This window comes from Prionailurus viverrinus, chromosome A2, assembly GCF_022837055.1.
Source record: "Prionailurus viverrinus isolate Anna chromosome A2, UM_Priviv_1.0, whole genome shotgun sequence".
NCBI lineage: Eukaryota > Metazoa > Chordata > Mammalia > Carnivora > Felidae > Prionailurus > Prionailurus viverrinus.
Genome location: NC_062562.1, coordinates 158,308,782 through 158,380,870, shown reverse-complemented (window position 1 = coordinate 158,380,870; position 72,089 = coordinate 158,308,782). Strand labels below are relative to the sequence as shown.

Here is a 72,089-nt window from a genome sequence, read left to right as displayed (position 1 = left end):
ACATGTGGACAAGCAAGGTGGACGTGCTAATAAAAAGACTCTCATAAAAAAGAAAAGCACATATTGAGATACTCTGTACATCTAGATAACTTACAGCTTACACTCAAAGTTTTCTGGCGAATCCACAAACAACCCTAAATATATGTTTTCTTTGATACCCCTTATCAGTCTATTCAAGGAGAGAATGCCCAGTTTTGCTTTTTTGTTACCTACGAGTAACCAGTTTATCTCCAGAGCTATAAACAATGTGCACTATTCCCATCCTGTCTACAAATTTTTCCTTCTTCTCTCCTTTTTCCTATATTCTTTGCATTAATTTTGTTCTTTCAATCAGCCTGCTTGTTTACTTCCTAATGTGAGTTAATTTTCATACAAAATTTCTCACCATCATGCAACACGTTAAGTAAATACCTCTGAGTTTCTTTAACAGTTATTCTTTAATAGGGCAAGTACAATTTTGGGATAATGGACAAGTGTGCCTCTGGGTTTGGAGGGTCATTATCTTTCACTGCAGCTTTCTTTTTTTTCCCTAAGTCTTATGATATATACAGTTTAGTGAGTTTAAATACTTAGGTTAGAGAGAGAGATAGACTGTGTTCAACCTTTGGGACCCAGAAAATGAACTTAAACATTTTTTAATGTCACAGATATTAAATTCAATGAGCAATAAAAGAAAAAGATCGTATCTGATAAAATCACACCTGTAGATAATCAATGAATACAACATATCTAAAGCTTTTCATTCAAAGGAAGAGGAGGGCTTGTCCTTTAGGTATACCTAAGATGAGAAAAGTGAAATTTCCTGGATTTAGGCAGTGATCAAGCACTTAGTCTGGTGATTCCAATGTCACTCCAATTGGGAATGACTTTCCTTGCACATTGCCCTTTTCAGGGCACCCTTGACCTCTGTGTTCCTCAGGCTGTAGATCAGTGGGTTCAGCGTAGGGTTGAAAAGGCTGTAAAACAAGGAAAGGATCTTCTGCTGCTCCTCAGGGTGGCGGGATTTGGGGGCCATGTACATGACAATGGCGCTTCCAAAGAAGAGCCCCACCACGCAGAGGTGGGAGGAGCAGGTGGAGAAGGCCTTTCTGCAGCCCTCCCCAGACTGGATCCTCAGGATGGTGAACAGGATGCGCGTGTAGGACACCAGCACCAGGCAGAGTGGCCCGACTAAGATAAATACACAGGCCGCAAAAATGACAACTTGGTTGAGCCAGGTGTCAGCACAGGCCAGCTTGAGGACAGACAGGATCTCACAGAAGAAGTGGTTGATTTCATGAGGCCCACAGAAGGGCAGCCTCAGGATGAGAACCACATGGACCAGGGCCAGCAGGGAGCCACATGCCCAGGAAGTCACCACCAGGGTGATGCAGCCTGTCCAGCTCATGATGACAGAATATCGGAGCGGGTGGCAGATGGCCACATACCGATCATAGGACATCACCACCAGGAGAAGACATTCTGTGACAGCAAAAGTCAAGAAAAGAAAGGTCTGCATCATGCAGCCAGCAAAGGAGATGGGTTGGTCTGGCTTCAGGAGGTTTACCAGCATCTGGGGCACCGTGTTGCAGGCATAGGCTATGTCGACGATGGCCAGGTGGGAGAGGAAGAAGTACATGGGGGTGTGCAGTCTGGAGTCCAGCCAGATGAGCCCCAGGATGAGCCCATTCCCCAGCAGGGTGAAGGCATAGAACAGGGAGAAGAGCCCAAAAAGGATTATGTGAATCCTTGGACCAAGACAAAATCCCAGTAGGATGAATTCTGTAACCATTGTTCGATTTTTCTCCATTTTACTATTAAAGAGAGAACCAGATAGCTGTATGACACAATTATTTTAAAACAACTCTTTTATTATTCATAAATTTTTGGTATGTACAAAATTATTAAGAAACAACTTTAAGAAGTCACTGAATTAAGGAAGAAAGGAAGGAAGGGAGGGAGGAAGGAAGGAAGAAAGTGAGGAAGGGAAGAAGGAAAGTAGGAAGGCAGGCAGGCTTACCTATTTAAACAAATTTAACTGTCTTTAAGCTAAATTCTTAATCTGACATCTAATTTTACAGAAGAGGAATATGATTACCCACATGGAGCCTTTGACACTGTGATGGAATTAGGAAATATCAAACCATATTACAAAGAAAATAATCATGAAATCTGGATTGTTTCAGAGCTACATATGTAAAAATACGTAAGAGAAATTCTAGATAGTAGAAATAAGAGGAGCTTTAAATGAGAATGGTCTCTGGAAAAGAAAATAATTTCACTTACTTCAGCTGAAATCATGATTGAGTTCTATCAGTATCTAAATCCCATGTTCGTGGACTGGAAGAATTAATATTGTTAAAATGTCCATAGTTGTCAAAGCCATCTATTCAATACAATTCCTGTCAAGATTTCAATGACCCTTTTATGGAAGTAGAAAAAAATTCTGAAATTTTAAGAAAGCATAAAAGACCTCGAATAGTCAAAGTAATCCTGAGAAAGAAGAAAGCAGGAGTCATCACCCTTCTTGATTTCAAGCTATATATGAAAGCTATAATTATCAAAACAGTTTGATACTGGCATAAAAACAGACATACAGACCAATGAAAAAGAATCAAGAGCCCAAAAATAAACTCATATAAATAATATTTGACACAGGAGCCAAAGGAGAAAAGACACTGTCTTCAATAAATGGTCCTGGAATCATTGGATATTCACATGTAAAACAATGAAACTAGACTCCTACCTCACACTACTCACAAAAATTAACTCAAAATGGATGAAAGACCTAAATATAAGATGAAAAACCTTAAAACTCCTAGAAGCAAACAGGAAAAAGGCTTCCTGACATGGGTTTTGGCAATGATTTTTTAAATATAACACCTAGGGGGGCCTGGGTAGCTCAGCTGGTTAAGCACCTGACTTTGATTCAAGTCATGATCTTATGGTTCGTGGGTTTAAGCCCGCATCAAGCTCTGTGCAGACAGCTCAGAGCCTGAATCCTGCTTCAGATTCTGGGTCTCCCTCTCTCTCTGCCTCTCCCCTGCTCATACTCTGTTTCGCTCTGTCAAAAATACACACACACACACACACACACACACACACACACCTAACACCTAAAGCACAAGCAACAAAATAAAAAAATAAACAAGTGGAATTATATCAAACTAAAAAGCTTCTGAATAACAAAAGAAATGATTAACAAAACCAAAAAAAGACAATCTATGAAAAGGAAAAAAATATTTGCAAACTATATATTTTATAAGGGGTTAATATCCAAAATATATGAAGGACTGATGCAAATCAACAGCAAAAACAACAGGGGTACCTGGGTGGCTCAGTCAATTAAGTGTCTGACTTTCACTCAGGTCATGATCTCACACTTTATAAGTTCGAGCCCTGCATTGGGCTCTGTGCTGACAGCTCAGAGCCTGGAACCTGCTTCTGATTCTGTGTCTCCCTCTCTCTCTGCCCCTCCCCCACTTGTGCTCGCTCTCTCTCAAAAATAAATTTAAAAACATTAAAAAAATTTAAGCAACAACAAAACATGAAAAAACCTCTTAAATAACCAAATCAAAATGGACAAAGAACCTGAATAGACATTTTTTTTCAAAGATGACACACAGCCAATAAGAGCATGACAAGATGTTCAATATCATTAATCATAAGGGAAATGCAAATCAAACCCATAATAAAATAGCTCTTCACTGCTGTCAGAATGGCTATCATCCAATAGACAAGGGTTAACAAATGCTGGAGGAAAGGGAGCCCTTGTGCACTGTTGGTAGGAATGTAAATTGGTGCACCCACTAAAGAAAATAATATGGAAGTTCCTTAAAAACTTAAAAATTGCATTTGCATATCACCCAGCAATTCCACTTCTGGGAACATATCCAAAAGAGCACACCATGTGGGAGAGATGTTTGTGCCCTGTATTCATTGCAGCATTACCTATAATAGTCAAGGCACAGAAACAACCTAAGTGACCACTGATGGATAAATGCATAAAGAAGTTTTGGTATACATATATGTTGGAATATTATTCAGCCATAGAAAAGAAAAAAATCCTGCCATTTGTGACAACATGAGATCATTGTGCTAAGTGAAATCAATCAGACAGAGAAAGAAAATATGGTATGTTCTTACCTATACGTGGGATCTAAAACAAATAAACAAATGAAACCAAACTTATAGAGGGAAAAAACCTGATCTGTGATTACCTGAGGAGGGGGGTGGATGGAGAGGGAATTGGCGAAAGGTGGTCAAAACATCTTTTGATCAAATTGATCAAAAGATCAATTTCCAGTTCTAAGATAAATAGGTACTGGGGATGTCAGGTATAATATCATGACTACAGTTAACAATTATGTATGATATATTTGAACTTTTTAAAAAAATTTTAATGTCTATTTTTGAGGGGGGGAGTAGGGGAGGGGCAGAGAGAGAGAGACAGACAGACAGACAGACAGAATCTGAAGCAGGCTCTAGGCTCTGAGCTGTCAGCACAGTGCCCAATGTGGAGCTTGAACCCACAAGCCGTGAGATCATTATCTGAGTCCAAGTCAGATGCCCAACCGACTGAGCCACCCAGGTACCCCTGTATTTGAACTTTAAGAGAATGAACTCTAAGAATTCCCATCACAAAATAGAAAACCTCTTTTCTTTTTCTATACACATATGCATGAATATATATATATTTCTATATACATACATACATATATATCTATTGGTGTATATATATACACATATATATCTACAGGTGTGTATATATATACATATATATCTATAGGTGTGTGTGTATATATATATATAGGTATATATATATATATATATAGGTATCTATCTGAGATGATAAATGTTAACTAGACTTACTGTGATAACCATTTCACAATATTTTTAAGTCAAATCCTTATGCCTATATACTTTAAACTTATATAGTGTTGTATGTCAATTTTTTTTAATAGTTATTTTTGAGAGGAGTAGGGAAAGGCAGAGAAAGAGGAAGGGAGACAGAAGATCTGAAGCGGCTCTATGCTGACAGCAGAGAACCTGATTAGGGGCTCAAATTCATAAACCGTGAGATTACGATCTGACCTGAAGCTGGACTCTCAGCAGAGTAAGCCACCTGGGTGCCCCTGTCAATTTTATCTCAGTAAAATTGGGGGAAAAAATTTAAAGGTCATAACCTAGAATGAATAGAAAGAGGAAATATACTCATCTTGCTGTTAATTCAATCCTTCATATTTGTAACATGTATTATAACTGAAATCCAAAACATAAGAAACTACTATTTACATCAACAAACAGTGGCTGACCACAGCACCATGAGTTAAAATATACTTTATAAGTAGCTAATAGGAACAAATTATTGACCAATGGTAATTCAGTTTGTCTGCTGAGAAATGGACACATCAACAAATTAGTGATAAAATGCTTAGTCTATGAATTTTATCCTAGACTTGGTAAACAAGAGAATATCAGGAAATATATGACTGGAGAGTTTTGGGAACCTCCAAAAGTCTAGTCAAGGTGCTTTGATACAACCTCAGGGAGGCAGGGCAGGAGGATGTGACAGTGAACCCACGTGTAGTTGCTTGTGTGGGCTACCTGTCTGGAGACAGACTGTGGAAAAAATAAAGGCGATGATCCATATGGAGCATAGACACAAAGTCTATGAGAGAGGCAGAACTTGTGCGTCTTTAAAGTTTTTTTTTTTTTAAGAGAGAGACAGCACAAGTGGGGGAGGGGCAGAGAGAAGTAGAGAGAGAATCCAAAGCAGGCTCCACACTGTCAGTGCAGAGCCGGATTCAAACCATGAAGCCATGAATTCTTGAGCTGAGTTGAAACCAAGAGTTGGACGCTCAACTGACTGAGCCACACAGGCGCCCCTGTCTGTGCATCTTTAATGGCCTTCAGGGACAATAAGCCTGACCATGTCATACCTATATGACATGCATTAGTTTTACAAAATCAAATTAAATGCAAACAGATTAAATTTCTTATGGGCTGGTGGGGGTTATGAGGGTGGCTCAAAACTGTAATGTGTTCCAGGTCCAAATGTAACCTTCAGGCATAGCGAGGTACATTAACTTACATAGGTACAATTTCAGAATTTCAAAAAGGATAAATTGTCTGGTTAATGAATAATCAGGTAAATCTAAACTTCTAAAGTAAATATCTAAGAAGGAAATAATTTCATATATAATCATCAGAACTTGATAGAACCTATGTTTTATTTATTTTATATATATATATATATATATATATACACACACACACACATATATATGTATGTGTGTGTGTGTATAATTTATTGTCAAATTAGCTAACATACAGTGTATACAGTGTGCTCTTGGTTTGGGGGGGGTAAATTCCCGTGATTCATCACTTACATAAAACACCCAGTACTCAACCCAACAAGTGCCCTCCTCAATGCCCATCACCCATTTCCCCTATCCCCTGCCCCCCCATCAACCCTCATTTTTTCCTCTGTATTTAAGAGTCTCTTATGGTTTGCCTCCTCTCTGTTTGAAACTATTTTTTCCCCTTTTCTGCCTCCATGGTCTTCTGTTAAGTTTTTCAAGTTCCACATATGGAGTGAAAACATACGATTTCTTTCTCTAACTTATTTTACTTAGCATAATACCTTCCAGGTCCATCCACATTGTTGCAAATGTCAGGATTTCATTCTTTCTCATTGCCAAGTAGTATTCCATTGTATATATAAACCACATCTTCTTTATCTATTCATCAGTTGATGGACATTTGGGCTCTTTCCATAATTTGGCTATTGTTGAAAGGGCTGCTATAAACATTGGGGCACAAGTGCCTCTATGCATCAGCACTCCTGTATCCCTTGGATAAATTCCTAGTAGCTCTATCGCTGGGTCATAAGGTAGCTATGTTTTAAACAGTAAATCTTGAAGAATGATGAGCTGGCAAGTTCTCCTCTAAAGTAGTGGGCACGGGGAAGGCAGAATTCCTAAAATCACCACCTGTTGTTAATCCTTGACTCAGAGGAAGCGTAGGACTACTCACCTGCAAGTAGCAAGGAAAGACTGAAAACTGATTCATCTTATTTGTTTATGTGGTTACAAGCCAAGACTTTGCCGAGTGTTCTTCTGGGGTAAGGGCTGATAGGATAAGTGAGTTTTCTGGATATAAGAACTATTGTGGACCGTAAAGAACTAGGTGTCAGTTCTGTGTAATCATAGCGTATTGGAGAATCTGTTAAAGGCTAATAGTTGATCATACTCATGAGTGCCCCCTATGTGCTGGGTACTGTGGAAGCACATAGTAAAAGCAGGAGGATGGTGCTGAGCTTTGTGAAGATTTTCTCGTACAAAGGTGCTTCAGAAGAAAGCAGTGATAAATAAAAAGATACACATTAAACACAAAAGTCCTATAAAAAGAAATGATTGACTATCTCGTCCTTCTCCCACCTCACACACCAGCACCTAACACCGTGGTCCCCTTTCTATATTTTTCCCATCCCCACTGCGCAAACTTATCTTCCAAGCTATGAAAAAATCTAACACTTACACATATTTATTGAATACATTCTAGCTGTCCTTAATGCTAAGCTTAAGAGGAGCATATGACATAGATTTAGTACCCACTGTACCTGTGTTGACAATAAGTAAATGCATATTTTATACAATAACCAACATGTTAATTTTCCTGACATAACACCATTCTGTAATATACCCTCCTGTAATTTTCTTTGGCTAAGATTATTCCATATGTTCTGTTTAAATGCATGACACAGGAATTTCTTACTCCTTCTGTTAGTGCTATCTTTTCTAAGTAAATGTCTATCACGTGGATATTTCTCCACCAATGAAGCAAATTAACCAAACTCGAAACCCAAAACATCTTTATATAATTTGTCTATAAAATGTGCATCTAATATTCCCCTGAAACTATTCATATAGAATGTGAACAATGAGCATATATGTTTAACATTAATAAAGAGTATTTACTTCTCTAACATTTAAAATAAAGATTGTCAGAAACAGAGTGATAGTCCACAGAAGTGTAGATGCTACCCCACGTCTAAGAGGAATTAATGATGAAGTAAAATAAGGTGGCTTGGTTAGCTCCCACGTTTGGACTCAGGGACCCCAGAAGGGGAAAATACCTCAAGGTTGGGCAGGATCGTGCTTTCTGGGAGCGCCTGTGGGAGCTGCAGAACCCTCACTCCTGTTCCTGACTGCAAAGGTGGCAGAATCCTCAGAAAAGGCGCTTTTATTCTCCTATGGCCTCAGTCTAGTCGGTAGTGTCTAAGGGCTCCCTGGAGGGGTGGGCTGCGAGATACAGTGCATGCCCACTCCACTGGGAAGGGGACAAAGCAGTTCCCTAGTTCTGTTCTCATCCCCAGCAGGACACACGATCAGGAACCACAACCAGTCACAGAGCACGCCTCTGAGACAACACCGGTCATTACGGCCCCAGAAAACTTGGCATTATTTGGATTTCGTGAATCCCAGCACTGCCCTAATTCCCAAACCATCAGGCTGTTCAGGGGAACCAGAAAGAAGCAGAACGAGTGTGACAGACAATGAAGAAGCTCCGGCATTCACCTCTGTATTTCAGCTTCTCCCCACTGTACTCTGGGCCACCTTGTGTAGCAGCAGAGGGGGGAAGGAAGGACCCTGAAAAATCAGCTGGTTCCAAGCAACAGCTCAAGATGTGGAGATGCTGTAGAGAGCAGGTTATGGAGGCAGGGAGCAGACCGGGGAGTCTGAGGAGAAACACGGAGTCCCAGTGGGGCTTATTAGAACATGCCTGAGGAGGGGTTTTCTAGAACACAAACCACTCAAATAGGTCAGCCTTGGCAATACTCTCTAATCTCGATTCTGAGGTGAGGAGATTCTAGGGGTCCAGTCCCTCAGGCCAGGGGGAGAGAACCCTCTGGAAGTCATCTTCCCCTTAAAGCTTCCTACCTCTTCTGGGTTGGGAGAGAATTTCCTACCTGTGATGATGTCATGTTTATTTGCATCCTACTGTTTTCCTATATTGGATGTGAGGGACTCAAAATGTTATCTGAGAAATCTCTTATCAATCAAGCATGAGATTCACAAACTAATTAGTTCATTACAGTGTGATTCCTGGCTTCCTGGGGTTATCCCATAAACTTAGGGAAAATTAAGTTACAATTATCAAGTTTCTTTTCTTTTTATGTTTCAGGTGGCTTGTAGAAAAATGTGGATATCTGGAAACTGATGTTTAAAAGAAAAAAATAGCGGCACACTGAAGTTGTGAAAATAATAGGGTTTTTCTCATTCATCACTGTACGACTATCAGTTATAAAAAGTAGGAACTTTGAACTAAGACAATAAGGAAATTAAATATAAATTTTTATGATACCAAACAAACTTTAACTTTGGGAAATGCATCATCTCAAAAGTACATGTTCTCTAGTACATATCAAGGTAACATTGTTTTAACTTAGGGACAACTCTAAAAGTGGTCAGAGTAGGGGCATCTGGCTGGCTCAGTCCATAGAACATGCAACTCTCAATCTCGGGATCATGAGGTCAAGCCCATGTTGGATGTAGAGCTTACTTTATTTTTTTTTTTAACGTTTATTTACCTTTGAGACAGAGAGAGACAGCATGAATGGGGGAAGGTCAGAGAGAGGGAGACACAGAATCTGAAACAGGCTCCAGGCTCTGAGCTGTCAGCACAGAGCCCAACGCGGGGCTCAAACTCACGGACCGCGAGATCGTGACCTGAGCTGAAGTCGGCCGCTTAACCGACTGAGCCACCCAGGCGCCCCAAGCTTACTTTAAACAAAAAGTGGTCAGGGGTGCCTGGGTTGCTCATTGGTTTAAGCATCCAACTCTTGATTTCAGCTCAGGTCACAATCTCACCATTCATGACTTCAAGCCCCATGTACTGTTGACAACACAGGGCCTGTTTGGGATTGGGATTCTCTGTCTTCCTTTATCTGTGTCTCTTCCCTGCTCACATTTGCATGTTCATCCTCTGTCTCAAAAATAAGCAAACATTAAAAAAATGAAAATAAGGGGCGCCTGGGTGGCGCAGTCGGTTAAGCGTCCGACTTCAGCCAGGTCACGATCTCGCGGTCCGTGAGTTCGAGCCCCGCGTCGGGCTCTGGGCTGATGGCTCAGAGCCTGGAGCCTGTTTCCGATTCTGTGTCTCCCTCTCTCTCTGCCCCTCGCCCATTCATGCTCTGTCTCTCTCTGTCCCAAAAATAAATAAACGTTGAAAAAAAAAAAAATTAAAAAAAAAAAAAATGAAAATAAGAAATTTTAAAAAGTGGTCAGAGTAAAACATAAACATATGTAAAACATAAATGTTTACAAAGGAAAATAACACAGAGCATAATTAACTCTTAATTGCAAAAAATATATATTTTTTAAAAAAATATATTCTTTTTTTACATTATCTGTTAGCATCAGACATTTTCTGACCACCAATCTTATGGTTATCTCAAGGTCCACCAGAATTTGGACATCATTTCCATTTGGAAGTAGAATAAAAATCAATACTTTGATAATTTAAACACTTCCCAAGGTAAATTGTCTCAATAATTGGTTTGAAAAATGTTGGCTTTTTAATGTTTACTTATTTATATAGAGAGAGAGTGTGTGTGCATGCAAGCAGGGAAGGGGCAGAGAGAGAGGGAGAGAGGGGGAATCTTAAGCAGGGACACCGGGCTCGAACTCATGAACCGTGAGATCATGCCCTGAGCCAAAACCAAGAGTAGGACACTTAATTGACTGAGCCACAGGCGCCCTAACAAAAATGTTGGCTTTTAATTGATGAACTAAGTATCTGAGTCAGGGACGAACATATCTTCAGAAAGTCATAACATATATAATTAATGGAAAATAGCAATTGCTATTATCAATGTTTCACTTGGAATCTTGAAAACTGGGAAAATAAAGAGGCAGAATTTGTTAGTTCATTGAGCGCAGCCCAAGGTATAGAAACTTCAGTTGTAGACATCTAGGTTCATGGTAAGAATAAATTGTGATCTATTGGGAGGAATTTTTCTACAGTTTTGAAGAAGTACCTTTCAGCATTATTCAAATCCATCTGTTCTGATTCTAGGCTCTTTCAGCCATATATTACTGTTTATTCATTTCTTGGATTTTTGAAAAGAGAACTGGGTTATTTTGGATAATGGGTATGGGTACTCCTTTCCCTGGGAAGAAACAACCTTCACTCTAAAGGTTGAAATTGCATCTGGGTTAATCATAATTATCTTGTGAGTTTTGTGAGAGTCATTAAGTTCTGACAATTCTGATCAAGTCCAGATTAACTGACAGAAAACTAGTTTCCAGACCTTCCAAACTGATGACCAGGACTTAGGCCCCCAAAGTTTTTTTCAAGAGAAGTTGAATTGAGTTTCTTTTTTTCCCTTTTTCTGGGATCCATTGAGCCACTGACGACTGTCCATGTGTTCCGTAGTGCCCATAAACTCCCAATGAAGAAGCCTCACACAAGATAAACCCTGAGGCTAAAATTGTGGTTCTATAGCCTGATCATCAGGATTTCCATAGAAAAAGGTTAACCAAGAAAGATTAGTATGCTTATTATTAAGGACTAAACATTAACCCCATAAGCAAGAACATTTTAAATGATAGTTGTTCAATAATATAAAACACTTTGAAGTAACTAATTAGTTTCTTTTAATCCCCCATATTCCTAACTGTTCAGCAGAGTTTAACTCCACTAAAGCTTGATAGAACTTATTTCTTCAATTTACTTCAGGGTGTAATTTACAATCAAAACGTTCCTATAACTGTGCTTAAAAGACTTTACTTATCTTCAATGGCTTTTCAAGTACCTGAGCCTTAACTATATCCCAAAATACAATTTAAAAATTACAATTTGTAAAAGGTATTAATTTACTGAATACACCTTAAAAAACATGTTATTTTCTTCTATCAGTAGAAAAAGAACTAATAAAATTGTAAAATGTAAAAGTAATAAAAGCATCAAAATTTTGCCCATGTATTTAGCCACCATAGAATTTAGAGTTTTGTTTTTGTTTTGTTTTGTTTTGTTTTTACTTTCATGAGGAGGAAATCTTTGCAACTGCCTAAAAACCTCACTTAACCCTTTTTATTTTGAGATTGCAGTAATGCACACGGCATTCCATATAGAGAATGAGGAAATTCCTGTTTGTAAGGCTATCATTTGAAATTTATTTCAAGAACAGCCAGTGAATAATAAATCATACACTTTCCCTATTTTGTTTACTTTTTAATCATCAAAGGATCAACTAGCCCTTTGGACATTCTATCTTTTATTCATATCCTTTTTATACATCATTCATCGTGTACATTTCCTATAAACATTCTCTTACAGAACATCTCCCATATCTCTATTTTCTAAACACAACAATGGAGAAATCTTGTTAAAGCTTCTACATTGTGTAAGTAGTGGCTTTTGCAAATCCTCCTAGATTTCTGTGAGAAACTTGGTTTTTTTTTTTTTTAATTTATTTTTGGGACAGAGAGAGACAGAGCATGAACGGGGGAGGGGCAGAGAGAGAGGGAGACACAGAATCGGAAACAGGCTCCAGGCTCCGAGCCATCAGCCCAGAGCCTGACGCGGGGCTCGAACTCACGGACGGCGAGATCGTGACCTGGCTGAAGTCGGACGCTTAACCGACTGCACCACCCAGGCGCCCCGAGAAACTTGGTTTTATCTTTAAATTTGTTTTTAATTTTTTTTAAGTTTATTTATTTTGAGAGAGAGAGAGAGAGAGAGCGAGCACAGGTAGGGGAAGGGGCAGAAAGAGAGGGAGAGACTCTCAAGCAGGCTCCACACCGTAAGTGCAGAGCTTGACATGGGGCTCAAACCCACGAACCACGAGATCATGACCTGAGTCGAAATCAAGAGTCAGAAGCTCAACTCACTGAGCCACACAGGCACCCTGGTTTTATCTTTAAAATCAAGGAGAGAAAAAATAGATTTAGTATACTGGGTAAGCAGTGGAATGCATAGTTTTTTTTATCTCAGATTTAGAAGATTGTGAAATTGAATGAGGTCATTCCATGAGATGTAGCTGTAAATGCTGACCCAAGATGAAGCAGAGGGTTGGATTCATTACCTCCAGATGATCCAGCACTGAAAAGGAGAAACAGTTACCCTCACTTTCTTTACCCAAAGAAAGCACACATTCTCACAGGCTCATCTAGGGTATTGCGCTTAGGTCCTCTTTAGAGGCTCACCTTGCAGGAAAAAAATCATTTTGCTCTAGAAGGTGGTTATAGGAAATATTCACAATGAGTCAATCCAGATCAAGATTTCCTGGTCCTGGAAACCGCTAATAAGTGTTACAAAAAATTGTTTATGTGATCAAATAAGTTTGGAAAATATTGGCTAAAAACTGGAATAAAAATCTTCTTTACTGCAGATATTCTTACAGTTTTCACAATGATAATATGATATGTGAGCTCTAAAGTAAGGCATCTAATACGCAATAATTTTCAAACTTACTTGACCATAGAGTTTATGTTAAAGCCCTCTTGAGGAGCTGGTGTTTTGAGAAAAACACTTTGAGAGGCATGAGGCTAGACCATAGCTTGAGAAAGATGTTATAAAGAGTATTGTTCTAGATCTGCAGCTTCCAAATCTTGGCTCATGGACCAGCTGCATTACAATTAGCTATTGATAATGTTTTTTAAGTTTATTTATTTTGAGAGAGAGAGAGAGAGAGACAGACAGAGAGTGAGAGAGAAAGCAGGGGAGGGGCAGAGAGAGAGGGAGAGAGAGAATCCCAAGCAGACTCCATATTGTCAGTGCAGAGCCTGACATGGGGCTCAATGTCAGGAACCGTGAGATCGTGACCTAAGCTGAAATCAAGAGTCAGACACTTAACCAACTGAGCTACCCAGGTGTCTCGACAATATATCAAGATATAGATCTCTAAGACATATCCCACATCCACTGAATCAGTGATCTAAGTGGTGGCTCAGAAGACTGACTGTATTTTTAATAAGGGTCTCAGATAATTTTCATGCTAATCTAGAGTTGGAAATCTTGAGATAATATCTTCCTAGGTCACTATCAACCTGACGCCATAATATTTTCATAGGCTCTCTTCATTCCTGGGACTCTTTTTTTAAAATATGTATATATATATATATATGTATATGTAATATGTATATATACATACATGTATATATATGTACACATACATATGTATATATACATGTATATATATGTACATATACATATGTATATATATATTTTAAAATAAATATATACATATATATATACACACACACACATACACACACACACACACACACATACATATATACGAGAGATGGAGAGGACAAGCCAGGAAGGGGCAGAGAGAGAGGGTGAGAGAAATCCCAAGCGGGCTCTGTGCTGTCAGCACAACATGGGGCTTGAACTCATGAACTGTGAGTTCATGACCTGAGCTGAAACCAAGAGTCAGATGCTTAACTGACTGAGCCACCCAGGTGTGCCCCCAGCACTCTCTTTAAGGCATTCTTCACTTCTGAGTTCCTAAGACTATAGATCAGGGGGTTGAGCATGGGATTGAAAAGGCTGTGAAACAGGAGGAGATATTTCTTCTGCTCCTTGGGGTTCCCATATCTGGGCCCAACATACATTATAATGGCCGTGCCATAAAAGAGTCCAACCACACAGAGATGGGATGAGCAGGTAGAGAAGGCTTTTCTTTGACCTTCCCCAGACTGGATCCTGAGGATGGCACAGAGGATGCACATATATGAGATTACAATCGAGGAGAAGGGTCCCACTAGTACGGAAATTGCTCCAGCCAATACCACAATCTCATTGATGTGTGTATCTGCACAGACAAGTTTGAGAACAGCCATGATTTCACAGAAAAAGTGATTGATTTTCTGGGATCTACAGAAGGGTAAGGGTAGAAGTAACATGAGATGAATCAAAGACAGAAGGACTCCAAAGGTCCAGGAAGTCACCACCAGCATGATGCAGACTCTCCAGCTCATGATGACAGGATATCGGAGCGGGTAGCAGATGGCCACATACCGATCATAGGACATCACCACCAGGAGAAGACATTCTGTGACAGCAAAAGTCAAAAAGAGAAAGGTCTGTGTCATGCAGCCAGCAAAGGAGATGGGCTGGTCTGGCTTCAGGAGGTTTACCAGCATCTGGGGCACCGTGTTGCAGGCATAGGCTATGTCAACGATGGCCAGGTGGGAGAGGAAGAAGTACATGGGGGTGTGCAGTCTGGAGTCCAGCCAGATGAGCCCCAGGATGAGTCCGTTCCCCAGCAGGGTAAAGGCGTAGAACAGGGAGAAGATACCAAAGAGAAGCATCTGAATCCTCAGAGCAAGGGGAAATCCCAATAGGGTAAACTCTGTGATAGAGGTCATATTGGCTCCCATATCCCTATGATGGAATAGAGTTAATGTATATGACTTAAGAGAAATCATTCAAAATAAATTTATGTTGTTTGAAACCTTTTTTTTAGGCCAGAAAGTTATTCAGAAACACTTTCAGTACATTTTTATGTATTTTAATGAATGTTTAAAGACTTTAGTAGCCCTGAAATAAATTTAAAAATAGACACACACACACACACACACACACACACACACGTTTCCTTTGTCGTTAATGTTTTTAGCAGAGTCTAAATTTTCAAAATAAATACATTGTCGCCTGTCAGATACACAGTTTTTGTTTCATTCAGTGAGCTATCCCATATTCTTCAAATAAATTCTGCTTTTCTTTGCCAAAGTCCTTAAACAGCAGTAAGTCTAATCTCGAGTTGGAAGAGCTCATTAAGAGTAACAATATACTAGGGTTAGCTATGCCACCAGCCAGATTCACCATTAGCCATTAACCTGTCACCTGCTTGTCTAAACACACTTTGGGGGGGGGGCAGAGGGAAAAAGAGAGAGAGACTCTTAAGCAGGCTCCACACCCAGAGCAGAGCCCAACTTGGGGCTCGATCTCACAACCATGAGATCATGACCTGACTGGAAATCAAGAGTCACATGCTTAACCGACTGAGCCATCCAGGTGCCCATAAACACATTTTCCACTCCTACATCTACTGTCACCTCTATAGCTAGTATCTCACCAACTCTCTTCTTGATCAAGTGCAAATACTTATTTTCAGCCTAAAATACCACTTTTCTTACTTAGTTTTCCACAATATTTAGATGAACGTATATGTGAATGACTGTATAGCTTTATACTATCATTTACTTAAATATAAGAACAGAATCAAAATTTTGTCACATTTCGACTCAATGTGGCCAAACACTCTAATAATACCAATTTTAGACACTGTCTCTGCAGGGGACTGACAATAACTCCTAGACTTCTGTAAAGGATACTGCAGAAGGGGTCTCTGAAGTCCTCGAGAGATTGAACTAAATCTTCTTTCTCTATGACTTCACAATTAAAGTGTAAGTACATTTTTTTTCAACCATGTGACTACAGGTAGCCGGTGCCAACTATGAACCAGGAAGAGCATGTCCCTTGATCTTGGACTATGAGTCAGAACTGTGAGAAATAAATTACTGTTATTTATAAGCTAAAAATAAAAAATAAAAAATAAAATGTAAGTACAAACATGACATTACCCTTCTCACTTAAACTTTATTCCCAACTTTTACGTAAGATCGTCTTGTCTTGGAGGCAATCAGGATGAACAATAAATCCTAATTTAAATGGCTATAAAACTATAAACTTACTTAAAAATGACCCCATGTGCACTGAAACTCTCTTATAACCACTCCAATAAGAAGTGTCATGTCCAGGATGTAGAAAATAATTTCAAGTATTTACTGATTTCCTGTAACGCACCTGCCATTGTTCTTTGGGTAGAGGTATCATGATAGGAAATCGGGCTTCATACTATCGCACATAATAAATAGATAAGCATTTGCACACTTATTCAATAACCCTGGATAGTCTTTCTTATATATTTAGATATTTGACTTCCCTGTATGAGTGACACATTAAATCTAGTTTTTTAATAGAGAAGTGCTGGGATTTTTGTTTAATATTAAATCTTTACCAGAAAGTCACTTGTACATACTTACCTCCTTATCTCGGAAAGAGCTACCAGTCAAAAGCAGCCATTAGTACATTGATTGTATTAACATAATGATATATTAAGAATATATTTTACTCGGAATATCCTATTATTTAAACTATCAGTGAGTAAAATTTGAGACTTAATAACAATGTACTTTTGTATGATATTAAATTGTGATAGCAAAAGCTAACAGACAATGAAAATGATGCTAAAATATATTTGGCCAGAACTTACGAAAGCAATTAGGAAATCTGCATGTCTAGAGATGACTGTTGTATAAAGATCCCAATACATCTTCACGCAGAAAAGGCAAACATATCTAGGGTGGCTGAATTTACTGATGGTACTAGAAGCCTTGTTGCTCATCTGAGAACTGCCAAGGAAGGATTTTGGCTCTTCAAGTTGCCTTTAAGAAAAGGCTTTATTAATTTATCATCTCCACAGGGCACCTTCCCAATTGCCATGAGACTCTGTGTGGGATACGAGACAGGTCTCCCCTGTACCAGCATGCTCCCTACAGACACATGAAGAACCGAACCACTGTTATCCTCCTGAGAGGGGAGAGGAATGGCAGTCCCTGTCTATTTCTGTCTTTCAAGAAGCCAGAGAGAGAGTGAAATCTTTAGAAGTTAAGATAAAAAAGTAGTACCTTTCTAGCTAAAAGGATACACACTAATATCAAGTCGTACTCTGGCACCACACGAACATTACAGCTACCCAAATACACGAATGTGTTATAGTTTCATGAATTTTTATGTTGTTCCACGTCCTAAACATTCAGGAGGCCCTTGGGAGATTCAAAGATCCATGCTTGGTTATTCTTTGGTAGTGAAATAGAAACATGACATTAATTTCTACAGCCTTATTTCTTCAGGATGGTCTAGTTCTCCAACCATCCTGAAGGTAGTAGGAAAATGAACCTGAATTCAAATGTCTTAATCATGACATCATTTTAAATAGCAGCTGCATCCTTGATCATAGATCTAGAGTGTGTGGGCATCTATGCTGGGAATCCATGGTAGCCATGCCCTGCTACTTGTTGATCTGCCTGGAGGGGCTGAGAAAAGTTCATTTTAGAACATTTTTCCTTTCTGATAACATCTGGTCCTGTCCTTCTGGGAAAGAGTTCTGTAAAAGCAGGAGGCCAATTCCTATCCTCTCTACTTTTATGGATGCAGCTAAATATATGTAATCTACCTACCAGTGTAGGCATATACCTATCACAGTATATCCTTCAGGAAGTTATCGACAATGCAGTGCCCCAAATCTTTGTGTCAGGTCACAATTTCTATCAGGTCTACAATTTCTGAGTAATACGATATGAGCTGGGAGCAGTGAATCCCTTGGTCATCTGTGTGAAGCAGGTCTAATGGACCAAGGTGATATTCTGTTGGCAAGCATATCAAAAGTCAGATTTTCTAATAGCCCTCCAATCGAGGTACTGACCAAGATACTACAGCAAGAAAGGGAAATTCATAGTTGTATGTCATCTGCAATCATGATAAATCATTGCTCCATATAGGATAGAAGGAATTAGTGTGCTCATAACGGATTTACTGGTCTCTTTAAGGGGAAGGCACCATATTGAGGGCCCAGCATTGGTCTCTGATGCTGATGGAACATGTAGTCAGCTGAGGAGAGCAGCAGAGTAGAGCCTCCTTGGTGTGGGGCAGCCTATGTTGGATTCACGCAAAGCCTCCTTCTCTATTGCCATGGCTACTGCATTTGTGTGCTCTCTGTGCATTCACTGGGGTGGCCAAAAACAAAGTTGGCTGACATTCTGATAGAATCATCTTGTACCTGGTTGTTGAATGTTGGGCTTTTAAAAAGCAACAAGTGCACTTCTAATTTATCTACAAACTACCCAGAAGCTATTTTCAAGCCATAATCTGTTAGAACTGCATCCTGGACAGTCTTCGGGAACTGGGTCAACTAATTATTTTCATCATTTTGCTTCATACACAGTATTAGAAAAACAAGGCATTATGTAAATTTAGAGGAAACGTGTGGCTAGCAGCTAAATCCAGTCCTTGTATTTTATTATTTTTCTTTAGATACTCTGCTTTGCAGATGCAATTTTTCATGGTGTCTTCCTTGGATGTCCCTTTCAGCTCTTTCTGAGCATCCCACTTAGCCTTGCCTTTGAGGTCCAACATTTCAGGCCATTCTGTATTTATGTCACACACAGTCATTTGCTTGTTAGGCATTAATGTGCAATATACAGATTCTCATTCTTTGTGTTCCATTCACCTAATATTCCAACAGTACTCCTTCTGATCTGTGACCCACCAGTCAAACCATTTGCCAATTTCCAGGGGTTTGCACATTCTCACTTCAGGCAACTTCTGTCTCCACAAGGTAGGTGATTAGGTGAATTGCCAGCTATGGAAAATGACAGATTAACCCTTATCTTTAAGGTCCCACACCCACGGTAGATACACTGCACTGAGTGGGAAGAACCATTGGTGATACAAGATACATGAGGATCTGGGCCATTCAGCTTACTTTTGTCTTCTGCACTTGATCTTGTCCTGACTTATACCACATTCTTTTTATGAGGTATGGCTGCTATGGTCACTCAATCTTATGATTACGTGGGTTGTGTAACATCTCAGTTCAAAATAAGCAATCTTGCATTTATAGCTACTTGATACTCTATGAATAGTCTGCTAAGGTTCAGTAGTACATCAGGAGTCATGTTTTGAAATGTGTATTGTCTTCTGGTATAGAAGGAAAGACCTTGATGCAGAATTCCTGTTGCCTGTCCAATGACTCACCTATTGGGGCTTGCCAGAGACTCCACATGACATCTTTATCTATTAGAGATACTTTCCAATCCGTGTCGTCTGCTGATCATACAGCCCAAGTGCCAAAGCTATAAAGTATATAGATCCAATAATTTGTATATATTAACACACCTGTGTAAGCCCCATCCAGATCGAGATGTAGAACATCTTCATCACAAGAGAAAAACTCTTTTTTCTTCTTCCCTCACCCCACCACCTGCCCCAAATCACTTCCTTACCCTGTGGAAGGAATTCTGACCTCTATCAAAATAGGTTAGCTTTGTTTGTTTCTGAACCTCATTGGAATAATTATTCAGTATGTATGCATGTTTTCATGTCTGTTTCATACATGTTTTCTTCTTTGGTTCAATATAAGGTCCTTGAGATTTATCCATACTTTTGTATCTATGTTGTATACATCATTTTCTGATACTGCATAATATTCAATATGAACATTTCACAATTTATTCTACTTTTGTGGAAGTTTGTGTTATTTCTAGTTTTTGGCTATTGTAACTAAAACTTCTTTGAATGTTCTTATACATGTGTTCAGTGTGTATATATAAAAGATAGAATTGCCCAATCCTTGGACAGGCACATGTTGAATTTTAGTAGATATTGCCAGTTTTCTAATGTGGTTTTATAATTTTAGTTTCCCACCACCACTTGATATTAATTTTATAATGTTACCCATTGTGGTATTTGTGATTTTATTGATGATTAGCTGTACTGAACACATTATCATATGCTAATTGATCTTTTGAATAATCTTTTGTATGAAGTACCTGTTCAAATCTTTTGCCCAGTTTCAATTGAGTTGTTTTTCTCCTGTCATTGATTTGTAGACATTCTTTCCAGAGTCTGGATCCAAGTGTTTTGTTGAACATGTGTACTAAGTCTGTCTTCTTCCAGATGTGGTTTGCCTCTTCACCTTCTTACTGATTCTTTTGATAAACAGAAATGATTTGTTTTAATGGCATTCAGCTGAATTTCTTCTTTTATGATTAGTGCTTTTAGCTTCCAACTTAAGAAAACAACTCATCCAAAGGTCATACTCCAATTTCTCTCCTCGAAGAGTTATTACTTACTTTCATGTTTAGATCTAAGATGTGCCTCAAATTATCTTTGTGTGTGGTACGAAATATGGGTTGAGGTTCTTTTATTTATTTTTTATAAAGAGGTCGACTGCATTTACCCATTGAGTTACACTGGCAACATTGTCAAAAATACTGATGAAATGCGTATGGATCTATTATTGTAGTCTCTATTCTCTTTTCTATCGATTTATCCTTAAACTAATATCATCAATGCAACATTATATACTAAGTCTTGCAGTCAAAAATGTAAAGCTTCCAATTTTGTTCTTTCCAAAATTATTTTGATATCTAAGGGTCTTTAAATTTTTATGCAAATCTTTGTGTAAGAATTACGTTTTTAATACTTGTTTTCAACTTAAAATTTTTTCATTTTTAGTTAAACTTTATTTTTATATAATTGTATGTTCATGTGCAGGTGTAAAAAATAATACAAGGGTTATTATATTACCATTATTAAAATACCATACACTCTTTACTGTTTCCCCACATTGGTAACATCTTTCAAAACTATGATACAACATCACAATCAGCATATTGACATTGGTTCAGTCGAGGTGAAAACATTTTCATCACCATAGAATCTCTCCCTGTTGCCTTTTTCTAGGCATGTCCTTCCCACCCTCATTGTAACCACAAAAATATTCTCCATTTCTGTAATTTTGATAATTCAAAATTGTTACATAAATGGAATCATACAGTATATAATCTTATGTGATTAACTTTCTTTTTTTTTTCACTCAGCGTATAGGGAGGTTCATCCAGGCTGTTGCAGAAATCAGTAATTGCTCCTTTTTATTGCTGAGCTGTATTTTTTTTTTTTAAAGAAAGGCAGACTGTCACATGCAGTGCCTCCTTTGGATGTGTCTGGAGTCTTGGAAGCTTGACTAGCCTACATTCTCCTACAAATGGACTATGAGTGCTTGCTTGGAGGTTCTAGAACAAAGCACAGCTACCTGTATACCCTTAGCCAAAACGGTCCTTCTCTATCAGGGAAGGTTGTCCTCTTTCTGAGGGACAGAAATGCACGTGGAGCAGTGAGGGAGGAAGGGGACACCCGCTTAGCCAGTCCGATCAGCCCAGATTGACCCTGGCGATCAATGAGATCGCCCTCACATCTGAGCTGTACTCTATGGTGTGGATGTGGCACCTTTTCACCATTTACCTACTGATGGACATCTGGATTGTTTCAGTTTTGAGCTATTCTGCCCCAAAATATATAAACATTTGTGTACAGCCCTTGTTTTTGTTTTGGTGTGTGTGTGTATAAGTCCTTTGCCTGAGATTTATGCTTTGACAGTTTAAAAATTATGAATTAACTTTCCTTAGTAGTTGTAGGATTATGCGAATTATCTCTTCTTATTCGGTGAGCTATAGTAGTTTGTGTTTTTTGGGGAAGTGGACCATTTAATCAAGTTACTTGTAATTTCCTTTATCATCCTTTGGCGTCAGCAGTGATATCCCCCATTTCATTCTGGTATTTTTAAGTCATGTGTTTTCAAGTACTATTAGAGGTTTCTAAATTTTATTCACCTTTCAAAAGAACCAACTCTTTGTTTTATTGATTTACCTATTGATTTTTTTTAAGTTCAATGTTTTCTGTTCTTATATTCATTAACTGCCATCCCCTGCTTGGTTTGATTTTACTTTGCTCTTTTTTTTCTAGGCTCTTGAGGTAGGGACATCTATTATTAATTTGAGACTTTCCTTATTTACTTATTTATTCATTTATTAATTTTAATTCCAATATAGTTAACATAGTGTTATATTACTTTCGGGTGTACAATATAGGGATTCAACAATTCCGTACACATCCAGTTCTCATCATAAGTGCCCTCCTTAATCCGCATCACCTACTTCCCCTATCCCTTCACCCACCTCTCCTCTGATAGCCATCATTTTCTTCTCTATAATTAAGAGTCTGTCAGGGTGCCTGGGTGGCTCAGTTGGTTGAGCGTCCAACTTCAGCTCAGGTCATGATCTCACTGTCCGTGAGTTTGAGCCCTGTGTCGGGATCTGTGATGACAGCTCAGAGCCTGGAGCCTGCCTCGGATTCTGTGTCTCCCTCTCTCTCTGCCCCTCCCCTGCTCATGCTCTGTCTCTCTGTCAAAAATAAACATTAAAAAGAGTCTGTCTCTTCTTTCCTTTGTGAATTTGTTTCTTAAATTCCACACATGACTAAAATATGATATTTGTCTTTCTCTGACTTATTTTGCTTAGTCTTATACTGTCTGGCTCCAACCACGTCATTACAAATGGCAAAATTCCATTCTTTTTTATGGTTGAATAATATTCCATTGTGTATATGTATATATGTATGTATATACATATATGTAGGTACATATACATATACATATGTATATACATATGTACATATACATATGCACATATACATCTGTATATACGTATGTACATATACATATGTATATATGTACATATGCATATACATATGTATATGCATATACACATTCATCATCTAATGGACGCTTGGGTTGCTTCCATAATTTGGCTATTATAGTGCTTCAATGAACATAAGCGTGCATGTATCCTTTTGATTTAGTGTTTTTGTATTTTTTGCAGTTGCTGGATTGTAGAGTAGTTCTATTTTTAACATTTTGAGGAACCTCCATATTGTTTCCACAGTGGGGGCACCCACTGTGGGAATCCAGCTTGCATTCCCACCAACAGTGCAGGAGGGTTGCTTCCTTTTTCTCGATAATCTCACCAACACTTGTTTCTTGTGTTTCCGATTTTAGCCACTCTGACAGATGTGCAGTGATATCTCATTGCAGTTGTGAGACTCTTCCTCTTTTCTAATTGTATTTATTGTAATATACACATTGATGGAACATTTCCCTCTCAGCGCTGAGGTGTTGTATTTTCATTCTCATTCAGTTCAATGTATTTATTTCTCTTGAGCTGACTTTGACTTATAGATTCAAAAGTAATTTAAAAATTTTTAAATGTTGGGAGAGTTCCCTATTTTTCTTATGTTGATTTCTAGTTTGATTCCATTGTGGTTGGAGGACCCACTCTGTGTGATTATTTCTTTTAAATTTATGGAGATATTTTTTATGGCTTAGACTGTCTATCTTGGTTTATGTTTTTTCAGTCTTTGAAAACACTGTGTATTCTGCTGTTGTTGGAAGGAAGGTTTTATAAATACTGATTAGACTCTTTAGGTTGATGGTGTTCTTGAGTTCTTCCATATTCTTGCTGAATATGGAAGTCGTTCTATCAGTCGTTGAATCAGGGGCACAGAAGTCTCTAACCATTTGCGGACTGTTCTAGATCATCTTCTCAGTTCTGCCAGTTTCTGCATCACATATTTTGAAGCTCTGTTGTTTGGTGAATACACATTTAGGATTGCTTTGTCTTCTTGGTGGATTAAATCTCCTGTCATCATATCACTTTCTAACACTTTGCTCTCTCTGGTATTAATACAGCCATTCTTGCTTTCCATTCATTAATGCTTGCATAGCATATACCTTTTTGTGTCCTTTTATGTCAGTCTACCCATATTGTTGTCTCTGAAGTGAGTTACTTGCAGACAGCAAGCAAGAAATAAAAGAGTCATGTTTTAATATACTTTGACATTCTCTATCTTTATTATTTATTTTAAAGTTTATTTATTTTGAGAGACAGAGTGTGTGTGAGCAAATAAGGGGCAGAGAGAAAGAGAGAGGGAAAGAGAGAATCCCAAGCAGGCTCTGCACTGTGACCACAGAGCCCAACACAGGGCTCGATCCCAGGAACTTCAAGATCATGACCTGAGCCGAAATCAAGAGCCTGACGCTTAACTAAGCCACCCAGGTGCCCTGACATTCTCTGTTTTTAAATTGTTGTATCTAGACATTTATATTTAATCTAATTATTGGTATGATGGGGGTTAAGTCTGACTTTTTTAATTTTCTGTCTCAACTCTCTATTTTTTGTTTCTTTTCAAAGAATTTGGACTTCCTGTGTGTTACTTGACCATTTTTTTAGAGCTCCATTTTGATGTGTCAATAGTGTTTTTGGTGTATCTCTTTGTATAGTTTTTTGGTTGTTTTTCATAGCCTAGTTGTTCTAGATATTATATATACATCATCACATTCAATTGATGTCATTTTTTACCAGTTTGAGTGAAGTATAGAAACCTTATCTCCTTTCATGTCTTTACTCTCTCCAATTTATAGTATAGTGATCTTTAATATTCCCCCTACATAAATTTAGAATACACCAGATAATGCCATAACTTTTGCTTGAGCCATCAACCATAATTTAGAAAATTTAAGAGGATAAGAAAAGCCTATGGATTTACTCCTAACTTTGCTCATTATGCTATTTCTTTCTTCCTGATATTCCCAGTTTCCTTCTTTTCTAATTTCTATTTAGAGCTATTTCACTACTTTAAGATGATATTCCATTGTATTTTGGCTTCCATGATTTTTGGTAAAGAAGTCAACTAAAATTTTACTGTTCCTTTTAATGTTTTTTTTCTTCCCCCGACAAATTGTAAAGTTTTCCTTCTTTCCTCTTTCATTTTTCAGTAGTTTGACTAGTATGTTTCTAGTAAGGTTTTCACTTTTCTTTTTTGGTTGAAATTATTTTTTTAAATTTTTAATTGAGTGTTATTGATAATGTTACATTAGTTTCAGGTGTATAACATAGTGATCCAACTACTTTATATATTATGCTATACTCACCACAAGTGTAGGAACCATCTGTCGCCATACAATGTATTACAATATCATGAACTGTATTTCCAGTGAAGTTTTCTTTATATTTATCCTGCGAGGACTTTTGAACTTCTTGAATCTGTGTATTGATATTGCTTATCAGACTTTATAAGTTCTTGTCATTATGTATTCAAATAATTAATCTGTCCCATTTTTTCTTTTTCTTTCAGGAACTAGGAAATGAAGGTTTGTTAGAACTTTGGAGTATTACCCACAACTTTATTTTGCTATTTTGAGTTATTTCCATTCTTTTTTCTTCCTCTACTTTACTTTTGGTAATACATATTGAACTGTATTTGACTTCACCAATTCTGGCTTCACTTGTATTCTGTCTTCTATAAAATATTTTTTTAAGGGAAGATTTCGAATTTTCACTTGATTTTTTAATAGATTCTTATTTTATGACATTTATTTAATAGTTGTGTGGGTTTGTTTCATTCCATAAATATACTGTAACTTAGTGCATCTCTTTCTGACAATTAGATTATGGATTATGTCCATTTTATTTGCTATGATGTGTTATGGGGCAATAAATATATATGCGATCTCTCTCTCTCTCTCTCTTTTACACACACACACACACACACACACACACACACACACGAGTTTTTTTTTTTTTTAATTAACATCTTAGATGTATTCCTAGGAGTGGAATGGATGAGTCAAAGAACATTTATTTTCTTGCTTAGAGACAAATGAAAGCAAGAGAAACAGATATTTCAAAGCTTAACTTGGTCAAGAATCCCTCATTGGGAAAGGGGGCCAACTCTGCAGTTTAGACTTTGCAAAGCTGAGTTCATCCTCCCCTTTAGTTTCCTACCTGATAGGTTCTTCCTCCATGCTTGCTCTTGGGAAGCATCTTCCTTAAACCTCTGACTCAAACGGGGAATAATATCCTCCCTATGGATTATTCTTACCATTACTTAGGAAGTGGAAAATGAGAAAACAGAAAAAGAAAAATAGTCTCCTCAAACTTGAATTCAATCACAGGATGGATATGGAGAGCTATAAATTTAAGGGAAGACTATTTCACTCTAGCTGCCAGTAGACAGCCTCCAGCTACCAGCCCTTTCCAGGTGACTCTGCTGCAGTGATGTCTCATTCTAGTGCATGTGTTTCTGGTGCTACTTAGAACCAACAACAACTGTGGTGGGGATACAAAGGCCCAGCCATCATGGTGCAACTGGTAGGCCATGTGTGTTTCAGACCTGCCTGTGGGATTGAATGAGTCTTTGTTGCACTGGCATGGTAGGTTTCTTGCCTCCATGTCCCTTCTACAAGTGTTGATCCCTAATAAATATCCTGCTGCCAAACTTCATTGTAGAGTCCACTTCTGTAGATCCACTCTGGGATAAGCTGACTAAATGTGTAGACCCTTGATCCTTTCATGATTATCTATCTTTCTATCTATCTATCCATCTATCTTTAAAAGTAATCTCTACACCCAACATGGGGCTTGAACTCACAACCCTGAGATCAAGAGTCTCATGCTTTACTAACTGAGCACCCCCAGGTGTCCCCATAATTATCAGCCTTGAGATCTTGTCTCATCTTACCCTCTGCTTTGATATAACTGCCCTTGAATCTCAAAGGGTTTGACACATTTCAGACACACCTTGTCTTAGGGTCTTACCTGCTAGGTCTTTGGAGTGTTCCAAATGGCAGCTCCATCATATACACTACCCTTAGTCTTCCTTCATGATACTCACTTGCCACAGCACAACAGATATACCCCAAGTCCTCGATGCCTTATAATGATATACATTTTATACTTACACAAAGGCAGACATAGGCAAGGCAGCCCTTGCTCATTTTGTAGCTGTGCCTTAAGGAACACAAGTTCTCCTAGTAGATCACAGCAGGGAAACGGATGGATGACACATACCTGCTTGCAACGACTGTAGCTTGGAAATGACACACATCACCTCTCACTTTTTTAGGACAGAAACCATCATATGTATTGATTCTAGTTTCAAGGAAGACTAGGAAATATAGGGAATTACATGGATATGTTATAATCTCTGTAACTTTCAAACATGTGATGGAACTGGTTTCTACTGGCTTACTAGCATTGGCTGTACTCATGCCTTTCCTACTTCATGCTCAGTGGTGACGCAATGGTTGCACAGTGGCAGGAGTATTTACACTAGAACACTGGCAAACACTATAAATAAGGCCCTCTCTCCCCCTAAGAAAGCTCGTTGTTAAACACTTACCATTTCTTCATACACAAGAATTTTTCAAGTTTATTTATTTTGAGACAGTGTGTAAACAGGGTAGGGGCAGAGAGAGGGGGTGAGAGAGAATCCCAAGCAGGCTCCAAGCTGTCAGCACAGAGCCTGACATGGGGCTCGAACTCATTAACCGTGAGATCATGACCTGAGCTGAAATCAAGAGTTGGATTCTTAACTAGCTGAACCACCCAAGTGCCCCCACAATATTTTAAAAGCTCTATGCAATGTAGTGATTTTTCTCCCAATTTTAGGGTTTGCTCTAAGAATTACTCTTTTTCCTTATGTAATTGACCTCAAAAGGAAGGCTTCTCAACTGGACCTCATCTGCTATACAGAAGGACAATCAATTTATCATGTATTATGTAGCATAGCGTCACAGCATTTAAATACACATGGTAGATGCTCTTTTATTTTGCACAGTTGCAGCAAGTTTTCTACACAAATAGTTCTCAGTACATTGTGAGCTAAATTCACTTGTACTAAAATTATAATTTTTCTTCATGTTTATGATTTTGTTTAAGACCCATGCAATAGCATGATCTGAGTAATGAAAACATATTGGCAATAATTGTATATTCTTCTGTAGATTTAAGATGGAAATATATATATATTTGTAAATGTTTATTTATTTGGGGGAGAAAGAGAGGCAGAGCACGAGTGGGGGCAGAGAGAGAGGGAGACACAGAATCCGAAGCAGGCCCCAGGATCTGAGCTGTCAGCGCAGAACCCGACGTGGGGCTTGAACTCTCAAACTCTGAGATCATGACCTGAGCTGAAGTTGGTGGCCTAACCGGGTCACCAGGTGCTCCAAGATGGAAATATATTGAATGGAGAATGCTGTGACATCCATCTTAGACACATGCATAGGTACTCACTGTTTACCTACTGAGTGGCTACTGATATATTTGCAGTTCAAAGGGCTATCTTAAAATGCATGAAAGTCCTGTGATATTCTGAGCCTTGACTTCTTGCTTGATTAAAGAGCTTTCTTTGCTTATACAAAAATAATTACCATAAAGAACAAGACAGGCAGCCAGCTCATCCTTTCTAGGCTTAGTTCCAACAGTCTGGTTAAAGATGGTCCTCACTGCTTCGGTGGATTCAGGCTGTTCTAGGCACCACCTTATGAATGCGGAGTCTCTATGAGCTGATGGTAAATGTGCAATCGTGGTCAAAGATATCAACGAAAATAATTATATTGTCACTATAAATCTCTAATTTTTTAAGACATAGTCAAAGATGAAACAGTGAGGATTGTGATACAGAAGCCAATTCACATGCTATGTTTAACATATAAAACGTATGTATTATCATATATATCATTTTGTCCTTCCCAATGATCACCCTGTTCGTTATTATGTAAAAGACACTGAACGTTTTTGTTAAATGAATGAGTGTCAGAGTCAGTGAAAAATACATACATCCAGGGCGAAATAGGAGATCTTTTGTTTTTGCAAAGTTGTGACTTTTGCTTTAAAGAACATTTTTTCTGTTAGATGTTAATGATTTGACAATAACTATTTGAAAAACTGTAACAATTCAACTAATTAGTTATGAACATATTGTTTCCAGACTGTAAATTGGAATTGGTTTCTTAAACTATCACAAACCTATGGAAAAATTATAACAAATGCATTTTGTAGTTTATATCCGTTTTGTGGTTATAGTTTGGAGAAATCTAAAGAAAAAGTTGTATTAATTAAAAGAAAAAGACCTGGGCGTTTGGGTGGCTCAGTCTGTTGAGCGTCCAGCTTCGGCTCAGGTCATGATCTCATGGCTTGTGTGTTCAAGCCTCTCATCAGAGCCTGGAGCCTGCTTCATATTCTGCGTCTCCCTCTCTCTCTGCCCCTCCCCTGCTCATGCTCTGTCTCAAAAATAAATAAAAACATTAAAAAAAATTTTAAAAATTTTGATACACACTTAAAAATGTCCCTCAAAACTGGGGTGCCTGTGTGGCCCTGTCAGTTGAGCATCCAACCTCGGCTCAGGTCATGATCTCACAGTTTGTGGGTTTGAGCCCCGTGTCGGGGGCTCTGTGCTAATAACTCAGAGCATGGAGCCTGCTTCGCATTCTGTGTCTCCTTCTCTCTCTGCCCCTCCCCCACTTGTGCTCTATCTTTATCAAAAATAAATAAATGTAAAAAAAATTTTTTAAATAAAAAATAAAAGAAAAAGAGCTGCTTAAAGTAACTTTGAAGTTAGTTTCAATGTGTGGCAGACATTTGAAGTTTTTAAACTACAAATCTGAGAGAAGCATCAATTAAGATAGAGTAGGGTCTCCTTATGGGCAACAGCTTACATGATGTCCTTACAGTATTTCTAGAAAATGAAGTGTCATTTCATTTGACATCATATTTCTAGAAAATGACACTTCATTCTGCATAACAGTGTATTGAATATGTGATATTAAATTTAGCTGCAAAAATAATTGTCTAGAGTTCAGAATTGGCTAAGAAACATCAGTAGTATATCATTCTTTTTAGACACTAGAAACAGCATGATTAAGATATGTCTAATCTCTAAATTAGAAAGTTAATAATTAAATTTAAAAAAACCTATGTCTACTGATTACCAACACTTGCCTCTTGTATATCACAATCTTACTTCCCAGATTATCTTTCCTTCAACTGTGGTTATTTTTCACTTTGGATTATTAAATCATTTATTTCACATTTTGGTTACATTATGTTGATACTATTTTTTTTAATTGACCAAAACCAAAAGTCAAGATATCACAGAGCATGAAATCGTTACAGCAATGGAAGAGAGAAAATATGAAAGCATTTGATGGTTGAACAACAGCTCAATTTGTTAACTGACACAATTAAAGTTCATCGGTTCATGAAAATAAAAAACAGTAAAAGCACTTCCTCCCCTGTTGTATGTTTCCACTGAACATACAACATAGGAACCTCTGAAAAATGTTTCTTGAGCTAAGAAGTTTTCCTATATATCTTTGTCTCTACAATTGTTTGAGAGAATCCAGCAGTATTGGTATTCATCTTATTCTACTCTGGGACCAGAAAAATATTTCCTGAAAGACAGATGCTATCATAGTAGGATATATGTTATCACTTACGAGTAAACTGGGAGAACAGAACTCAACCTAACTCGAAGTCATCCTTTACTATTTCACTGTTTCATTTTGGAAGGCAATAAATTTTTGCTTATAAACGCTATCACTAGGACTTTTGTTTTTAGGCTGATTGCCAGTCACTCAGTGGTAACAAGATTAGTAGCAAATTTTATGTTGAAAATTCTGCTGGTGGAAGGTATCCACAGCTACATTTTTTTATCTTTAGCCTTCCATCTTTGCACATCAATACCTTCATCTATGTGTGTGAAGTTCTTTCAACTTATGGCTGAGTCCAGAGAGCCATAGACTGGACAAGGAGTCTCCTATTCTCTTTGCCTCCTATTCATTTTCATGTAAGTACCTGTTCTGGCCTCCACAGCTAGTCACACTGTTGGAGGTAACGTGGAGAGTGATGTCAAATGACGTCAGGATGTCCACACTCACCTGGGCTCCAGAAAGAGCTCCCCAGGAGAATTTCTTTGCCAGTACAGCTGCCTTGAACACAAACTCTGACTCAAAAAGACAGACATCCAGGATGTGATTTTTGTCTCACCATCATCCGGGTGATTCCTGTTTCCTTGTCCTACTGCAATAATCCATACCCTAAGCCACCTACCAATGCAAATAATGTGGTGGTGTTATCTCTGGCTATTACATTAGGATTTTACTTTAACCTAGAAGCAGTCCCACAGAGGGGAGACCTATTCCCCTTTCCAGCAGTCTCCAAAGTGAGAAATCCCAAGGTTGAAAATATTTACTCCACTTTCTGATGATGTTGGAGAATAATGTAGCTGTTCTCTGCACTTCTAGGAGCAAAGTTTATAATCTATGATCATCAGCTCAATACAATTTTCATGACTCTCTTGAGAACTTTTATTTTCCTGGGGGTGGTGCCCGTACTCATTATACATACATGCATATTTCCTAAGGGGAAAAGTTTTGCTAAACATTTGATGAAGATCATTTTTTTACATTTTATTTGAGAGAGAGTGAGAGCAAGTGAGTGAGCTTGTGAGCAGGGAAGAAGGGCAGGGGGAGGGAAGAGAGGGAGCTAGAGAGAGAAGAAAGAGAGAATGTATCTTAAGCAGGCTCCATGCTCAGTGCAGAGACTGAAGCAGGGCTCCATCCATGACCCTAAGATCATGACCTGAGCTGAAATCAGGTCAGTCGCTCAACTGACTGAGACACCCAGGCACCCCTGCTAAAGATTGTTTGTGTTTCATGGTCTCTGGAGGAAAATATATATGGGAAGAGAAAGAGCAGATACATTCTCATAGAAGGCAAATCGATTTCCGAACATCTCAAAGGCTATAACCTGAGGAAAAGACCGCAATTTATGGGACATAACACTTGGATGTATAATAGTTCTCTAATTCAAAGGTAGTTTATAAGATCTGTGTTCCCTGATATCTAATAAATGGGTGCCTAGGAGCCTGTTCTGTCATCTCTAAGGGGAGTAAATCCTTTCAAGAAGATGACTATTTTCATCCACTGAAGAATAAGATTGGGAGGTAAAGTAAGATTATCAAAATGACATTGGTATCAGTTTAGCATTTATTGTCTTTCAGAACCTCAGATATATACATCACACATACTATTTTAACATGTTATCTTCATATTATAGATGTGGATTGTGAAGTTAGAGGAATAATTGTCCATTCTGTCAACTACCAGCACCAAGAGTCGTACAGAAACTAAATCCTTTGCTCTCATTACTGAAGATCTACTCATTTTCAAAAGTTCGTAAGAAATTTTTGAACTGAGTAATTGCTCAGAAAGGCTTCATCTGCTTTCCTCAGTCTTTACCAACTCTTACTGCTTTTGTAATCCTTCCGGAATTCCCACTCATATTTCCCTGGTATGACTCATAACCTCAGAAGAGAGTAACTTCTCTTTCTCTTACTGTACAATTCTTCAGATTATAGGCTATATGAATCTAATCTCAAAAACACCTTCAAAATGTTTTTATTATTTTGTCATTCTAGGATTCTTGCTCCAGTTCTGTTCCATTGGGCAAATCACATCAGAAGGTGTCAACATTCTCTTTCATTTATCCCAGCACATTTACATCCACATAAGGTGTAAACATGATTATGAAACAAATGCAAATTACTTCCTTCAAATTGGCTTTATAAGCAGTAAGCAAAACAGGAAAATAGGTGACCTGTTGGTTGAGATAGGTGAATCAGAGACAGAGAATTACTGTGATACGCTAGCACATTATCTTCTTGAAATTATTGGGTAATGATAATCAAAGGAGATAATATATATTTTACAATTCACTGTTAAAAATTTGAGACTTAATACCTTTATTCCTAGTAGGTGCATCTTTGGGGCATCTGGTAGGCAGAATAATGCATGCCCCACCAAGATTTCGACATCCTAGTTCCAGGAATTTAGTTGAAGATCTTGAAATGCAGAGATTATCATGGATCATTCACAGGGGCCACTATAATCACAAGAGTCCTTGTAAGAGAGAGGCAGGAGGTCAGAGAGGAAAGCACATGCTATTCTGAAAATGGAACCAAAGAATGTGGGCAGACTGGAAAATTTAACGAACAAGGAAATAAATTGTCCCCTGAAGCCTCCAGAAAGAAAACAACCCTGCAGACCCATTTTAGAGTTAGGACTTTTAGAATTACAGGATGATAAATTTGTGTTGTTTTAAGCCACTAAGTTTGTGGTAATATGTTCCAGCATGAATAATAAGGTAATATAGGAATGGTCATGCTTTATTTTCAATATGTTATAAAAAATAAATCCATTTCTAACTTCTGTGGCCACCCCAATACAAATTCAAAGAGAAGTTAGTGATTTCTGGTTTTTAATTAATCATATAAACAGCTTGGAAGTCAACAGTCCTGTATTCACACAAGAAAAAAATCTTAACCCATTGAAAATAAAAAAATCTTCATTATCAAAAGAGAAATAAGTTGCATTTCATTAAAATTAAAAGGTTGTGCTCTGTGAAAGACACTGTTAAAAATATGAAAAACTGGGTGGCTCAGTCGGTTAAGCATCTGACTTTGGCTCAGGTCATGATCTCACAGTTTGTGAGTTTGAGCCCCACATAGGGCTCTGGGCTGATGGCTCGGAGCCTGGAGCCTGCTGCGGATTCTGTGTCTCCCTCTCTCTCTGACCCTCTTCCGCTCATGCTCTGTCTCCCTCTCTCTCATAAATAAACATAAAACATTTTTTCAAAAATATGAAAAACCAAGCCAAAGACTGGAGAAAACCTTTGCACATAGAGGAAAAATGACTTGATTCCAAAATACACAAAGAACTCAAAACTCAACAAGAAAATAAACAGCCCCAATTTAAAAATGGACCAAAACCCTAACAGACATCTCTTCAAAGAAGATAACAGATAGCAAATAATCACATGAAAAACGGTCTATATGATGTCATCAGGGAAATGCAAATCCCGATTAGAATGACTAAAATCCAGACTATTGAGAACACAAACACAGATTAGGATGTGGAGAAATAGGAACTTTCATTTATTGCAGGAGAGAGTGCAAGACTACACAACCACTTTGGAAGGCAGTTTATTACAAAACAAGACTACAGAACTAGACATTCTTTTACCATGTGATCTACCAAACTGCACTACTTGGTATTTACTCAAAGGATTTGAAAACTTATGTCTATGTGGAATATCCAGACATTGGAATAGTCTTCTGCACTAAAAAGAAATGAATTATCAAAGACGAGACACAAAGGAAATTTCAGTGCCTATTACTAGTGAAAGAAGCCAATATGAAAAAATCTACATACTGTATGTTTTCATCTGTAGGACACTCTGAAAAGTCAAAACCGTGGAAGCTGTTATAAGATCAGTGGTTACAAAGGGTTAACAGAGAGAGTGGAGCACAGATGATTTTTAGGGCAGTGAAACTTCTCTGTATGATATTATACTGGTGGATATACATAATTATACACTTGTCCAAACACACAGACTCTGTGGTCACTATGACTGAACCCTAATGTAAATGATGCACTTTGTGCGACAATGATGTGCCAACATAGGTTTATCAATGATAACACATGTACCACCGAAGTGGGGGATGTTATGTGTGGAGGCAGAAAGTATGGAGGGTATCTCTATACCTTCCACTCAAGTTTTCTGTGAATATAAAATTGCTCTAAAAATAAAGTTCATTAAATAAAAATGGGCAAGAGATATGAAGAGACACGGCAAGGAAGCACCTGCAAAGATACTCTGTGGCATATGTCATTGGAAAATTTCATATTAAAACAAAAAGGAGATACCACCCACTGCATACCTACTAGAATGACAGTGGTCCAAACCCCTGACAATACCAAATGCTAGCAAGGATGTGGAGCAACAGGAACTTTCATTATTTGCTGGTCGGATTGCAAAATGGTACAGCCCCTTTGGAAGATAGTCTGGTGACTTAATGCAAAACTAAGCATACTCTTTCCATATGATCCAGCAAATCAAGCTCCTTGATATTAACCTAAAGTTAAAACTTATGTCCACAAAAACCCTGCACATACATGTTTATAGCAACTTTATTCAGAATTATCAAAAATTAGAAGTTCCAAAGATATCCTTCAGTAGGTGGATAAACAAGCTGTGATACACCATAAAACAAAATATTATTCAGCAATAAAAAGAAATGACCCTATGAGGCCATGAAAAAACATGGAGAAACCTCAAATGGGTATTGCTAGTGAAAGAAGCCAATCTGAAAATGCTGCATACTGTAGGATTTCAACTATACCACATTCTGGAAAAGGCAAAATTATGGAGGTATTAAGAATATCAGTAGTTGCAGAAAAAGAAATTGAGGCATCAATCCCATTTATAGTTGCACCAAAAATAGTAAGATACCTATTAATAGACCTAACCAAAGTAGTGAAATACCTGTACTCTGAAAACTATAAAACACTGTTGAAAGAAACTGGAAATGACACAAGGAAATCAAGACACATTCCATGCTCATGGATTAGAAGAAAAAATATTGTTAAGATGTCTATAATGCCCAAAGCAATCTACAAATCTGATGCAATCCCTATCAAAATACCACCAGCATTTTGTCATGGAGCTAGAACAAACAATCCTAAAATTTGTATGGAACCACAAAAGACCCCAAATAGCCAAAGCAACCTTGAAAAAGAAAAGCAAAGGTGGAGGCATCACAATGCTGGACTTCAAGTTATATCACAAAGCTGTAGTAATTAGAAGAGGAGATCTTGGCACAATAAGAGACACATAGACCAATGGAACAGAATAAAAAAGCCAGAAAGGAACCCACAGCTATATGGTCAATTAATCTTTGATGAAGTAGGAAAGAATACCCAATGGTAAACAGTCTCTTCAACAAATGGTGTTGGGCACACTGGACAGTAACATGCAAAAGAATGAAACCGAGCCACTTTCTTACCCCATACACAAAAATAAGGTCAAAGTGGATTAAAGACCTAAATGTGAGACCTGAAACCATAAAAGTCCTAGAGGAAAACACAGACAGTAATCTCTCTGACATTGGCCATAGCAACTTCCTTCTAGATATGTTTCTTGAGGCAAAGGAAACAAAAGAAAAAATAAACTATTGGGACTTCATCAAAATAAGCTTCTGCACAGTGAAGGACATAATCAAAAGACTAAACGGTGATATACTGAATGGGAGATATTTGCAAATAACATATCTGATAAAGGGTTAGTATCCAAAATATAAAAAGAACTTCTAAAACTCAACACCCCAAAAATAAATAATCCAATTCACAAATAGGCAGGATACATACATAGACATTTTTCCAAAGATGACACACAGATGGTCAACGGGCACATGAAAAGATGCTCAACATCACTGATCACCAGGGAAATACAGATAAAAATTACCATGACCTATCACCTCACACCTGTCAGAATGGCTAAAATCAACATAAGGAACAACAGGTGTTGGTGAAGATGTGGAGAAAGGGGAACCCTCTTGCACTGTTGGTGACAACGCGAACTGGAGCAGCCACTCTGGAAAACAGTATGGAGGTTCCTCAAAAAGTGAAAAATAGAACTACCCTATGACCCAGCTATTGCACTACTAGGCATTTACCCAAAGAATACAAAAATACTACTTCAAAGGTTATAAACCCTGGTGTTTATAGCAGCATTATCTACAATAGACAAATTATGGAAACAGCTCAGGTGTCCATTGACTGATGAATGGATAAAGAAGATGTGATATTTTTATACAATAGAATATTACTCAGCCATAAAAAATAATTAAATCTTGCCATTTGCAACAACATGGATGCAGCTAGAGAGTATTATGCTAAGCGAAATAAGTCAGAGAAAGACAAATACCATAGGATTTCACTCATATGTGGAATTTAAGACACAAAACAAATGAGCAAAGTGGAAAAAAAAGAGAAATAGAGGCAGACTAAGAAACAGACTCTTAACTATAGAGAACTGATAGTTACCAGAGAGGACGTGAGTCAGGGGATGGGTTAAATAGGTAATGGGGACTAAGGAGTGCACTTCTGATGAGCACCAGGTTTATGGAAGTGTTCAATCACTCTACTATACACCTGAAACTAATATTAAACTATATGTTAACTGAAATTCAAACAAAAACCTAAAGATATTTAAAAAATGGTTCAGCATCAGTGGTTTCCAAGGGCTTGGGGAGAGCAAGAGCAGGATGAGTTGGTAGAACATAGTGGATTTGTAGAGCAGTGAAAGTGATCTGTGATGGAGTGCCTGGCTGGCGCAGTCAGAGTGTGAGACTCTTGATCTTGGGATTGGGAGTTTGAGCCCCATGTTGAGTGTAGAGATGACTTAAAAATATTTAAGAATATTAAATTAAAAACACTATTCTGTATGAACCTGTAATGGTGGATATATGTCATTATACATTTGTCAAAACTCATGGAATGTACAAGACAGAGTGAACACTGATGTAAACTATGGGCTTCAGTTAATAATAATATATCAATATTGGCCTATTGATTGTAACAAATGTACCACATGTAATGCAAGACACTATAAACAGGAGAAACAGCATGAGAAGGGATGAGGGAGTATATGGGACTCTCAACTTAGCACTCAATTTTTGTGTAACTTGAAAATGGTACTAACAATAAAGCCCATAATTTTTTTAAAAAAAGGGCATTAATGACTTATCTAATAAACAAGTAAATATCGAGTTAAGTCTGTTATTCAGTTGACAGTCCTTAATAAAGAGAACACTTTCAATAAAGAACTGAGAGTTGATGGAAGGAAGTGGGTGTGCTAGATGGGCTAGACGGGCGATGGGCATTAAGGAGGGCACTTGTGATGGCACTGGGTGTTGTATGTGATGAATCACTAAATTCTACTCCTGAAACCAATATTATAGTATATGTTAACTTGAATTTAAATAAAAATTTGAGAAAAAAGAGAAGAACTCTTACATATTGCTAGTGAGAATCTGCCATCACTGTAGAAAACAGTTTGGCAATTTTTTTATAAACATACACTTGCCATATAGCCCAGAAATCTAATCCCAAATAAAAACATACAGATATAATTAAAAAAAAAAAAGAGAACACTTTCAGAACTAAAGGAAATGCTTTCGCTGACAACTACAGAAAAACACACTTTGTGTAAAAGTGATCTTACAAATATTAGCGTAATGAGTATTGCTCACTCTGGTTTCACAAATCCAGAGGGCTTTTGCCACCATGAAAGGTTAAGTGATGTTGATGATTTCAAACCTATCTCCCATCTCTTGGTTTCACCCCAAACATTTTAAGATGGATTGATTCAAACACTAAAAATATAGGTAGGAAAATTTATCCAAGAGTCTCTACAGGTGAGCCAATCTTGAAATACTGGCAATTATCATAAGCCAGAAGTAAATGTAGCACTAAATCAGTGCTCAAAACCTTAGCTTCCAGGACCATTGAAGCATTTTCTAATGGACTTCATTGACTATCCTATCATAACCTGAAATGTGTCTTAAAATTGTTTATGTAATTCTAGTTGAGTTAAAGATTTCCACAACTTTAAAATGAGAGAACTAAGTGATACACTAAAAAGAAATAATATACGCATAATTGGTATCCCAGAGGAGGAAGAGAGAGGGAAAGGTGCTGAAGGGGTACTTGAAGAAATTATAGCTGAGAACTTCCCTGAACTGGGGAAGGAAAAAGGCATTGAAATCCAAGAGGCACAAAGAACTCCCTTCAGACGTAACTTGAATCGATCTTCTGCACGACATATCATAGTGAAACTGGCAAAAAACAAGGATAAAGAGAAAATTCTGAAAGCAGCAAGGGATAAACGTGCCCTCACATATAAAGGGAGACCTATAAGATTCGTGACTGATCTCTCTTTTGAAACTTGGCAGGCCAGAAAGAATTGGCACGAGATCTTCAGTGTGCTAAACAGAAAAAATATGCAGCCGAGAATCCTTTATCCAGCAAGTCTGTCATTTAGAATAGAAGGAGAGATAAAGGTATTCCCAAACAAACAAAAACTGAAGGAATTTGTCACCACTAAACTAGCCCTACAGGAGATCCTAAGGGGGACCCTGTGAGACAAAGTCCCAGAGACATCACTACAAGCATAAAACATACAGACATCACAATGACTCTAAACCCATATCTTTCTATAATAACACTGAATGTAAATGGATTAAATGCGCCAACCAAAAGACATAGGGTATCAGAATGGATAAAAAAACAAGACCCATCTATTTGCTGTCTACAAGAGACTCATTTTAGACCTGGGGACACCTTTAGACTGAGAGTGAGGGGATGGAGAACTATTTATCATGCTACTGGAAGCCAAAAGAAAGCTGGAGTAGCCATACTTATATCAGACAAACTAGACTTTAAATTAAAGGCTGTAACAAGAGATGAAGAAGGGCATGATATAATAATTACAGGGTCTATCCATCAGGAAGAGCTAACAATTATAAATGTCTATGCACCGAATACCGGAGCTCCCAAATATATAAAACAATTACTCATAAACATAAGCAACCTTATTGATAAGAATGTGGCAATTGCAGGGGACTTTAACACCCCACTTACAGAAATGGATAGATCATCTAGACACACGGTCAATAAAGAAACAAGGGCCCTGAATGATACATTGGATCAGATGGACTTGACAGATATATTTAGAACTCTGCATCCCAAAGCAACAGAATATACTTTCTTCTCGAGTGCACATGGAACATTCTCCAAGATAGATCATATACTGGGTCACAAAACAGCCCTTCATAAGTTTACAAGAATTGAAATTATACCATGCATACTTTCAGACCACAATGCTATGAAGCTTGAAATCAACCACAGGAAAAAGTCTGGAAAACCTCCAAAAGCATGGAGGTTAAAGAACACCCTACTAATGAATGAGTGGGCCAACCAGGCAATTAGAGAAGAAATTAAAAAATATATAGAAACAAATGAAAATGAAAATACAACAATCCAAATGCTTTGAGACACAGCGAAGGCAGTCCTGAGAGGAAAATACATTGCAATCCAGGCCTATCTCAAGAAACAAGAAAAATCCCAAATACAAAATCTAACAGCACACCTAAAGGAAATAGAAGCAGAACAGCAAAGGCAGCCTAAACCCAGCAGAAGAAGAGAAATAACAAAGGTCAGAGCAGAAATAAACAATATAGAATCTAAAAAAACTGTAGAGCAGATCAACGAAACCAAGAGTTGGTTTTTTGAAAAAATAAACAAAATTGACAAACCTCTAGCCAGGCTTCTCAAAAAGAAAAGGGAGATGACCCAAATAGATAAAATCATGAATGAAAATGGAATTATTACAACCAATCCCTCAGGGATACAAAAAATTATCAGGGAATACTATGAAAAATTATATGCCAACAAATTGGACAACCTGGAAGAAATGGACAAATTCCTAAACACCCACACGCTTCCAAAACTCAATCAGGAGGAAATAGAAAGCTTGAACAGACCCATAACCAGTGAAGAAATTGAATCGGTTATCAAAAATCTCCCAACAAATAAGAGTCCAGGACCAGATGGCTTCCCAGGGGAGTTCTACCAGACGTTTAAAGCAGAGATAATACCTATCCTTTCTCAAGCTATTCCAAGAAATAGAAGGGGAAGGAAAACTTCCAGACTCATTCTATGAAGCCAGTATTACTTTGATTCCTAAACCAGACAGAGACCCAGTAAAAAGAGAACTACAGGCCAATATCCCTGATGAATATGGATGCAAAAATTCTCAATAAGATACTAGCAAATCGAATTCAACGGCATATAAAAAAAATTATTCACCATGACCAAGTGGGATTCATTCCTGGGCTGCAGGGCTGGTTCAACATTCACAAATCAATCAACGTGATACATCACATTAACAAAAAAAAAAAAGAGAAGAACCATATGATCCTGTCAATCGATGCAGAAAAGGCCTTTGACAAAATCCAGCACCCTTTCTTAATAAAAACCCTTGAGAAAATCGGGATAGAAGGAACATACTTAAAGATCATAAAAGCCATTTATGAAAAGCCCACAGCTAACATCATCCTCAACGGGAAAAAACTGAGAGCTTTTTCCCTGAGATCAGGAACACGACAGGGATGCCCACTCTCACCGCTGTTGTTTAACATAGTGCTGGAAGTTCTAGCATCAGCAATCAGACAACAAAAGGAAATCAAAGGCATCAAAATTGGCAAAGATGAAGTCAAGCTTTCGCTTTTTGCAGATGACATGATATTATACATGGAAAATCCTATAGACTCCACCAAAAGTCTGCTAGAACTGATACATGAATTCAGCAAAGTTACAGGATACAAAATCAATGTACAGAAATCAGTTGCATTCTTATACACTAACAATGAAGCAACAGAAAGACAAATAAAGAAACTGATCCCATTCACAATTGCACCAAGAAGCATAAAATACCTAGGAATAAATCTAACCAAAGATGTAAAAGATCTGTATGCTGAAAACTATAGAAAACTTATGAAGGTAATTGAAGAAGATTTAAAGAAACGGAAAGACATTCCCTGTTCATGGATTGGAAGAATAAATATTGTCAAAATGTCAATACTACCCAAAGCTATCTACACATTCAATGCAATCCCAATCAAAATTGCACCAGCATTCTTCTCGAAACTAGAACAAGCAATCCTAAAATTCATATGGACCACAAAAGGCCCCGAATAGCCAAAGTAATTTTGAAGAAGACCAAAGCAGGAGGCATCACAATCCCAGAATTTAGCCTCTACTACAAAGCTGTAATCATCAAGACCGCATGGTATTGGCACAAAAACAGACACATAGACCAATGGAATAGAATAGAAACCCCAGAACTAGACCCACAAACGTATGGCCAACTCATCTTTGACAAAGCAGGAAAGAACATCCAATGGAAAAAAGACAGTCTCTTTAACAAATGGTGCTGGGAAAACTGGACAGCAACATGCAGAAGGTTGAAACTAGACCACTTTCTCACACCATTCACAAAAATAAACTCAAAATGGATAAAGGACCTGAATGTGAGACAGGAAACCATCAAAACCTTAGAGGAGAAAGCAGGAAAAGACCTCTCTGACCTCAGCCGTAGCAATCTCTTACTCGACACATCCCCAAAGGCAAGGGAATTAAAAGCAAAAGTGAATTACTGGGACCTTATGAAGATAAAAAGCTTCTGCACAGCAAAGGAAACAACCAACAAAACTAAAAGGCAACCAACGGAATGGGAAAAGATATTTGCAAATGACATATCGGACAAAGGGCTAGTATCCAAAATCTATAAAGAGCTCACCAAACTCCACACCCGAAAAACAAATAACCCAGTGAAGAAATGGGCAGAAAACATGAATAGACACTTCTCTAAAGAAGACATCCAGATGGCCAACAGGCACATGAAAAGATGTTCAACGTCACTCCTTATCAGGGAAATACAAACCAAAACCACACTCAGATATCACCTCACGCCAGTCAGAGTGGCCAAAATGAACAAATCAGGAGACTATAGGTGCTGGAGAGGATGTGGAGAAACGGGAACCCTCTTGCACTGTTGGTGGGAATGCAAATTAGTGCAGCTGCTCTGGAAAGCAGTGTGGAGGTTCCTCAAAAAATTAAAAATAGACCTACTCTATGACCCAGCAATAGCACTGCTAGGAATTTACCCAACGGATACAGGAGTACTGATGCATAGGGGCACTTGTACCCGAATGTTTATAGCAACACTCTCAACAATAGCCAAATTATGGAAAGAGCCTAAATGTCCATCAACTGATGAATGGATAAAGAAATTGTGGTTTATATACACGATGGAATACTACGTGGCAATGAGAAAAAATGAAATATGGCCTTTTATAGCAACGTGGATGGAACTGGAGAGTGTGATGCTAAGTGAAATAAGCCACACAGAGAAAGACAGATACCATATGTTTTCACTCTTATGTGGATCCTGAGAAACTTGACAGAAACCCATGGGGGAGGGGAAGAAAAAAAAAAAGAGGTTAGAGTGGGAGAGAGCCAAAGCATAAGAGACTGTTAAAAACTGAGAACAAACTGAGGGTTGATGTGGGGTGGGAGGGAGGGGAGGGTGGGTGATGGATATTGAGGAGGGCACCTTTTGGGATGAGCACTGGGTGCTGTATGGAAACCAATTTGACAATAAATTTCATATATTAAAAAAAAAAGATTTCCACAACTTCTCATCATTTACTTGGATATGATTTCAAACAGAATTTACAGTTTCTTCATCATTTAATTCACTATCCTCATTATCTTTATTAAAATTATGTTCCTGTGAAGGCAGACCAATCAACTCTCATTATGGTGGTATAATCGATCAAGACTGCTTTTTGTACAGTTATCAACCGAAGCATTTAATATATTGTGGAAAAATATAAAATTTTATTGACTTTAAAACGTACAGCTCAGTGGCCTTATTCACACTGTATGCCATCACCATCACCACCTTCCATCTCCAGAACTCTCTCATCCCAGAGGGAAACTCTGTCCCCATTAAATAATAACTCCCCATTCCTCCCTCCCCTAATCCCTTATAACCACTGTTGTGTTTCTGCTTCCATGACTTTGACTCTTCTACATATCTTCTTGCTATCAGCTTGCCAAGTGCTTGCCAATATTGTTGAATTTTTCAGAAAACCGATTCTGGGTTTCATTGGTATTTTTTTCCTCCTTTTATTGAGGGGTTTTCTATTCTCTAGTTCCTTTGCCTGTGCCCTAATCTTCATTAGTTCCTTCCTTCTGCTGATTTGGGATTTGGTTTTTCTTCTCTTTCTGGTCCTTGGAGGCATAAAGTGGGGGTTGCTGATTTGCGACCTTTATTCTATTTTAATGTAGGAGTTTATGCTGTAAGCCACCCTTTTAGCACTGCTTTTGCAACATTCCATTTGGGGTCTGTTGTGTGTTTCAATTGTTTATTTATTTTTCATTTCTCTCCAGCTAGCTTCTAACTTCTGCTCCTGAACTCCTTGGTGAAGTTTTCACTTCAGTTCTCGTATTCTTCAGCTCCAGTTTCCGTCTGGCTCTTTTCCACAGTTTTTATCTCTTGGTGATATTTTCATTTTTCTCATGCATCATTTTCCTTGGTTTGTTGTTTATTTGTGTTCTCTTTGAGACTATTGAGCATCTATCTTTAAAATAATTATATTGAATTCTTTGTCTGCTAATTCACAAATCTGCATTTCTTCAGTGGTAGTTTCGGGAGATGAACTTTGTTCCTTTGGCTCATGTTTTCCCAGTTTCTTGGCATATCTTGTGAATTTGAGTTGAAATGTGGGCTTTTGGAAAAACAGCTACTTCTCCCAGTCTTTACTGGCTTCATGACGGGGAAGATCTTCGGCAATCTGCCCTGTTAGAGATTCTGCCGACCTTTTCAAGCTTTAATGGGGACGTAGTTTCTCTGAACTGGTGCGTGGATTTTCTCAGTTAAGAGGTTTGCCTGCTTCTTCTCTGGAGCCTGTAAACACTTGCTCCCCCTGGTGTTTGTCTGAGATGCTACAATCCCCCTACAGCTCTATAAGTTAGTGTTTGTTTCTCAGGGGCCCCAAGATGGCCCCCAGACCGCCATTCCCAGCAGGGCTCTAAATCACACCAGATGGAAAACATTCCTCGGCCATCTCTGAAAGCCAGAATGTAATACCCATGGTCCACTCCTCTCCTTTCATCCAAGGAGAAAGTGGAGTTAGGAAGGAATCCTCTGATCATGCCACACAGGGCCAGGGATGGGGAGTGACTAGGACAGGAAAAATATCACAACCTTGCCTGATCACTTTTCTGTAACTCTTCTTGACTTTGTGCTTCTCCAGGTGCTGCAGCCTCTCTACTGGTTTCTCATAATGGCTATTTGATCTATATATTATTGTCTCCTCGGAGGAATGGAGGAAACTCAGGGATTTCTATTCTGCTACCTGGCTAATTTAACTCTTTTGATAATTCTCACCATCAAATCATGAATCTTCTTGGGGAAATTTCTTGAGTTTTAATACACCAGCAATCATATCTCTTGAGAAGACAAATTCCCTGCTGAAAAATTCTACCATTCTTCATATTGCCCTCTTTTTCTGCAATGTTCTGTTAAAAGCAGCCTTCATCTGAGCATTCCTTAGACTGTAGATGAGAGGGTTCAGCAATGGGTTGAAGGGTGGTGAAACAGGGTAAGGATTTTCTGCTGCTCCTCACGTTGACTATTGTATGGGACCAAGTCAACCATCATGGCTATGCCAAAGTAGACTCCAACCACACAGAAGTGGGAGGAGCAGGTGGAAAAGGCTTTTCTGCGCCCCTCCTTTGTCTGGATCTTCAGGATGGCCCAGAGGATGCGCACGTAGCAGATCAACACCGGGGAGAGGGGCCCAACTAAGATAAACACACCACCAGCAAAGACAAAAACTTCATTGATCCAAGTATCACCACAGGCCACTTTGAGGACAGATAGGATTTCCCACAAGAAGTGGTTCACCTCCTGGGGCCCAGAGAAAGTCAACCTTAGAGAGAGAATTACATGTACTAGGGCTAGGGAAAATCCACATGCCCAGATAGCGATGACCAGGAGCATGCACACTGTCCAGTTCATGATGACAGTGTACTGGGGCAGATGGCAGATTGCCACGAACCCGTCATAGGCCATCACTACCAAAATCAGGCACTCTTCACCAGCACAAGTCACAAACAAAACTATCTGTATAGCGCACGAGACAAAGGAGATAGTTTTTTTGTGCTTCACTAGGTTTTCCAGCATATTGGGCGAACTGCTGGAAGCATAGCATATGTCAATGATAGCCAGATGAGAAAGGAAGAAATACATGGGGGAATGCAGTCTGAGGTCTAGCCAAATGAGTCCCAAGATCACGCCATTTGCCAGCAGGTTGAAGATATATAACAGGGAGAAGACACAGGAGAGGAGCACTTCAGTGTCTTTACTGAGCTGGAATCCCACCAGAATGATTTCTGGTCCATGATTGGTTGCCCCCCCCCCCCCATTCCTTGATGAGAGTTTATCAAGGACTGAAGTGTGATAGAAAGGTCAGAGCTGGATATGAATGAAAATTGAAGTTATTTACTCAGAGGAAAGGAAAGTTATGAACTCAGAGGAAGCTTTTATGCCTGTCCCTACTTTACTTTTTCTTGTCCAATGTTTTAGTTTAAAATTTTTATTCAGATAAGTATCCAAAAGTTAAAACAATATGATTATATATAGTTTACCAAATAGTTTTAAAGTTTGCTTCATCAATTATTTTTTTTTCCCTATTTACACATTTTTCCCCCTTGGCCACGTAAGAGTAAAATGTAGGCGTAATGCCAATTTGTCCCTTCATTTTTTTCTAAGACAAGGACATTCATATTCAGGATAAGTAACCAAAATCAGGAGATGTAACATTAGCAAGATTCTCTATTCTAGATACAGCATTTTCTGCCCCTCTGGTCCAAGATGCAATCTTGCACACATTGCATCTCCTCTAATATGAAATAATCACTCAGTCTTTCCCTTGAAATTGATATTTTTGAAGGATACACACCAGTTGTTTATGTCTCTCAACTTGGGTTTTCCATTTATTGCCCCTTTTTAGTTCAAAATATAAATTTCTAATAAGATATAAAAAGTGTCCTTAATGGCTTCCATTAATATAAAGGTAATGTTAATTTGTCCCAATACTGGTGGTACAACATGGATCTTGGTTAAGGTGGAGTCTTCAAGTTATCTCCAGCATAAAATTATTACTCCACAATTTAAAGCACTTTCTCACTTCTGGCGTCCTAAATTGTTCTAGCCTCAAGTTGTTTATTTCCCACTTCAGCTTGAAATAAGTTATTTCACTAAAAAGATCTAGTTCCTTTTAGTGAAGAATCTTATTTTCCAAAAAAAATCTGATTTTATTGGATCTTTAACAATATTTTTATCATGATTATTGCCAAATTTCTAATATCCTCGTTTAATTAGTAGAGCATATAATTTGACACACAAACTGTTAAGGGGATGATAAATTCTTAAACTTACTTGTTTAATCCTAATACATCTTTACAGACTTCCTTTGGAGAGCCAAATCTATTTTACTAAATTAACATTAAGATTAAAGAAAATGATCTTGATATGATACAGTGGTTTATTTTGGGCAAAAGGATACTTTTAGTCTCATTTAAAATTTTTTGTTTTTCTTTACATTTAGACAATCATAGATTCTTGGGAATTTCAGATTCACAGATTAGTTTCAACAGCCTGATACAATCTGTGAATGAAGACACACCTCATATGAAATTTTGACCTCAAGTTTTTCAAAGTGTCTTAGAAAAACATGAAATTTAATGAAAGACTAAAGAGATAATACTGGGAAACATGGCCAAAAGTGATCATTGTTAATAATTTGCATAGAGTGTTTCATTACTTACTGTACATAGAATTTCATATATAATTAAAAATTAAACAGTGTTATTTCTTTTAGAATCAGTTCATGTAAAGTCCCCACGACAAAATACTTTTCTGGAGCATACGTTGCCAGCTGCATACTATTTTATCTTTTAACTGATTTAATATATTACCTTCTAACTATATTGCATGCAATAGAAATTATGGCCCATGCTGACTCCATTTCATACATAAATTTTTTGTACCTTTTGTTATTTTCCCATAATAGATTCATAGACACGAAAGTTCTCAGTCAAATCTATCTCTGTCATCATCTTACTGTCTAAAAAGCAAACAAGCAGGAGAAAAGAAATTCAGACATATTATCATCAGAAGAAATCACTTGGGAGGAAAGAATCTCTAACTGAATCATCATGACTAATCTCAAACTCACCTTTCCTATGAAAGGGCCCCCACTTCAGCTTTTCAGCTTCTATTATGCTGCCTCTCAAGTTTTTATACAATTTAGTCCAACCTGGTGTAAAATGTACTTCCTCTGGTTCGTTCTTAGGTCACCTTCATATTAAATACCAAGACAGAGTAAGACTAGTTACTGGAAAGTGAGATTTTATGAAGGTTAAGTATAATCTGATGACAATGTATGTAACCTCTGGTGTACTGGGTTAAATCTGTCTTTCTTAGTTGATTACAGCTGAGGGCTGTCTATCCTCCAATTTCAGGGAGCTGATTACAATGGACACCTGTCTCTTACTGCCGAAATAATTCTATGTGGAAGTAATTATCTTAACACCAACTATTCATCATTTCCTTCCTAGACATCTTTTTACATTTTAACACCAAAAGACACACATTTCTTTGTTTCCATCTATTGGTTTTTCTTAATTCTAGTTTGTGGCTCAACAGGTACTCCTGTTTCCTAGATGAATGACAACATGGAATGAGTTATTATTTGAGGCCAATATCATCCATTACACAGAAATGTCTTTACCTTTACAGTCATTCAAGTTAAAAAATATTTAATGTGAGGGTCACTTGGAAGATGGCAGTGTAGGAGGATGCTGGGCTCACCTCATCTTGCTGATCACTTAGATTCCACCCACATCTGCCTAAATAACCCAGAAAACCACCAGAAGACTAGCAGAATGGACTCTCTGGAGCCAAGTGTAGACAAGAGGCCCACAGAAGAGGGTAGGAAGGGCGGAGAGGCAGTGCGCACTACACGGACTGGCGGGAGGGAGCCAGGCGGTGGGGGGGCAGCCAGCCCACCCGGCAAGGCATAACCCCCAAGTCTGGCTTGCAAAAGTGGAGGGGCCAGATGGAGGGTGTTCTGACAGCAGTGGGACTTAACATCTAGAATGTTATAAGTCAACAGCTCTGTTCGGACAGCAGGAGGGTGAGAGGACACTGGGAGGGAGAGATGTTGATCCCTGGAAGACAGAGCTCAGGTCGGTGGGGAACAAAGGCGCTGGGAAGCACCATCTCCCTCGCCCATCCCCCAGCTGAAATCCCAAAAGGAACCAGTTCCCGTCATGGCACTTGCTTGCACTGCACAAACACCTAACACTGTGCTTCTCTGGATCCATCCCTCTGACGGGTCTGCCTCCCTCCCGGTGCCACAGAGCCTCTCCCAAAGCCAGACCACTGAAGGCAAAAAGAGCTGAGTCTACCCCTCCTGCCCCCGTGCACCTTGCGGATCCACCCCAGCTAATACGCCAGATCCCATAGAAGCATCACCACAAGCCTGGCAGGGTGCAAGTAGCCCAGATGGGGCCACACCACTCCACAGTGATTCCTGCCCCTGGGAGAGGGGAAGATAAGGTACACACCAGTCTGACTGTGGCCCCAGTGGTGGGCTGGGGGCAGACATGGGGTCTGACTGTGGCCCTGACCACCAACACAAGTTACTCCACACAGCACAAGGGAAAAGCCCTGCAGTTCCATGCCACTCCAGGGACTATCCAAAATGACAAAATGGAAGAATTCTCCTCAAAAGAAACCCCAGGAAGTAGCAACAACTAACAAATTGATCAAAAATGATTTAAGCAGTGTAATGGAACATGAGTTTAAAATAATAGTCATAAAATTAATCACTGGGCTTGAAAAAAGTATAGAGGACAGCAGACAATCTACTGCTACAGAGATCAAGGGACTAAGAAACAGTCAGGAGGAGCTAAAAATGCTATAAATGAGGTGCAAAATAAAATAGAGGCGACCACAGCTCGGATTGAAGAGGCAGAGGAGAGAATAGGTGAATTAGAAGATAAAATTATGGAAAAGAGGAAGCTGAGAAAAAGAGAGATAAAAAAATCCAGGAGTATGAGGGGAGACTTAGAGAACTAAGTGATGTGATGAAACGCAATAATATCCATAGAATAGGGATTCCAGAGGAGAAAGAGAGAGAGAAAGGGGCTGAAGGTGTACTTGAAGAAATCATAGCTGAGAACTTCCCTGATCTGGGGAAGGAAAAAGGCATTGAAATCCAAGAGGCACAGAGAACTCCCTTCAGACATAACTTGAATCGATCTTCTGCAGGACATATCATAGTGAAACTGGAAAAATACAAGGATAAAGAGAAAATTCTGAAAGCAGCTAGGGATAAACATGCTCTAACATATAAAGAGAGACCCATAAGACTAATGGCAGACCTATCCACTGAAACTTGGCAGGCCAGAGAGGAATGGCAGGAAATCTTCAATGTGATGAACAGAAAAAAATAAGCAGCCAAGAATCCTCTATCCAGCAAGTCTGTCGTTCGGAATAGAAGGAGAGATAAAGGTCTTCCCAAACAAACAAAAACTGAAGGAATTCATCACCACTAAACCAGCCCTACAAGAGATCCTAAGGGGGATACTGTGAAACAAAGTACCAGAGACATCACTACAAGCATGAAACCTACAGACATCACAATGATTCTAAACATATATCTATATAACAACACTGAATGTAAATGGACTAAATGCGCCAACCGAAAGACATATGGTATCAGAATGGATAAAAAAAAACAAGACCAATCTATTTGCTGTCTACAAGAGATTCACTTTAGACATGAGGACACCTTCAGATTGAAAGTGAGGGGATGGAGAACTATTTATCATGCTACTGGAAGTCAAAAGAGAGCTGAAGTAGCCATACTTATATCAGAAAAACTAGACTTTAAATTAAAGGCTGTAACAAGAGATGAAGAAGGGCATGATATAATAGTTACAGGGTCTATCCACCAGGAAGAGCTAATAATTATAAATGTCTAAGCGCTGAATACAGGAGCCCCCAAATATATAAAACAATTACTCACAAACATAAGGAACCTTATTGATAAGAATGTGGTAATTGCAGGGGACTTTAATACTCCATTTACAACAATGGATAGACCATCTAGGTGGTCTAGATGTCAATAAAGAAACAAGGGCCCTGAATGATACATTGGATCAGATGGACTTGACATATTTAGAACTCTGCATCCCAAAGCAACAGAATATACTTTCTTCACGAGTCCACATGGAACATTCTCCAAGATAGATCACATACTAGGTCACAAAACAGCCCTTCATAAGTATAAAAGAATTGAGATCATACCATGCACACTTTCAGACCACAATGCTATGAAGCTTGAAATCAACCACAGGAAAAAGTCTGGAAAACCTCCAAAAACATGGAGGTTAAAGAACACCCTACTAAAGAATGAATGGGTCAACCAGGCAATTAGAGAAGAAACTAAAAAATATATAGAAACAAATCAAAATGAAAATACAACAATCCAAATACTTTGGGATGCAGCAAAGGCAGTCCTGAGAGGAAAATACTTTGCAGTCCAGGCCTATCTCAAGAAACAAGAAAAATCCCAAATACAAAATCTAACAGCACACCTAAAGGAAATAGAAGCAGAGCAGCAAAGACACCCCAAACCCAGCAGCAGAAGAGAAATAACAAAGGTCAGAGCAGAAATAAACAATATAGAATCTAAAAAAACTGTAGAGCAGATCAATGAAACCAAGAGTTGGTTTTTTGAAAAAATGAACAAAACTGATAAACTTCTAGCCAGGCTTCTCAAAAAGAAAAGGGAGATGACCCAAATAGATAAAATCATGAATGAAAATGGAATTATTACAACCAATCTCTCAGAAATACAAGCAATTATCAGGGAATACTATGAAAAATTATATGCCAACAAACTGGACAACCTGGAAGAAATGGACAAATTCCTGAACAACCACACTCTTCCAAAACTCAATCAGGAGGAAATAGAAAGCTTGAACAGACCCATAACCAGTGAAGAAATTGAATCGGTTATCAAAAATCTCCCAACAAATAAGAGTCCAGGACCAGATGGCTTCCCAGGGGAGTTCTACCAGACGTTTAAAGCAGAGATAATACCTATCCTTCTCAAGCTATTCCAAGAAATAGAAAGGGAAGGAAAACTTCCAGACTCATTCTATGAAGCCAGCATTACTTTGATTCCTAAACCAGACAGAGACCCACTAAAAAAAGAGAACTACAGGCCAATATCCCTGATGAATATGGATGCAAAAATTCTCAATAAGATACTAGCAAATCGAATTCAACGGCATATAAAAAGAATTATTCACCATGACCAAGTGGGATTCATTCCTGGGCTGCAGGGCTGGTTCAACATTCACAAATCAATCAACGTGATACATCACATTAACAAAAAAAAAAAAGAGAAGAACCATATGATCCTGTCAATCGATGCAGAAAAGGCCTTTGACAAGATCCAGCACCCTTTCTTAATAAAAACCCTTGAGAAAATCGGGATAGAAGGAACATACTTAAAGATCATAAAAGCCATTTATGAAAAGCCCACAGCTAACATCATCCTCAACGGGAAAAAACTGAGAGCTTTTTCCCTGAGATCAGGAACACGACAAGGATGCCCACTCTCACCGCTGCTGTTTAACATAGTGCTGGAAGTGCTAGCATCAGCAATCAGACAACAAAAGGAAATCAAAGGCATCAAAATTGGCAAAGATGAAGTCAAGCTTTCACTTTTTGCAGATGACATCATATTATACCTGGAAAAACCAATAGACTCCACCAAAAGTCTGCTAGAACTGATACATGAATTCAGCAAAGTCGCAGGATACAAAATCAATGTACAGAAATCAGCTGCATTTTTATACACCAATAATGAAGCAAAAGAAAGAGAAATAAGGAAACTGATCCCATTCACAATTGCACCAAGAAGCATAAAATACTTAGGAACAAACCTAACCAAAGATGTAAAAGATCTGTATGCTGAGAACTATAGAGAGCTTATGAAGGAAATTGAAAAAGATACAAAGAAATGGAAAAACATCCCATGTTCATGGATTGGAAGAATAAATAGTTAAAATGTCAATACTACCCAAAGCTATCTACACATTCAATGCAATCCCAATGAAAATTGCACCAACATTCTTCTCGAAGCTAGAACAAGCAATCCTAAAATATTTATGGAACCACAAAAGACCCCAAATAGCCAAAGTAATTTTTTTTTTAAAATTTTTTTTTCAACGTTTATTTATTTTTGGGACAGAGAGAGACAGAGCATGAACGGGGGAGGGGCAGAGAGAGAGGGAGACACAGAATCGGAAACAGGCTCCAGGCTCTGAGCCATCAGCCCAGAGCCTGACGCGGGGCTCGAACTCACGGACCGCGAGATCGTGACCTGGCTGAAGTCGGACGCTCAACCGACTGCGCCACCCAGGCACCCCTATAGCCAAAGTAATTTTGAAGAAGACCAAAGTGGGAGGCATCACAATCCTAGACTTTAGCCTCTACTACAAAGCTGTAACCATCAAGACACCATGGTATTGGCAAAAAACAAAACAAAACAAAACAAAACAAAACCAAAAAACAAACAAACAAAAAAAAACAAAACAACAACAAAAAACAGACACATAGACCAATGGAATAGAATAGAAACCCCAGAACTAGACCCACAAAAGTGTGGCCAACTAATCTTTGACAAAGCAGGAAAGAACATCCAATGAAAAAAAGACAGTCTGTTTAGCAAATGGTGCTGGGAGAACTGGACAGCAACATCCAGAAGGATGAAACTAGACCACTTTCTCACACCATTCACAAAAATAAACTCAAAATGGATAAAGGACCTGAATGTGAGACAGGAAACCATCAAAACCTTAGAGGAGAAAGCAGGAAAAGACCTCTCTGACCTCAGCCGTAGCAATCTCTTACTCGACACATCCCCAAAGGCAAGGGAATTAAAAGCAAAAGTGAATTACTGGGACCTTATGAAGATAAAAAGCTTCTGCACAGCAAAGGAAACAACCAACAAAACTAAAAGGCAACCAATGGAATGGGAAAAGATATTTGCAAATGACATATCGGACAAAGGGCTAGTATCCAAAATCTATAAAGAGCTCACCAAACTCCACACCCGAAAAACAAATAACCCAGTGAAGAAATGGGCAGAAAACATGAATAGACACTTCTCTAAAGAAGACATCCAGATGGCCAACAGGCACATGAAAAGATGTTCAACGTCACTCCTTATCAGGGAAATACAAATCAAAACCACACTCAGATGTCATCTCACACCAGTCAGAATGGCTAAAATGAACAAATCAGTAAACTATAGATGCTGGAGAGGATGTGGAGAAATGGGAACCCTCTTGCACTGTTGGTGGGAATGTAAACTGGTGCAGCCACTCTGAAAAACAGTGTGGAGGTTCCTCAAAAATTTAAAAATAGATCTACCCTATGACCCAGCAATAGCACTGCTAGGAATTTCCCCAAGGGATACAGGAGTGCTGATGCATAGGGGCACTTGTACCCCAATGTTTTTAGAAGAACTTTCAACAATAGCCAAATTATGGAAAGAGCCTAAATGTCCATCAACTGATGAATGGATAAAGAAATTGTGGTTTATATACACGATGGAATACTACGTGGCAATGAGAAAGAATGAATATGCCTTTTTGTAGCAACGTGGATGGAACTGGAGAGTGTTATGCTAAATGAAATAAGCCATACAGAGTAAGACAGATACCATATGTTTTCACTCTTATGTAGATCCTGAGAAACTTAACAGAAACCCATGGGGGAGGGGAAGGAAAAAAAAAGTTAGAGAGGGAGGGAGCCAAAACACAAGACACTCTTAAAAACTGAGAATAAACTGAGGGTTGATGGGGGGTGGGAGGGAGGGGAGGGTGGGTGATGGGTATTGAGGAGGGCACCTGTTGGGATGAGCACTGGGTGTTGTATGGAAACCAGTTTGACAATAAATTTCATATTAAAAATAAATAAAATATGTACTTAAAAATGAAAGAAAAAGAAAAAAATATTTAATGTAATCAACACCACACATCTTTGATGTTGCAAAACTGTGATAAGACTTTTACCATACATGGCCACAGTGTATTTTCTATAAAACATATTTTCAGATAATGGGAGATAAATCTCTTGAGGGATGATGGATAGAGTTTTAATTCCTATTTTTTGACTTTCTTTTATGCTTATAGAATTAGTAACAAAAATATTCTGGAAATTATTCTATATATAATTACTATTATATATCTCTGGGGAATGCCTTTTATAATAGCTGGTATCATTCTTGAAACAGACATTCAAATATTTGTTAAATGGAAGAAAGAATTTGTATACATGCACACACATCAGGTCGCATATTGACATTACACTGTTCTACATAGATTTGTAAATATCTCAAAGATCATAGACCTCAAAAAGATACCAAAAATTACAGTATCCAAACTCTCAAAATTCTTCTAGTTTTATGAATTCATGCTTTACTAATTTGTCTATCTCTATATAAGACAAAGCATCTTCTGTCTACTGAGCAAGACATGAATTCCACTTTACTAGAAAGTTCAAAATTAGAATTTAATCATTTGAAAACTTCTCTTACAAAAAATGCCATGAATGATCCATGTAATTTTAATGCAGTGTTTCTATAGGGTACATCGGAATAATCTTTGAAGGTGTAGACAATAGTGTATCTGCAGAGACTATGGCAATGCCAAAGTGAGTTAATGTCTTGCACCTATTTGAAGTGATGCTTAGAACCAAGTTTCAGGCAAATAGCTTTATTGAAAGATTTACAGAAAATAAAATAACCTAAGAAAGAAACACAAAGACACATGTGACAGTATTTTGAGCCTTTGAAAAAACATCAGTCTACAGGAAGCCTCAAGTATGAAGATACTTTTAAAAATAGTGAAAATATAGTAAATCTTTTAAGTAATGCAGCAGTGAAATAGAGAAGATTTCAAGATAGCCTAAATGCAATCTCCCCTTCCCAATAGAGAATAAGTTAACAGCAGCTCAGAAAAGGAAGGTCCTGGTGGTCAGTATGAGCAATTCTCCCTCTGCCTGGGCAATCCTGCAACTGAGTTAGGGAACTTTACGCTACTTCTCCAACTTTAGCTGAAGGTATTGGCACTTATTCTATCCCGTTTTGCGGTAGAATAAATACTTGTATCCAGCATAGTAATTTCTGAGCCTAATAATTATTAACATTGAGTGATAGCTTGAGAATATTACAATAAGAAATAACTATGTGGCAAGCTCACCTCTTACACTGTTTTGGTGAGAAGACTTTCTGCAACTGTTACTAGAATTTTGCTTTCCAGATACTCTGTCAATATCTTCTCCAGTATCAGTTAGTAGAAGGTCATTTTATTCTTTTGGCTCCATCAAAGCCTTATCCAGGGGAGATCCCTGCACGTGAAGCCTCTCCTACTTCCAGATCTCTTCCTAAACAATAGAGTTAGCCTAATGTGGAGCCCACCATTCAACCACACTGGGAAGTGAAGAGAAAGCTACTGAGGGACTACACGGCCCCTGTCACAACTCAGCGGGCAGAAGTTCCTGGAGCTGGGTGGGGGTGGAAACTGGTCATCTAGTGCACCTGTCTGCCAGGTAACTTTGAGTTAGGAGGGACTCAGGATATTTCACTGAGGAATATCATTCTTTTCCACATAGCCAGGCTTCCACCTTGTCCCACTTCAACTACCGTCCTAAAAACCATCCCACAGTGCCAATAAATCTCTCCAGTACGCAGATATAAGCACTGGATATTCCTCAGGAATCTTTCACCAAAAGAAGACCCTTCAGAAGTAAGTTACATAAGATGCTGTAGAAGCTGCAGAGGAGAAATGTCAGACTCATGAGACCTTCATTACAATTGCTGATAGCTTTGCAATAGAATATGAAGTTCTAATTAAACCTCTAGGAATAAAGGTTTTATTTAAATCGGCAAAGAACTCAAATTCCCAGAAGGACCATGAGACATCATATGTCTCTAGCTCTCCCTAAAGAGAAGGGGGGACAATTCCCTGAAACTTCTGTCTCTGGAGGAGAGCAAAGATTTTATCTAGTTGACCTTGGAGGAAATTTCTAGAAAGAGGCAGGGCGCCTCCTAGCATCACACTCTTTATGCTCACAGACTTTGAATATCTCACAAGAAAAAACCTGAGGGAGATATCACAAATTACAATATTTAAGCCTCCAAAAGGACTATAGCTCTATAAACTCAGGCTTCTCTTCAGACCCCATGAAGGCCCATGGGCAGCCGGGATTTTGATTGTTGAGAGGTAGTTTCCATGAATTTGTCAGGGCAAACCCGAGAAGGAATTAATTATTGAGCCCTTATTCTGTTTCTGATAATGTGCCAAATGCTTTATATGGCATATATATATATTTAATCTAATCATTTTACAGCCAAGGCGACTGAAGTTTAAATAAACTAGGTCAGCAGTTCCCTAATTGTTAGTCCAGGGACCCCGAGACCCCGTGAAATTGTCCATGAGATCAAAATAATTTTTATAATAATTTAAGATATTATTCTTTTTCTACTCTCATTCACTCACGAGGGTGGAATGCGGTTTTTCAAAGGCTACATGACATTTTCTACTTTAAGATTGGCTATAGAGGGGCGCCTGGGTGGCGCAGTCGGTTAAGCGTCCGACTTCAGCCAGGTCACGATCTCACGGTCCGTGAGTTCGAGCCCTGCGTCAGGCTCTGGGCTGATGGCTCAGAGCCTGGAGCCTGTTTCCGATTCTGGGTCGCCCTCTCTCTCTGCCCCTCCCCCGTTCATGCTCTGCCTCTCTCTGTCCCAAAAATAAATAAACGTTGAAAAAAAATTTTTAAGATTGGCTATAGAAGCAAATACAAAAATCTAGCTGTCCTTGACAAACATTAAAGAATTTTACAAAAAAGAAAAAAATAAGTAAAACAATGTCATCTTTTCACTTTTGGTTTGTTTTAAATATAAATTATCATATGATGAAATTATCTTTTAAGTGACTTAAATGCTTTCAAATTGTTTTAACTCCTATTATGACAAATGCCAACAAATACCCATATAAGTAAAATCTCTTTGGGTCTTCAAGGATATTTACAATTGTAAAGGTATCTTGAAAGCAGACAATTAAAAGGACCATCGCAGTAAAGAACTGTTGACTATCAGCCCAGGCCCAGAGCTGCACTCAAATGACTTCTGTTAGATTCCAAAGCATGTGAGTTTTTTTTATTGCTGCCCTAACAAATTACCCCAAGTGTAGCAGCTTAAAACAACTCTATCTCACAGTTTCCCTGAGTTGGAAGTGCTGGTACAGGATTCTCTGCACACGTCTCACGGACTTCACAGATGGGGGTTGCCTTGGTTTGCAATCTTCACGTGAAATCCAACTCCACTGATGGAGAACGGACCCAACAGTAGAAGAGGCTTCATCATGGCTTCTGTCATGGTTTCCTTCCTATTCCTAGATTGTGGAGTTGTTTTCTCTTTTTCTCATCATTAAAGGATATTGAACCTTGTCAAATGAGTTTTCTCCATCACTTAGATAATCATGTGGTTTTTTTTCCCCTTTGTTCTACAAATACGGTGTATTGCATTGATTGATTTCTGTATTGGGAATAAGGCTGCTTACCAGGAATACCCCCTCACCCCCAAACATACTGTATGATGTTTTTAAGATGCTCCTGGGTCCAGATTATGATTATTGATAATTTTTCCTATTTATATAGAGATGCAGGTTTCTTTCTTTTTTTTTTTACTGTCTTTGTCTGACTTTTTTAACAGGGTAATGGTGGCCTCATGGAATAAGTTAGAAGTGCTCCCTCCTCTTCAATATTTGGAAGAGCTTATGAAAGATGGTTATTTTTTTGTTTGTTTAAACAGTGGTAAAATCTACCAATGAAATTATCTGGTCTGGACTTTCACTGGGAGGTTTTTAAATACTGATTCAATCTCCTTACTAGTTATGGATTTACTCAGATTTCCTATTTCTTCAAATCTTCATGGGTTGTATGTTTTTAGGAATTTTTCTATTTCATCAGATTGTACAATTTTCATGATCCTCTCTTACATTCCTTTTTATTTCTATAAAATCAGTAGTAATTTCCCCTTATTCATTTCTTTTACTTTTTTGTTTATTTTTGAGAGGGACAGAGAGACAGAGAGAGCATGAGCAGGGGAGGGACAGAGAGAGAGATACAGCATCTGAAGAAGGCTCCAGGCTCTGAGCTGTCAGCACAGAGCCCAATGCGGGGCTCAAACTTGCAGACCACGAGATCATGACCTGAGCTGAAGTCGGATGCTTAACTGACTGAGCCACCCAGGCACCCCTCACCACACTCATTTATGATTTTAATACTTTCAATTTTTTTCATTAACCTATCCAAAGTTTTATCAATTTTGTTGATCCTTTCAAAGAACTAACTTCTAATTTCATTCATTTTCTCTATTTTTTCCCCTATTTTCTGTTTCCTTCATCATTTTATTCTTTTTTCTTCCTTTATCTTTTTTATTCTTTCTTCTGGCTTTGGCTTTAGTTTGCTCTTTCTTCTCTAGTTCCTCAAGAGATAATATTAGGTTAGAGATATTTTTTTCTTTTTTAATATGTTTATGGCTATAAATTTCCTTTGTAGCACCACTCACTATGTAGCCCATAAATTTTGATATACTCTGTTTTCGTTTTCAGTAGTTTCAAGGTATATTTTAACTTCTGTTGTGTTTTCTTCTTTCAGCCAATTTGTTGTTAAAGAGTGTGGTCTCTAATTTACACTTATTTATGATTTTTTTTGTTTTTCCTATTATTATTCGTTTCTAGTTTAATCTATTGCAATCAGGAAAGATGCTTTGCATAATATCAATCCTTTAAATTTATTACAACTTGTTTTTGCTCTACAAAAATTTATATATGAATATTCATAAGATGATTATAATAACTTTTTTTCTAGCTTCCAAGGGAAAAAATTCTATCTTAGCTTGTTAGAGAAGATTGAAACAAGGGCTTATCTTTTTGCTTGACAATACAATCCATGTAACCACACAAATAGTTATCGTAGGAACGTCTATAATTAGTTTTTTAAACGTATGATTTAGGGAAACCTGGGTGTCTCCGTTAGTTAGGTGTCCAACTTGGTTGGTTAGGTGTCTCTTGATTTCAGCTCGGGTCATGATTTCACAGTTCATGAGACTGAGCCCCGTCTTGAGCCCCATGTTATGCTCTGTGCTGGGCATGGAGCCTGCTTAAGATTCTTTCTCTCCCTCTCTCTGCCCCTCCCCCACTATCATGCACATATGTGTGCTCTTTCTCAAAATAAATAAATAAACATTAAAAAATGTATTATGTAATTTACCTATTCCTCGAAAAATAAAGTTTTGGGGATGCTTATTTGACAAAAATAATCTGGGCTATGTCTCTGTATAAAATCAGTTTCTAAACTTTTTTTTTTTTCAACGTTTTTATTTTATTTTTGGGACAGAGAGAGACAGAGCATGAACGGGCGAGGGGCAGAGAGAGAGGGAGACACAGATTCGGAAACAGGCTCCAGGCTCTGAGCCATCTGCCCAGAGCCCAACGCGGGGCTCGAACTCACGGACCGGACCGCAAGATCGTGACCTGGCTGAAGTTGGACGCTTAACCGACTGCGCCACCCAGGCGCCCCTAAAATCAGTTTCTAAAAATAAAAAAAAATGAGAGTCATAAGCACATTCCCCAAATTTTGTGCTCAATACAGATTTAAAAATCTGTGAACATCAGTTTAACATTTTTTAGTTATTATATGAAATGGTATAAATGACAATTTTTTAAATAGTAATGCAATATATTCTGACAACCAAATATTTTAGTGCTAGAATCCCCAGAATCCTACACATAGCTTTTATATTCATAAACATAAAAATCACCATGTCAAGTTTCAATCCATGTTCAAAATTACCTATCATCTGTGAACATCTTTTCCCATTATGAATTAAATAAATCTAAATATTGATTCTACTTAAAATTCATGTATCTTAGTTTAAGTTCCTCCAGAAGCCACTTCCTCCAGAAGTGGTTTTTAGAAGATAATCCTCTACAAGTAGAGGTGGAAGAAAGGGGGAGAACCAAGTAAAGCCTGCCTATAAAGAGTAGGTGATCAAGCCGGCTAAAATTGTAGTAATTGGAGCTTGAACCTAATGGAAAAATCTTGGAGCCAGTGTAGCATATGCTTCTCAGTGTTAAGCTATCTGGAGGTCAAGGAAAGTGAAGTTTCATTGAAGCTGAGCTGATCGACTAAGTAGAATGAGCTATTGGTTGACAATCTTAGGGTGGATGGACCAAGCATTAGGCTCTCTCTCCCTGCCCAATGAGCTAGAAAGTGCCTCTTGGGGCCAGGGAAAGTGATCAGACAAAGAAATTCACATGCTGGCCTGTGAGGCCAGGCTTGTGTGCTCTGAAATAGAATAAAAACGTGTTACAGACAGGGTACCCCCAGCACCAGCTACAAAATCCATGCAAAAATTGTGTGATCAACATGCACCCCAATGTTTATAGCAGCACTATCAACAATGACCAAAGTAGGGAAAGAGCCCAAATGGCCATCGATGGATGAATGGATAAAGAAGATGTGGTATAGATATACGATGGAGTATTACTCGGCAATCAAAAAGAATGAAATCTTGCCATTTGCAACTATGTGGTGGAACTAGAGAGTATTATGCTAAGTGAAATTAGTCAGAGAAAGACAAATATCATATGACTTAACTCATATGAGGACTTTAAGATACAAAACAGATGAACATAAGGGAAGGGAAACAAAAATAATATAAAAAAAGGGAGGGAGACAAAACATGAGAGACTTCAATATGGAGAACAAACAGAGGGTTACTGGAGGGGGTGTGGGAGGGGAGATGGGCTAAAAGGAGATGGGCTAAAGGGCATTAAGGAATCTACTCCTGAAATCATTGTTGCACTATATGCTAACTAACTTGGATGTAAATTAAAAAAAAATATGTTAAAATTAAAAAAATCATGTGATCAATATTGAGTTCCATAAAGGGTTTCTCTGATTTCAGAGCCTATGAATATCAATTAACATTATTCAGTTTGTCTTTATTATGTGAATAAAATCATATAAATGAGGATTTTAAAAATTATAGTGTATCACATCACCTTTGAAATCTAAAATGTGATTGGACATCAGGCAGGGGAATAGGTATGATTTTCTGGTTCTAAATTGAAGGAGATAATTCCAGAAAAAAACCCCTATATATTTAATGATTTTTAAAAATAAATATAGTAGCATAGATATTTAACCATAGTTAAGTAAAACTACAGTTTAAAATTTTCATTTCAAAAGTTGGTTTTACCACAAAAGACTCTTAAAACTGAGAATAAACTGAGGGTTGATGGGGGGTGGGAGGGAGGGGAAAGTGGGTGATGGGCATTGAGGAGGGCACCTGTTGGGATGAGCACTGGGTGTACATGGAAACCAATTTGACAATAAATTTCATATTTTAAAAAAAAAGAAAAAGCAAAAAAAGAGTTGGTTTTACTTATACCCAACCTACTAACCCCCATTATATATCTCACACCTAAAGAATTTTATAAAACTCTATTGGCAAAAAAATAAATAAATAAAAAATAAAAATAAAAAATAAAACTCTGTTGATATTACATTTAATTTTGGGGATGGATACTATCTAATTTTAGCTCATGTAATTCACCATAAATGAGAAAAATATTTCTATGTCTTCAGTATAGATTGAGAAGGATGTGGCAAATCTACATAAAAGAATTAAAGTTTCCAGTTCATTTGCCATGTGAAAAGTGTTCAACAGATTGTCAACAATTAGGAAGGCACATTTAGGATAGTGTATAGATTATATATAATGTTCATGCAGTTCATTTTCAGGGGACAAGAAGGAAGGAAGACAGTCACCCTTCAAAACCTGAAACTGCAGAAAAGTCTAATTTTTGTAGCATTGCCACTGGGGTAAAACAAATACACTGATTTCAGATAAGCGCCCTGAATAAAATATCAAATGGCAAATACAATCTATTACAGGCACTGATTTACAATTAACTTCTTATAGTGACAACCTTCTGTGTTGTATACCAGGGAGGAGAGGTCAGAGGTTTTTCTATTTAATGATAGCTCATGAGTCCCTCAAGCAATATTGAGTCAGCTCACCAGTAAAAATGATTCTAAGGCTTTCATCTAATTTCAGTGCATATCTTTAACATCCAAAGTTTAGGTAATAATGTTACAATTAATGTCATTAAACCTTTAAACATGATTAATCTCAACCCAACCATTAAAGCCTGCTGCTTTAATTGTTAGTTCTGGTCTGCCCTTGTATCCTGAGTTGGGACTGCTTGGGGCCTTAGCTACTTAGTTTAATGTGGAATCTTTTCTACACAAATTCCTAAATTTATACATAAGCCAAAATTACAGCTTTTTTTCCTTTTACTAATAGTACCCTGACAACATTTGCCTGATTCTTTGGCTTTCAGAGCATACTTAGACTCTGAGATGGCCATCCGTCTTCACTGTCTCTCTCCAATGCTCCCAATGATCTGGTATTAGCTTCTAAATCCAGCTCTCAAAAAAATTCAATCTCTCCAAAATTTATTCTGCATTTCAGGCATGCTGTCATCATAGATTAAAAGAATACATTTATCACAGTGTATATTATATAAGATTTTACTTTACAGGAGATTCAATTAACGTATTTAAATTTCTACATAATTTTAATATATATTTGGAATTTTTATTTGGGGAAAAAATAAATAGCATCAATTATGATACTATAAAACCATCATTGGAGGGCTTTGTCTTTAATATTCCTACAACTTGTCCCACCCTCCCTCGTGTCTACAGAGAAGTAATCATTCCCTGACTTGCCGTAGAAGTGAAACCCTTCGGTTCTAATTCTCACACCACTTTGGTGGACTCTGATAGCTTATAAGCTCAGGTAGGTGCTACCTAGAATGGCATTCTAGTAATTTCCTGTTAGCAGATCATCAATTCTCTCCTTCTACATAGAAAAAGTAGGGTTAACATTGATACGAAAACCCTTTGAGCCTAATTAGTAGTGACTTGAATCTCACGTATAAGAATGTTGAAGATACAGATAAAAATAAATTATTTCAGTTTAGAGGAAGGTGTTAGAAATTCTGTGCCTCATCACATTCCAAGCTCTGACAGGACTCTCTTGATTTTCTTTTGAGTTCTGTAAAATTTTTAAAAATACATTTTCATTTGTTATACTATTTTTTTTAAAAAGTGGCTTAAAATAAATGCAAAAAGCATAAAAAACAAAAATATTCCCTGAAGACGTTGCCAAGTACAAACACATGTGAAATAGAGAAACTGTTCCCGTAGTAAGGACTTTTTACCATATTTTCCCCAGCTAGAACTTTCCCCCCACATGTAGTAAGTGATGATGGTAGTCACATTATCTAGGATCTGACAAAGGGTTTCCCTAGGATGAGGACCATCAAATCAAAAAAGAAGCTATTCTGTCCCCTGCACCAGCTTCAGTCCTGCTAAAAGAAATAATTATGGAATCTTTATCTAATAGCTATGGGATTTCTTCCTGCTACTTATTAACATCTCCCTCCTGGGCAGCAAAGAAAAGGACCCTAATGTTCCTCACTTCTCTGGCTGGAGAATATTCCTAGGATACAGTAGGAACACATGGTTCTCAGCAGAGGAAGAAATGAAATATAGTTCAAGGACAAATGACATAACACCTCTGAGTTCACCATCATTTGTGATGTGAGACAAGAGGATTAGATGGTCTTATGCCCTTTTCAGTTGATACCTTGAGCCACAAACAGCTGGTGCCACCAGCCCCTCCCACAAATGGCCAGAGGGGAATGAAGAGACGTCAGACACCTATCATCATGGGTAGCAAATGGATACTGCTCGGAGTCTCCCAAAATAGTGAGGAAAAATGCATCTTCACAAAAGTGGCCTTTTATCCTTCCCAAACCTATCAGGTTTTATCAGTTCCTGCCAGTTGGCTGCTCTGCTCTTCTGTAAACTATTAACCAATGGATAAATGATGACTTAGACAAACAGAAGTACTATTTCCTGCATTTTCTCAAGTGGGGCTTTCATGTACAGGAACATGCACAGAGATGGGAAAAGGTTGGAGCTGTGTCACCCACTCCTTGAAGCAATTTTGGGGAAATGAGGAGTTCCAGATCCTCTTTCTTCCCTGATCACTGGACAGGATTCAGGGTGCTCAGGAGGCTTCTAGATGTGAGGGCTTTATACTCTGATAACTTAGAACCAACCTATTCCCCAGAGATGTATCTATGGAATCCAGAGAACAAATTACAAAGCATCTTCCCAGCATTCTAGGTCTTCCCTACAGGTAGAGTAAAAACCTGCCCCTCACCTCTTGGCTCTCCAGCTTTATTCTCCGTGTGTGTGTGTGTGTGTGTGTGTGTGTGTGTGTGTATACCTGCATGCATCCACTTATGCAGAGAAGGACTCAGAAAGAAGGATGGGTATCTGTGCTAAAGAGAATCTTGGTATAAAAATTTAATAGGTAAGTCATACTTTATTATGTCACCTAGTACAATCCCCAAGGATATGAATGTATTGTGTACTTGATCTTGAAATTTCCTGTCTCCATGTTCTACTTTTGGAAAGTTCATGATGAATGTAAATCCCATGGTGCTTATTAAGGCAGCCTCAAAGGACTCTATTTTCTTTAGGGAATGAACAATCTTTGCCTGCTGAAAAGTGTTAATGTGAGATAATTACCAGGAATATCTATTGCAAATATTAATTTTTATGGAGAAACTCAGGGAGATTGAATCCCAGTCCTTCGGTGCTTTCCTGTCTTTTTTGATTTCAAGCTACTGCCCAAACTTGGTCCCATTTCTTCTCTCTTTTTTTAAGTTTATTTACTTATTTAGAGAGTGAAAGAGAGAACATGAATGGGGGTAGGGCGAAGAAGGAGAGAGAGAATCCTAAGCAGGCTCCACGCGGACAGTGCAGAGCCCAATGCAGGGTTCCATCCCATGAACCGTGAGATCATGACCTGAGCTGAAGTCAAGAGTCAGACACCTAACCAACTGAGCCACCCAGGCACCCCATTTTGTCCTATTTCTACAACATTTCTCCCCCAAATATACATCCTACATTAGAGGGGCTATTGTGCCCTAAGCATTTAGACGTAAATTAAGATGATAAATGGCTTCGCTAGCACCCACACAACTAAGGGAAACATATAGCCATAATGACTCAGATCCCCTTAAATTCATGAGCAATCACATAAGTTTGTCCTGGATGCTACCACAGCTCATCCTGTTTCCTGTTTCCCTAATCTCCTCTCCTCACTAGGTGATTTTTTCCCCCATATTTTCTCTCTTTAAGTCTCCCATGACTTCTCCCATCCACAGTCCCAGCTACTGACTGACAGTGACTGAGGACACAGAAGAATCAAACAAGAACTTGCACAACCCTAACTAACACATTGACAGAGTTCCTGGACCTGCACTTATTCCCAACTCCTCGGCTGTTATTGCGAAGTCACTGGGTTGTCCGTCATGAAGGACAGTCCGCCACTTAGGCCAGGAATCCAGCCCTCCCGCCTACTCAAGAACTGTTCTCCCACCATTTGTCTCAAATGCCTTTGCTCCTATTCCTTTAAACATATCTAGTCAAATGTGAGACCGTTTTTCTCACCAATTATCTGGACTTTGCTAAACCCAACAACCGGTTCTCTATCCTTATCTGACTTGACCTGCCAGCAGCATTTAACACAGTCCATTGCTCCCTCTTTGAAACACTCCTTTCCCTTGACTATCATGATATTCTGCACCACCACCACCACGAGTGGAAGTCGAGTTGTCTAATTTGTTTTCTGTGACATTACACAGTCCTTGGTTGACCATAACAGGTAAGCAAGCAGTATAGGGCCCCTCAAAGGTGGAAAGACTGTTCACAGTTAGAGGGGGTGATATTTTCTATGGCCAGCAACTTCCTGAAACAAGTGGGTCAATGAGGGGCTGTTCTGGTGGTCATAACGGTCGGTCCTCTTGGGGTTGCTGGATGCCATGGCCAGCAGTACATCACTGGTAGAGGGGCTACTCCAGTGTGGAAAATGACATGAACGAAGTTCTCTGGTGAGGATGAGCAGCCGATGGTCTTGCCATTTAAACAGCAAGAAGACCACTGTGGTGAAAGAAATCATGAGAAATGAAACTTGTGCTTCCAGAAGATGAGCTTTGAGTGTCTAGAATCAGAAAATGGATTTGATAGAAGACAACCTGGGATATCATTTACAGGGTTTTGAAAACAGGAGTGAAGAAAGAACAGGAATTTAAAGAAGGTTCTGAGAGCACCTCATTAAGATAAAGGGACCAAGTGGCTTATAAGCGAGTCATGACTAAGCACAGGGATGTTACTTTGAAAATAATTCTGGCCTTGATGATCCATCTGTTCTTTGCGGGAAAGAAAAACACACTCGTATTTAGGCACTGGAGGAAAACACACAATTTCTGAATACCAGAGACCAGTAGAAAAGTCTGCCCAATCTAATTAGTTGTAAATACAAAGCCAACTCTCTGAATGAAGAGCTTTTACAGGTTAAGAAAAATGCTTTAGCATTACATGCTAAAGAGCCCATTTTATAGAAAATTTTCTGTGCCTCTTTGAGTCCACTAATTTAAAAGCAGCTAAATAGGACAAAGTCTTTAGAAAAGAAATCACTTCTTTTACTACTACAGCCATAAGGTTTATTCAGTATGTGGGTCATTGAGTTTCATTTTCTTAAGTCCACAAATAAGCAGAGATTTAAACCAACTACTTCAAATTTCTGTTCTAGTCACCATGTAAAAGGCATAAGTGATCAACATTACCATCAATGCATTCTGTTCCCCTCCACAAGAAATTCAAACAACCACTCTCTTAGTAAAGTTAAAAACCAAAATCCTCATCTTACGTTAAATACCCACCTTCTCTAGAGGGCATCCTCCAAGTGCTGATGACTTTGAGCCCCCAACGACAGTCTCCTAATTACAACAAAGCCATACTTAGGGTGGCCCCTTGAAGAGCATAAGTTCCACCCTATAAAAAAGGAAGATATTGGAGGAGAGTTTCAAGCACTTACCTTCATTCCCTCCCTCACCCCACTGCAGAGTCAGAGCTGGGCTGGAAATGTAGCCAACGTGGGACAGCTGAGGTTTTCTGTCATTACTCAAGAGATCATGATTGAGGCCACTGGTGACTTTGGACACTGGATGTTTCTCAGGGAAGTCTCCTGATCTGTGATGGCGGCTCCTTTTCTCGAAAGCTCTCACACTCCCCAGTCTTGTCTCTCCCTCTGCACACAGCACCCTCATGCAGCTTCCCTGCCCCTAAACTGCCCCTAAACTCACTGCCCTAATCAAAGGAGCTCAGCCCTCACAGAGATGTAGCTGGCTCTTTGATTGAAACAGGGCTGTTTTCCGCCCATAGAGGCCCACTCGAATCACCTGGAGACCTCAGCAGTTCTGAGACCACAACCTCCAGATCCTGATGATGTGGGTCCAAGGCTGGGTCCTGGCCTTGTGGTTTGTAAAAGCTCCCCATGCGAGGTTTATGACCACCAGCTGAGGCTGGGCACCCTGATAAAAACAACTCCAACATGTTAATAGATGTTGCAGGTATTGTGTTGGAGAACGAGGTGTGTGTATTTGTAAAATTAAATTTGTTTCCCGAATAACCTGTAACCACGAGAAACTTTGGGAGGAGAGTTTTGGATACATTCCATCTACAGGAATTAAGCGATGGGGAGAAGGGATGCTTATCACAGGCAGACTGCACTCCTTTCCCTCCCCCTGCGTCTATGGAGCAGGGCTGTGGGGAGGTGGGGCAGGGGGACTGGGTGTTGGGGAACACCAGTGGGAATTTGGGGCCACGCATAGATCTCTCAGTCTCCTCACTCCTTCCCCTGGAGAAAAGTGCTGCAGCTCAAAAACGTCAAGCGTCTCGACCTTTTCCTGAGAGTCATGAAGAACACTCAACCAATCCTTTTCTCCAGTTTAAATGGATCCAATCCAACCCGCACAAAAGCACCAGTTGGTGGAGATTCAGAAGTGGCTTCTCAGGGTGAGAACCTGATTCTCCCAGGGAATTTCCCACTGAAATACTCCAGGAAAAGTCCTCTTTATCCTCCCCAACATCCCTTTAACATTATATACTCAGCATCCTCCCCTCCAATGGGATTGTCTCTCAACTTCATGGGTTGGGATTATCAGTCTGAGTCCACTCCCCCTCCCGGAGGGGTGGGGAGAGCTTTAGGGTTTGGAGATGGAAAGAAAAGTTGTGCCTGGGTTGAAGGTCATGCTGAAAAAATTTTCCATTGAGATTGTTTATCTCATGTGTGATTCCTGGATGGCCACCGTCTGCTCCACCGGGTAACTTAGTAGCAATGCAGATTCTCAGATCTCACTGACATTCACAGAATCAGAAACTCCAGGAGTGGCTCCGGGCAATCAGGGTTTTAACAAACCCTCTAGATGATTCTGGTGCAAGATAAGACGTGAGAACCACAGGCTGTCTCAAGTTTTCTCTGGGTTTCTCCGTTCCAAAGGAAGGAGAGGGAAGAGGGGAGACGGGAGACAGGAGGAAAGAGAGGGAAAGTGATTTTGACCTCACCTGGAGGTTCTATTTCAAACAAGCTGCTTAAAGAGAGGTTGCTGAGTAAACCAAACTCAGTGATGCCTCCTGCTGGTAAAAACATTCTGTAGGAAAAAAAAAAAAAAGCAGATACAGTATGAAAATGTCTGGTTAAAGATCACAAAATGAATTAAACATGGAGGCAAGTCCCCAAACTGACAGTCAGCTGAGTCGTAACCCCACATTCCCAGAAAGGCTCTGGAAATACCATGAAAGTCAGTTAGAAAACTGTTCAGAGGCTTATCAGGGTCTCTAATGACATTTCAGGAGGGGTTGTGAATTGCATCTTGCAAAAGTGTTCTGTCTCACAACAGATTTGGGACCACTGTTTTCTCAGCTTCTAATCTCATCTCTTCTCACTAATAAACTTTATGCATTAAAGGAGAAAGGTAATAGGAGATATAGTTTTCTATCCTTGGATTCTAATCCTGACCACGATACCAAGCCCATGGTAGATGTGTTTATTCTGTCATTTATCAATCACTTACACAGTTCCTGCTATGTATTATGCCTGCCCCATGCATCTACAAAAACTAACTCAGTCTACGTGATTACTCGGTGAGGTAGGTACAATTATTATCTCCATTTTGCAGATGATAGAACAGAGACGGGTTAAATAACTAGCCCGGGGTCAACAGCTGGTAAGTGGATTTGAACTCAGGAAGGCTGCCTCTAGAGACCGTGTCCGTAAACTGGTCACTAACTGATCTGCTGTCATTCTGCTTGATTCTCCAGCTGTCAGGTGGGGCCTTGTCAGGGGTCAGATGACACAGTTAACTTTCAAGAAGCTGAACTCCGAAGAGCCCCAGTGGGAAGGAATAAACAGTTCAGGTCATCGAAGCTAGGTCATTTCCTTGTACTGTACCGGGTGCTCACTGCCCACGCGGCCACTTGTCCATCGGCAGGGCAGCCGGCAGTCCCTGGCTGAGCCTCTCCACCGGATCGGAGATGGGCGTGAATCTGCGATTCTCCTTGGTTATTCCAGAAGGTGCCAGAGGAAGGGACCCAGAGGCTCCTCTTCTGACACATGAGGGAGGGGCCCCTGGCCACGTCCGAGCGGCCATCAGCTTGTTGGCTCTCTCCATTATTCCCAAGAGAACAAGGGAACAGCACAGCACAGAAGACATTACTGCCCTGATGTGTTAGAGCTCCTGCCGTTTTCTCGAGGCTTTAGAGGGAATGACCGTCTCAGGCAGCACAAGCAGGGAAGGGTCCACGGGGAGGCCGGGGAACCAGAGAGCCCTGGAGGCTAACGGAGAATAGCGAGCAGGTGTGCTGGCGACAAGCAGCGAGTAGGAGGCTGCTGCCTACCGCGCCCTTTCGTCACGTCGAGAGGCCCCGTGGCGGGACCCTGCTGTTCCAGGCAGAGCTCGAGGGGGAAGGGCCTCACGTCGTCGGGGCAGCGGGACACCACAGGGCTCCGCGAACACCGGGCCCGCGGCTGGGACCAGCCCTGAGTCTCCACGCTTGACCGGGAGGGGGCGGCCTCCGGATGCCGCGTCCCTGAGCGTGTCCCTTTCTCAGGGTGTCTCCCGTCGAGCGCTGCGCTGATGCCCGGCCCGCTGGCAGGCCTTGACCTTCTGGGGCGGAAGGACCCTTTCTTGTCACCGGGGGGCCCTGGCTTTCCGGTTCTTGCCCCAGCCGCGCAGGACGCAGGGGAGAAGGCGTTGGTTCCCGTCGCCCTGACTCGAACCTGGCGCCGGTGTCCGCTCTCTTAACCTCACGCATCTCTGAGTTCTTGACCTCCGGCTGACCCCCGGGGCTATTTATGGCTTTCATGTGGGGCCGGGGTGCGTGTGCCTTCCCTCCTCCGCGCCCTTCTTGCAAGAGGAGTCAGGCCGTGGGGCCCTGCTCGTCCCCAGTGTGACTCTGCAGAAACCTATTCGCTTTCAGAAGACCCTCCTCCGATCACCAGAGGCTGCAGCAGCCGCTCTCTTCCTCTGATAGAAGATTCCATAAGCTTTCCTATAAGACGGCTTGCAATACAGGAGTCACACACACACACACACACACACACACACACACCAAAACCTGGGTCTGACACCTCCGAAGTATTACAGGAACAGACAGGACAAACGAAGCTAAGCACCAGGGTAAGAATTAAATTCTACTCTAAGTTATACCCTACAAATAATTTTGAACCAGATAATACTTTAGTGTGGATAATTGTTAGTTTTTAAAAATTTTTTTTAATGTTTATTTTTGAGAGAGAGACAGAGAATGCAAGCAGGGGAGGGGCAGAGAGAGAGAGGGAGACACAGAATCTGAAGCAGGTTCGAGGCTCTGAGCTGTCAGCACAGAGCCCAATGCAGGCCAAATCCACGGACCCAGGTGCCCCTACTTTCTTTTTTAAATGTTTATTTT

At 39.0% G+C, this 72,089-nt stretch overlaps 3 protein-coding genes across 3 annotated transcripts; all 3 read right to left on the bottom strand.

The window, feature by feature from the left end:
• Positions 1-847: 847 nt before the first annotated feature.
• On the bottom strand, positions 848-1,798 carry LOC125160268 (olfactory receptor 2A1/2A42-like). Its single transcript, XM_047849072.1, has one exon. The coding sequence runs from the start codon at positions 1,787-1,789 to the stop codon at positions 848-850; it is 942 nt and encodes a 313-aa protein (XP_047705028.1). The 5' UTR covers positions 1,790-1,798.
• Positions 1,799-8,074: 6,276 nt separating this feature from the next.
• Positions 8,075-15,383, bottom strand: LOC125154083 (olfactory receptor 13-like). Its single transcript, XM_047837802.1, has 2 exons — positions 14,442-15,383; positions 8,075-8,191 (listed from the first exon to the last, which is right to left on the bottom strand). Exons 1-2 carry the CDS (start codon positions 15,372-15,374, stop codon positions 8,075-8,077), a joined length of 1,050 nt encoding a protein of 349 aa, XP_047693758.1. The 5' UTR covers positions 15,375-15,383.
• Positions 15,384-45,477: 30,094 nt separating this feature from the next.
• On the bottom strand, positions 45,478-66,834 carry LOC125154081 (olfactory receptor 2A5-like). The gene is given in 4 exon segments (XM_047837787.1): positions 45,478-45,575; positions 45,578-46,112; positions 46,158-46,438; positions 66,750-66,834. Coding segments are annotated over 4 exon segments (999 nt in total).
• Positions 66,835-72,089: the final 5,255 nt, after the last annotated feature.

What these genes read in the sequence shown, in the direction of transcription:
- LOC125160268 (XM_047849072.1), bottom strand. Translation starts at nt 1,789, where the DNA reads ATGGAGAAAAATCGAACAATGGTTACAGAATTCATCCTACTGGGATTT.
- LOC125154083 (XM_047837802.1), bottom strand. Translation starts at nt 15,374, where the DNA reads ATGGGAGCCAATATGACCTCTATCACAGAGTTTACCCTATTGGGATTT. An exon ending in GGGCACACCTGGGTGGCTCA is followed by an intron (nt 8,192 to 14,441) that starts GTCAGTTAAGCA and finishes CCACCTTTGCAG; the next exon opens with TCAGGAACAGGAGTGAGGGT.